Source organism: Saccoglossus kowalevskii, chromosome 12 (genome assembly GCF_978046115.1).
Source record: "Saccoglossus kowalevskii chromosome 12, keSacKowa6.1, whole genome shotgun sequence".
In the NCBI taxonomy this organism is placed as follows: Eukaryota; Metazoa; Hemichordata; class Enteropneusta; family Harrimaniidae; genus Saccoglossus; species Saccoglossus kowalevskii.
Window position 1 is genome coordinate 20,435,992 of NC_140652.1, and position 72,089 is coordinate 20,508,080.

The 72,089-nt window shown below is 36.1% G+C and overlaps 4 protein-coding genes across 4 annotated transcripts; all 4 read left to right on the forward strand.

Moving 5' to 3' along the window:
• The first annotated feature begins 1,780 nt into the window (after positions 1-1,780).
• Positions 1,781-6,953, forward strand: LOC102804560 (NXPE family member 1-like). Its single transcript, XM_085505952.1, has 4 exons — positions 1,781-1,804; positions 4,452-5,143; positions 5,911-5,957; positions 6,121-6,953. The coding sequence occupies exons 1-4, from the start codon at positions 1,781-1,783 to the stop codon at positions 6,951-6,953; spliced, it is 1,596 nt and encodes a 531-aa protein (XP_085362078.1).
• Positions 6,954-19,677: 12,724 nt separating this feature from the next.
• On the forward strand, positions 19,678-30,903 carry LOC146735613 (sphingomyelin synthase-related protein 1-like). The gene is made up of 4 exons (XM_085505953.1): positions 19,678-20,081; positions 24,623-24,740; positions 25,383-25,533; positions 30,540-30,903. The coding sequence occupies exons 1-4, from the start codon at positions 19,687-19,689 to the stop codon at positions 30,770-30,772; spliced, it is 897 nt and encodes a 298-aa protein (XP_085362079.1). The 5' UTR covers positions 19,678-19,686; the 3' UTR covers positions 30,773-30,903.
• A 4,687-nt stretch (positions 30,904-35,590) lies between these two features.
• Positions 35,591-44,033, forward strand: LOC102808970 (phosphatidylcholine:ceramide cholinephosphotransferase 2-like). The gene is made up of 4 exons (XM_006819594.3): positions 35,591-35,950; positions 36,520-36,637; positions 43,012-43,162; positions 43,553-44,033. The coding sequence occupies exons 1-4, from the start codon at positions 35,604-35,606 to the stop codon at positions 43,786-43,788; spliced, it is 852 nt and encodes a 283-aa protein (XP_006819657.3). The 5' UTR covers positions 35,591-35,603; the 3' UTR covers positions 43,789-44,033.
• Positions 44,034-61,543: 17,510 nt separating this feature from the next.
• LOC144345339 (abnormal cell migration protein 21-like) lies at positions 61,544-62,244 on the forward strand. Its single transcript, XM_078006839.2, has 2 exons — positions 61,544-61,699; positions 62,041-62,244. The coding sequence occupies exons 1-2, from the start codon at positions 61,558-61,560 to the stop codon at positions 62,187-62,189; spliced, it is 291 nt and encodes a 96-aa protein (XP_077862965.2). The 5' UTR covers positions 61,544-61,557; the 3' UTR covers positions 62,190-62,244.
• The last annotated feature ends 9,845 nt before the right edge of the window (positions 62,245-72,089 follow it).

Genomic DNA, 72,089 nt, shown 5'->3' on the forward strand with positions numbered 1-72,089 from the left:
GTTCCTGGATTTGGTTTCCAATCCTGTACTCAATTCTCGTGGCAGTCATTTCCTTCCAGTCAAAAATATGTCTAGAGATTGCATATAGTTTCATACATTGCTTCAATGCGATCTGCCCAAAATACATACTGAGAATAAATATCACAGAATTAACAAGTCATTGAACTACACAGTACATTACATTTTACTGTATTCACATTGTAGATGCTGCTATATTTTGAGGACAGTAAGTTCACGTTTGAATTTTGTTTAGTTTGAGCATTGGTGCACAAGAACGGGGTGTTATTTCTTCTAAGATGAGGAACAATATTACCAAACAATACAGTATGGTACTCGTCTGTTACCTCAATTGAATCACAAAGCAAACATAGACGATTTGATTATTACACACCATAGTTTTTGTCACTTTACATAACCAATGAAAGAAAGAAACAGTGAAAAAAAAACATGCGCATATAGTTTGGAATGGCTGTGCCATTATAAACAGTTTTTTTAAATTTCATAACTAATATTTATATGTTTTATTTACACCAGGCACTCATACCTAATATGAGCATGTTTTACCTTACCTAGGCAGACTTTAATCCAACCCATTCTTGGTTAGTTTGATTTAGGCATATTTAAAAGTTTTGCCCAATATTTGGTACAACGCATTGCTATGTTTAAATAAAGTGGATACCCAATACTGAAAGATTTGGACACGTATGGCATGGCATATATTGAATTCTTTCTAAGTTATAAGTTACACGAAAACTCCAAACCTCATCAGATTAAAATCGGTCAACCTTGGTGTCAAATATTGTGTACATTCTACAGCAAAAATTATTGTGAGAACGTAACGGGCTAATGTATTGGTAGTCATTGACAATTATAACAGACATAACAATTACAACATCAAAATACTTGTGAAATAAAACTTAAAATTCAATTTTTCGTTTGTTTTAAAAGACAGCCACCTGCTTCAAATATTGGTGTTAGACATATTATTAGTTCCACGTGGCCAATATACATTCAGTGATTGAGTAGTTGCCGTAACCCAATTACTGTGTAATAGAAAATATAAACGTCACCAGCAAATCAAAGACACAATAATTCATATGTCATATTGCCCACAGTTATATTTGGTTTACCGACATCAATTATTGTAAAAGCAACATCAATCACGGATTTCCCTCTGGTGAGTTTTAATAAACATATTATGGATTCGTTATAGTTTTGAGAAAATATTGTACTTTTTCTACTTTTATTTGAGATAATATTTGGCGTCTCATCTATGGAAGACGGGTTTGTAAATATTATTACGTACAGTTCTACGTGGAAATCGGGCAATTATATTTGGGGGGATCTTCATTGTTTCCATTTCTTGGAGATAGAAGCCGGTGACTGACATTGATTGTCATTGCTGAAACGCATGCTGGAACACACGTAAAGATATGCGTGGTAGAGTGATGCGGTCTGTTAGTGAGTAATTTTGAGTTTAGCTAGCATCGGAAATCGGTGCCCTCACTGCCGCTTTATGCAAGAATCGCGCTTTGACCTGACCGGAAACATACAATTACACATCGAGTTCATTCGTTGCTAGGAAACACTTGGACTTTGCCTTACCTCGCAATAGATGAAGGTTGACGTGTTACGTGCTTTTACTAAATATGATGTCAGTTATTTGATTTTAAACAGACTGTAGGCAAACGGGACGCGCCAGCAAACAACTAGTTATGTAAGCATTGCTACAATATATATATATCAAAACAGCTGGTTGATATATTTCTTAGAAGAAACAATGGGACGTCGTGCCATACCAAAGGTAAGTTCACAATATGGCGTCGTTTATTCAGTTACAGGTGATGTTGTTGTTAAAACTGATAACTCCCACCGATTCAACGTTCATTTTCTAACATTTACGCTACCACGTATAACTAAGAGCGTGCGCATTTCTTTAGAAAATCAACTTAAAAAAACAACTATTGTTCAGACTGTCGGTGCCATATTTGTGATACATCAGGGACTTGGCATTTGCATCTGTCCAGGGACAGAAAAAATATGGCGGCGGAATATGTTTGATTGCATACAAGATTGGTTATGCCATTGCAATAGAGAAGGTCAGTTAACTTTTTGACACACACAAAACACTCTCTATCAACATGTTTGACAATCATCTCAAAGCTTGTCACCATTGTGGCGATCGACGTCACATTACTTTTATTGCGACTATTACTTGCATTTACTACTAAAACACTGATATCACCGCCGTCAGTGTGTGATAACACTATTAACATTATCACAAATGTGAATATCTTAAAATAGTCTACTCTACTATACACAGATAATAATCATCATTGCCAGTACACTGGTACTGGCAGCTGATTTATTTAATGTCGCCAGTGCACTATTTGCACGATAACGAATTCAGCATTGCTTGTCACGGATTCTCGTAAGATTATTGGTTTGTGCATCCAAATCTGTAATTGTGTGTTTGATCTGCATGCCTAACAATTACATACTGGAAACTTCAGATTAGCTGCAGTCGGTATAATCGACAACGGTACGTACAGTACTGTCATGTTTGAGAGAGCAAGCTGTTTAATAATGAATTGTATGGTCAGAACAACAGTGCATGTACACAAACTCTATGTACTGTGAATTGAATGTTATATTTTTGTTATATCAGATAATTTTTAATTTCTTTTAGATGATAGTGCCTTTCATGACCACTATTGGACTTGTTTGTATAGTTACGTGTGTAATGATACATGTAAGCCTATTTAATTTATTCCTTTTCTTTCTTTCATGCAAGTACTAGTAAGTTAAAGTTCACTGAGAATTTTACTGTGATGTGTGCGTTATCGTTCCCCGTAATCGACTATGTGCGTGATCTAATTGACATTAGATATAAGATATTATAATATATATAGGCTATCAATATAATTGTCCGCCATAGTTCGTCGTCTGTCAGTAGTTTTATAGTTCAACAGCGATTATCAAGGTTGTAGCCTTGTTTTGGCCATGCTGTCACTGACTTGTTAACAACACACGCCATGTCAAGAGATACGTGACTGTCAAGTTTATCTAAATATCCGCAATTTGACCAGGTGTGTAGCAAGACTTTAACCTGCTTATCTTATATCAACTCACGAAGGTCATAAATGTTATTCTATCCTAGTCAATCGAGTATTCCGTACAGATATACCATGTCGTCACAATATGCATCACAACGATTGGCAGTTGTAAGTTCCCAACCATTTCACCATACAAATCGAAGGTAAAGCAAAGTCACCCAGTTCACAATGTACCATGCAATTTCTATTTCAAATGGGAGACAATTAGATATACATTAAGGTTCAGACTGTTTTTACTCCGTTATAACAGCTATATCAACAGCCTGTATTCTTGTTTAATCGTTAGTTTTAAATGTGTTCTATATGTTTTTCCTATCTTCATCATGATTATTTATAATGTTCCTTCGAAAATGCATGTTCACATGCATAATATAGATTATCCTGACTTTAAGTCTCCATTCAAATGCAAACTTTGTACTACGCCTGTCTGTATTCAACATGTTACTGAATCTTAAATTGATGCATCCCTATTCATATATATGAACTGTATCGTTGAACTGCTGCATTCAACAACTTTACTTGCAAGGCTTAAATTTGAACTTCCCTTCGCATATGTGTTCTCTTTCTTTCAACTGCTGTATTTAATTTTTTCATTCGTGAAGCTCAAATTTATGCATTGTTTCATAGGCCCATAACATGTTTACCTTCTCAGTTTTCTGATTCATTGGTTTAGTTTTGACACCAACTGTTCAACAGCGTGTTTCTTGTCGAGCCCACACTCTAGTTCTTGTCACAAGTCATCAAACTCAGATGAACATATCCCTACTAATCGTGTGTATTTATTGGTCAATTAAAACAACGCTTTTTAGCATACATTCCGAATTTAGAGCACTTATTTGAAGGCCCATACTATTCTAGCACATCGATGTGTCTGCTATACTGTAATGTATATCATTGGCACGTTGCGTTGACAATCTCCCACCACGCCAAAACTTTTATTGTAAGTTACCGATACTTTCGCAGTGACACTGGTAACGAATGGACATTGACGGTAGACGCGGTAATTGTTGTGGCGAGTGTTGTTCTTTAAAATGGCACATTATAATGGCACATTGCGCCCCCAAACTTAAATTTCAGTGGATAAGTGTTTTTTTTAGAAGATTACCATTCAAGCGTTTGATAAAGCTAGTCAATAATGCAAGTTTACATATTTTTTTATATACTTCAAGCAGTAATTATACAAAACTATGTATAGTCCGTTTGTAATGTTACTGTGTAGCTGATGTTGTAATGTAAAACTTTTATATAATAATGTATATGTAATGTACTAATAATTTTTTTATAAAAATAATATATAACAGAAATGAACCCATTGTCTGTAATTCTCATTTGCAGCACATGTCGACCATGAAATTGAAAGCACTTTCAGCAAAAACAAATTTCCAAATATGGCGTTTCCCAGTAAACGATGCGAGCAACATAATGGCTTTAAAACGTCCTTCATGGAATATTACCTTGGGTGAGCTAGGAAGTATGGGAATGACTAGCGCTAAAAACTCTTTATTTCGCATCAGAGGAAAAATCTCAAATTTCCACTTTGCTGATCACATACACATTGTGATAGATGCCAAAGATGACAACGGAAGGCAACGCGTTCTTGGTGGTGATATATGGAAACCAAACATGTTCAATCCAAATCTCAAATCTAGTACAATTGGCAAGGTAGTTGACTATGACAACGGTACATACAGTATATACTTCTTCGCTGCATGGAGTGGGGAAGCGTTCATTGATATTCAGCTTGTTCATACTCGCGATGCTGCACTGTACATTGAGAACGTTTTCAGAAAAACAGAAAAAATGACGTGGCAAGGTGTATACAGCAGAGGTGGCTTACAGGAGACGAGTATGTGTCACCTGCGTCGTGAGGGGACGTGGACCAACCAATGTGAACACATGAGAAATCCACGTTTTGGTAGAACGCTTGTTTTGTGTGAGAAACCAGCGAGTCTAGCATGTGGGGATTTGCAATATTTTCAAAAACCAAATGTATTATTTGACAATAGGCAGCAAGACACGTTTAACAGGTATTTACATATAATATATCACGTTACGTAATGTGAAGATAAAATGCATGGTATACACCATACTACTTTTCAAATTGAGTGATTATGGAGGTCATATTTGAAGCAGTACAGTCCGTGACATCATGTGACCACCAATCAAGTTATGCTATCAATGTATGTGATAAATCAACTAAAAAATGTTAATTGTTAGCAAATATAACTTTATTATTTAACCTTTATTATTAAATCTATTTAAAAATCTTGCTTCCCACCATGGGATGTCACATTATTCACTCAACTAGTTACCATTTTCTTCTTCGGCATACTTAACAATGGTACCACTGTCACACAATACTCTAAGATGAATTCTTGCCTCTTGTCTTGTGTAAACCTAAGGCTCAAAGTATTCCGATAATTGCGATAACAATTTGGACTACGGATGTTATATTGCACGTTACATATGTGAAGCAGGATCTGCTCAATCATTTTAAGAACCCTAATGTTTTGTTAGTGTGATTTATATGTCAGTCATTTGTTTTGAGTTATTCGGCTGTCAATCATTGATAGTGAAAATGAAATCGGATTTTGTTGGCACATTCATCCGTATGGGTATTTAAAAGCCGAACCAAAACGATTTGACTAGAGGGGTGGATGAATTGTTCTATTATATTCTTAACTTATATTTATCATAAAAAAGGACAATTGGGTTTATCAATTGTAACCTCACAAATGTTGCTTCTTCCAACTTTCAGCTGATTTTTAATTTAAACTAACAATTTAATCAACAGCTCATATCAGAAGATTAACGGCAACCCAAGTAAATTGATCATACATGGTGAGTAGTTTTGATTATTATGCATCTCTTGCATGAGACAAATGTTGCGCATAGCTGACGTTCTGATGCTCAAATCATTTATGTAGCTTTTCGTGTGTTTGTCTTTTTGTTTTGTTTTCTGCAAAAATGTACATGCTCACAATAGTGTACACTTTATTAACAGACTCATCGTTCGGACTACAATCTTTATTAAATAGCATTCCAATTTGCAGTGATGGACTACATATGGATGAACTCAAACCTACTGGTTTCTGGAACAACAACACCTGGCATTCTTTGGTTTGTCAAACTACTCGTTTTAACAGACAGTCCAGTAGAATGTGTTTGAATGAATATAGTGAGTTATATTTTCTTGGTGACTCAACATCAAGGCAGTGGTTTATAGAGTTATATCAATTACTTGGTGTTCCAAGTGATAATGTCACGTGGGATGAACATTATAAAAATACTCCGAAAAAAATCCGAAAATTCCTTTACAAGAAGACGCGGGGAAAAGCTGTCATCGACGGTATGACTCTGTTCTTTTTATTCCACCCGTTGGCCTCAACTAAACAAAAGTTATCCCTAGAACATTTTCCATTAGAATACGAGATTTTGGAAAATATTAAAACGTGTGACACTGTAATAGTACTTGGCACATGGGCTCATTACATACGTTGGACTGTGACTGCATTTGATGAAAGACTGCGATATATTAAACAACACTTGTATGAATATAAAAAGAGATGTCCAGGTTCAAAGATTATTATTCGTGGTTCGCATGCGCGGGAACATGATGGATGGGAAAAGAACCTTGGCAATAGCGATTTGTTGTTGAGAGGCGTCAATGATATATTGAAGAATGTCTTTAAAGCCGAGTTGTGGTTGACATTTATTGATGTTTGGGAACTTAACTATTCCGCTTTTGCGAAGCAGACTGTACATATGCCTGAACACGTGGTAAAAGAAGAGATAAATCTTCTACTCTCAAATGTATGCCCCGAGAAGTATTATTAACATTGATTGAATGTAATATTTGTTTATGTCAATCGCTTTGAGATTGACAACAATTAAATTATAGTACATAGCAGGATGACAAGTTTAATATGAAAAATAAATATTCTGTAATTTCATATTGATCATTCTTCATAGCCTAAGACCTGTCACAGACTGCGGCTTTGTTAAGCAATTATCATTGACAACGCATATATTATGTGGCTCATTTAAGCCAAATCATATAATTCACAATATACTTCATGACTGTAAATGTGAATTAACAAAAATGCATGACGGTTTTAGAACACTATTTGGTAATTCTGGTCATACTCAAACGGTTTCTTTTCAAAATTAAACCGTCTACAAACGTGACTTTGATGCAATTTCTTTTAAAATGTACAAAATGCAACACTAGCTTTCAAGTAGCTCTCATACAAGTTTTAGTTCATTGTAATTGGAAATGCTAGCCTCAACCGACTTTATTCAAACTTGATAGATTCTTCACACCTACATGTGGGAAAAGTTATCAACAAATCCATTCTTACCATTAACATGGCAACGGACAACAAAATAATTGTTAGAATTCATAAACGGATTGCAAATCAGGCTACCAATTGTTCGTATTTTCATTTGATATGTAGGTTTGGCTTAGGGTACAAAAGACTGGCATGTTTATATGTGGTACTGAAAATATTTTCCAGTATGCAACGAATTGTAAAAGTTTGAAAATTGTTAAATTCTATAAATATATCAATTTCATGACTAAACCTTTTTAGTATGTAACAACACAATTGTTTTAGTTTTTTGTCTTTACTTATACTGTGTTAAATCACTTTATGAATTGTTTTCCTTGTTGGACCCAATAATTTCAACTAGTTGCAATCTTTTCATTTGTCCATGTATAGTTTTTTTGTCTTGAATTGTATCAAGAAGTGTTAAGTGTACTGTTAATTGACTTTACTTGATGGCGCACTTCCGCTTGCGTTCTCGAAACATATTGCTCTCCCAATAATATATTTAATTAGGTCAAATGCCAGGCATGTCGACTCACACCTTTAATTTGAATAACTAGTTGGGATTTCACCAGTTTCAAGTTGAATGCTTGATTTGCTATTTTTTCAACAGCTAGGGACTTTAGAGAAACTTTATAGTTTATTCAAATAACTGAATGTGATACATTAACGATTTGTTAATAATTGTTGTTAATTTTTATTAGTGTTGTTTATTTACTTTGAATAAACCGGTCACAAATAGGGTATCCAAATTGTTCATTGGTCATCTTTCAATGAACAAACATACATGTATATTTATATATTGGTGGAGGCCACTGATGCAGGTGCATGCGGTATGGTCTGTATGGAGAACTGATTGGTAGATTAGGACATCACCCGATGTTCATATATAAATCTTGTTGTGATGCACATGCCTGATTTCCGTGTGAAATTTAGGCACACACAGATTGCATCAGACGCAATGGAATTATTTCCAATCGAATTTTCGTCTGAATTAAGTACACCAGAAATTCTAAGTTTATAACAAAGTGGAAAATGGTCAGACTCACTTCTGACTGGTATTGTGAAGGATGTCACATAGCCATACAAATCCAGGGATACCAGGGCGTAGTCGACTACACTTCTACCATCATTTGCAATACACGTGAATTCACCATGTTCTTTTCTGCCGTTTAACGTACATACAGACAGGTGTTTACACATAGACAGAAGTGAAATGCCAAAATTATTACGGATAAGGTCCCTAGAATAGCGTGGAATATCAAAATCACACTGCATATAATTAGGATCGATTCCAATGCTATAACGAGCATCATCATGTAACATATAATCAGGGTCAGATGCGGTTCTAGCATTGAAATCCCCAGCCATTATTATGCTAATATCACCAGCACTACATTGTGACAAAGAATTTACCACGTCATTTTCAAGTTTAATTATACCATCCATTACGTCATCATTCTGTAAATACCACTTTGAGCCTTCTGGAAGGACATATGTAGAAACAAGCAAAATGTCATTTTCAAAACCAAAAAATAGACTAATAACAAAATCACCGCCCCCGTGGTTTCAGGAAGCATTCGTTTAACCCTCTTTAAATAACTTTTTTTGGCACAGATCTAGAAGCAGTACCTACACACGAATTGGTGACGTCATAAAATACATGACCTTCAATCGGGGTCGTTTCCTCGGTATATACGAATTGGTATATACAAATTACAATAAAGATACTTAAGACATTACACATAAGATAAAACAAATCACGTGACAATATAATGATAATAACGGTAATAAATCCTAGCTTAACAGTTGAACAGAACGCTCATATAGTCAGTCGGGTGACGCCGAGGGTCACGAACTGTGTTGCAAAATGGCCGTGTGGTTGAAACTGGGTCATGGCGTGACGGGTGAGGAAGACATCATTAAACACTCAAAATCACAATAAAACGGGGAAGTGGTTGCATATTACGGCGTAGCTAACATGGGAAATAAAAAAACGCCCAATACAAACGACATGGGTTCGAATCACACTAGATACACACTCACCAGAACCGAAGCAATCAGAAACCAGCAATCGTTTTGGCTTTTCCGTTCAACTCATCGGAACACTGGAGTAGTTAGAAAAATGAACACCACTTAAAGACCAACGTCGTGGCGTGGTACACAAGCGTGCCATCAAAATAAAACAAAATTAGCTTGAAAAGACAGTGGGTTCGAGTCCTGCTCAGATCTACCGTAAAAACGTAAATCAAATAAACTGAAATCTCTCAAACCGTAAACAAGTAAACAAAGAACGTCGCAAAAAAATAATAAACCTCACAAAACTCCACCATACAAAACTGAATGAATAAATAATAAAATAACTAACGTCTTAAACTGGACGACGCGCAATTTGTTCAACAGTTTCCAGATTGTGACAAGAGATAAACAAGACCCAAGTCAAGGTAAGTTTTGTTAAAGCGTCGATGGCGTTCCTTATATTACGGAAACAATTCGGGCAACAGACGAATATCTTCTGTGGTGTTGTGGAATTTATACTGTGTCTGCGGAATTGTTGATTGAGGGTTCGAAGCCAGCAGTTAACATTTTGTTAGAAAGTTTCACAATTAAATCAAATATCCAATGATACCAGTATATTTATTTCATTATTTTAACAACTTGCTATGGTGGAAGTTGGTTGGTCAAACACGAGTTCTTACACCTAAATAAGTATCAAATAAGTATATTTATCCACACATTTATTCTCTCAATTTAACAACCTTGTAGAGGTGGAAATTAATTAAACAACAGGTATTTACTCACAAATATAATGGTCAATATTTGTCCATACATTCATTCTGTCAATTGAAGAACTTGTAATTGTTGGAATTAATCAAATGAGAGTTGTCTACACCAAAATAAGTTTCAAATGCTTGTCCATACATTTATTTTCTCAATTTAACAACTTGTAATGGTGTAAAATTATTAAATGAGAGTTGTCTACACCAAAATAAGTCTAAAATATTTGTCCACACATTTATTCTCTCAATTTAACAATTTGTAATTGTGGGAATTAATCAAACAAGAGCTGTCTACACCAAAATAAGTCTAAAATATTAGTCCATACATTTATTCTCTCAATTTAACAACTTGTAATGGTGTAAAATAATTAAACGAGAGCTGTCTACACCAAAATAAGTCTAAAATATTTGTCCGCACATTTATTCTCTCAATTTAACAACTTGTAATGGTGTAAAATAACTAAATGAGAGCTGTCTACACCAAAATAAGTCTAAAATATTTGTCCGCACATTTATTCTCTCAATTTAACAACTTGTAATGGTGTAAAATAATTAAATAAGAGCTGTCTACACCAAAATAAGTCTAAAATATTTGTCTGCACATTTATTCTCTCAATTTAACAACTTGTAATGGTGTAAAATAATTAAGCGAGAGCTGTCTACACCAAAATAAGTCTAAAATATTTGTCCGCACACTTATTCTCTCAATTTAACAACTTGTAATTGTGGGAATTAATCAAACAAGAGCTGTCTACACCAAAATAAGTCTAAAATATTTGTCCGCACACTTATTCTCTCAATTTAACAACTTGTATTTGTGGGAATTAATCAAACGCGAGTTGTTTACACCAAAATAAGACTCAAATATTAGTCCATACATTTATTCTCTCAATTTAACAACTTGTAATGGTGTAAAATAATTAAACGAGAGCTGTCTACACCAAAATAAGTCTAAAATATTTGTCCGCACATTTATTCTCTCAATTTAACAAATTGTAAAGGTGTAAAATAATTAAACGAGAGCTGTCTACACCAAAATAAGTCTAAAATATTTGTCCGCACATTTATTCTTTTAATTTAACAGCCTGTAATTGTGGGAATTAATCAAACGTGAGTTGTTTACACCAAACTATTATAAAGTATTAAATATTTGTTGAGAAATTTATTCTCTCAATTTAACAACTTGTAATGGTGTAAAATAATTAAACGAGTTGTCTACACCAAAATTAATCTCAAATATTTGTCCACACATTTATTGTCACAATTTAACCACTTGTTAATAGTGGAAATTACTTAAACGCGACCTGTTTAATCAGTTGACATCAATGCAACTTACCCGCAGACAGTGCACAACAGAGTATCATTATTGAGCAAATATAAACAGGAACGTGTCTTGGCATCAGGTTTAGGGTCGGGTCAGGTATGGGCAACGGAATTATTAACAGGAACGTGTCTTGGCATTAGGGTTAGGGTCGGGTCAAGTATGGGCAACGCAAATGGCAAACACCGAATTGGCAAAATGTACTCTAACGGGTTATGCCATGTATATAGTTTACACAAGTAAAAGATCGCAAGTTCGAATCACGGATTGGACACTCCTACAAAAGACATGAAAGACGTTAAAAACATAAACAGCGAATTCAAAAACTCAAGTCAGAAAAACAGGACACAAGAATACTACCTCACATGGAAGCCAGTCGAAGTCGACGAAGAACGAACACAGTTGACAGCTGTAGGTCACGTTACTGATCCCCTTTCTAACTCTTCCCCCAAAAATAATATATCGCCCCTTTTAAAATGTATTGACCCACAAATTAATGAATATTCATGAATAAATTAGCATAATTTTAAAAAAATTGCATAAAGTGTAGGTACTCCTTCTGGAGCTCTGCCCTTTTTTTAACATAAGTGACGACACCGCCACTTGTTCTTCCCCGCTTCTTAAATTTCACAGCGGGGCAATTAAATGCTACATAACCAGAAAACAAATTTACATCATCTATATCAATACACCATGTTTCAAGTAAACTAAATACATCAAAATTATTACGAAAACAATGAAAATCTATGTCATCTTGTTTACATAATAGGCCATGCACTTTCCATGACATAAAAGATATTGCTGCATGTGCACCTCGTAAGTTTGAGCCTTGGCCACATTCTTAGCTATTGTGTTGGCGTAGTTGTTTAACAGCTTGGCTAGCTTCGTCATAGATGTAAACCAATCGAACACCGGATGGTTTATATACAATTAGCTTATCATAGCGTACGTAACTTTATTACTCCGGTCATCTTGTAACAACGAGTCGCGATATGCAAATAGTTTCTTTCTTTTCATACGAATTCGTTTCGAAACCAGATACCAGAGAATGGGATTAATATATCGAGACAGATATTGTTTCCAAGGGCCTGTTTTTTAAATCCTAATAACTCCCGAATACTGTCGGATATTGTCTTGTGAAATGCAGTTTCACCAATATCGAGACGGTTTTCCTTTTTTTTAAACTAAAGCGTGGTAAATCTTGGTATTAAACTACAGTATAAAATCGAAATTCTGATACATGTGATATCATTTTATTAAATTTTTAGTCCGTAAAAAAGACTAATCAAGAATCACGACATTATTACATCAACTTCAGAGTTTAAAATTTTCAAAATTGTTTACCCGACACCAGGGCAGTTAACTTAAGAGAGAATTTTGTATTAAACAAATGGCGTTTGTCGCTAAAAAAATGACATTACTTTTTCAAAAACAAGTTGAAACCTTCTACGTTCTTCAAGTAATTAGATGTTTTTATCTAAGGGTTTTCTACACAATTAAAGTCACACATTAACAATATGTAATACTTTACACTAAGACTTACTAATCCATATGATACTGTAAATTGGTGTTAAAACATATAAGCAGAGGAGCTCATAGATGGACGTCGTAGCCGGTGTAGTTGGTTGTTGACACTGGTACTGGTATGGTGGCTATTACCACTGTCACAGTGGTTGACATCAGGTAAAACGTTTAATACAGTACACTTGTTGGCTATTCTGGTAGCACTGATGGTTCGGTAGTTGAGTGGTTTAAGTCATAAGTGATTGCCACTGTAAGACGTCGGTATGTCAGTGTATGTAGTGGCTATCGTCTCCTCAGGCAATGTGGTGAACCGGAAAATTAGATTCCATGTAAGTCAAGCCATTGCTGAACCCAGAAGACTCAGAAGTATTATATTTGTCGATCAAATCAAGTTGACTGTGTGACTGTTGGTTTACTTCTAATTAGTTCAATAATTTTTTAGTTCGCCCTTTGCGATTTGCTTGAGGCTAGCCAAAATTGCTGTAATTGTGAACTCCTTGGCCATTTAAAAGATCATGATGACATCCTGGGTGATACGATCAACATTGATATCCTCCAGGATTTGCAAACAAACAGTAGTTGACACTTCCTGCTCTTACAACTGTATTATAAGTATACTATGACTTGTAACACTATTTATTCTATAAATCTTTGGATTGGTGTCTAACTGCATGAAAACAATGAGACGAATTACTGGAGGTGGTTTCACTTTATGCAGTTAATGGTAAAATTTTGATTGTTCTCTAACCGCAGATGAAACATGCATCTTAATTCCCTATACAATGTATCTATATCAGTATCATAAATCGATTAGATATGCACACACCCAACACATAGGAAGTATAAATACTGAAACTGCATATGTTCTCTGCTAGGTATTTTATAATTTCACGACATTCATCTAGGTACAATTTTGCAAAAATGTGTCTCATGAAAGTAGTTGTTTACGGAGACTTGTATGTGTATTCTTATTTTTTTTTTAATGGAATAAGTCCCAGAAAAATTTCCATGTTTCTGATCACTGGACATGTTGTGTCATAACTTTGTTTTGCTTCTAGTTGTTTTTGTTTTGTGGGAATTTTCTGAAATTAATGAAGAAAAAAATTGTGGTTTTACGAAAAATTACAAATTCAATGGTAAATTCTAAGTAAAAATAAAAAAGTCATGCAAATTAAATTGAATTTTTTGTTGTTTTGTCTAATTCTGTCCACTTTTACTTGATTGCCGTTTAATACGTATACATCTCTGAAAACTATCACATACTTCATGATATACACTAATTTGTTTTAATAATTCACATAAATTGTTCCAACTCCCAGTGACGCATCACACCCGAGACTCTCCCAAAACACTCTACCTCATGTCAATTCCTACATTTATATTAGCACTATGCACCAAATAACTAATAACGCGTCGCTAGAGGTGAAAAATTTCAGTAAGGCACCGTGAATGTCACGTAAGGAGGGGGTGACAGTGTGTCTAAAAATAATCATTCATCAGCCTATAGGGCTGGTAGTTATTGCTTCATTCAGTTTACATATAAATAATATTTTTAGTTTATACTGCAAGAATAGTATAATAATATCTCATCTATAATTACAACGGTTTGTTTTGTCTAGACCACATAAACGCCACCATTCGCATCCGTACCAAGAGAGAGCGAATAATGCTAAGCGCATGCGCGGATGTTCAATCACTTTCATAAGTCGTCCTTTCTGAGGCGAAAATGACTATGACCCATATTAACATTGATATTGGGGACAAGGACACAAGACGTAGCAGTGAACACCTCAGAAGTTTGGAAATTAACAGTATCCATCCTGACTCTAAATAGGACGCGAATGAAATGTTTACTAACTATAAATTGAGAGGAGGAAAAAAAACTTTGCTGTGTATCGTGTACTTTGCTATATCTATGTACATGTCCACATTTGCTTCTGTTGTCGCAAGCGACAAAGTGCCTGATAGGAAAATCCACCCTCCATTGCCGGACGTTGCGTTTAAAACACTACTGTCCGTAGGGATGGGTAACGCAGTCGTCAACATGGCCGTGGTGTCGTCTGTGATTATATTTATAGCAATGCTTGTCGTTCAGACAAAGCTAAGGTAAGGTTAATTTTTTGGGGTATATTAGTAGGGCATGATTTATCTTCAACGGTCAAATTCTTTGACACAACCGTGGTTCCAAAAGTGCACGGCAGTATCAGTTACTAACAATAATACGCGCACGGCTACAGATTTGGCGAATAACATGAGCGCCATGTTTTCATCAATGTATCTTATTTACCCAGTTTGTATCACCATCCTACTTCAGGATAACCAAAGTATTCTAGTATATTACTAGTTTGAAATAGTCACCATTTTGTATATTCTATTGTAAATTGGATTGATATATTATCATCTGGAAATGTTCATCTATGGAGATTACTGTTTCTGTACTCTTACATGTACATTATAATCATGCATATGTATTTTGTAAAAACTGTGATCTGATTTCCTTATATCTAACAAATCATGGGGTTGATGTATTGTGTGTCCAAGTCTGTTCATCAGTCATCTGATGATTTCAGCCCATGTGCTAGTACACAATATACAGCAAACGCTGCGTTTGTCTTAGCAGTGTCGTTCATTATTAATAATAATATACGATTCCATAATGGATCGCCTGTTGATCACGCCATTCTTGCAGGTGACCATTTACATCGTCAGATTGTTGCAGATTTGCTTGGAGTGCTGCGACCATATTTAATATTACGTAATGAATTGTCCCCGTACAGAATAGAAATCGAGCCATTGTTATACTGATATATTTTAGGGAATAAACAATATGGAAACTGGACAAGGAGTCTGCAGGAGGTCTGCGAATATTTAATTACATTTTAGTGACATTCAACTATGTCCGAGTTTCTCTATTCAGTACATATCAGGGCTATTTTCTCTTTGATTCACTTTCACGCAATGTTTTTGCTGTTGCTGTTGTACTACAGTTCAAAGTATACTTGAATATCTTTAGCAAATTAAATTCGACATCTGTTATCATGTTTGAGTACATCAGTCATTCATCATATCATCGGGTACATGCCCCACCTTCAGTGTTAGCATGGATAAAGTAGAAACAGTAAAATGTAATGGGAATTCTGACATGCTTCTAGCAACTTCTTCATGGACAAAATGTTGTCACTTCTGCAAATGTAACTACACGTGATTCAACAATCAGGTGTGTTGATTTCAATGCAGCAAATCAAAGCTTTGCGCATAATATCCACTCGGAATCAATGCAAACAACTCTTAAATTCATTCAGTCCCACGTCATATTTGTTAAACCTGTGACCGTTTACTTTTCTCAGAACAAATCCTCACACTAAAGCAATTCAGTGCAGACGCTTTTCCATTCAATGTGCGTCATATAGCTCAGAACTGTTTGTGCAACCTGCAAACGCTATCTAAGTAAGTGTCAAATCTAACAAATATATATGTTCCTCATTGAACAACTTACAGATGGCTAGTATACCAATTGTGCTACAGGCGCTAAACAGAGTTGGGAAACGTTTCATATCATTCATTTAGATTGACATTACTATTCTGGTTCTGTCTGATGGTTCATGTGTTGAGAAAGGACTGATTTTAAATTTACCCCTTGATGTGAATATTTTGGTTGATCAAATTCCTTTCGTTTTCAATAATGCTACTCTAAAACCAGTAGAATGCACTGAAAAACCAACTGTATTCAATATATTGAGCACAACATCAATCCTGCTAAAATAATTGCGGCATTAGCTTGGTTGAAAACCGACAATCAAAAATACAATGATCTAAAAATCCCATCACACAATTACACACAGGAATCTACATTAGATATCTCATCTCTGAATGAGGCTACATTAATTAATGTGCTGAATTCATCGGTTTCAAGGGCAAACAGTCACGATACATCCAGAGCCATTCAAATACCATACATCAATGACAAACCTGTTCGAATTATTATGGATAGGTGGGGAAGAAAAAACATTCCAATGACTTTTCCCTGATAGCATTAATGGGTATTATAATGCTGTAGCAGAGCTCTACATTAAAGTACCCGTGCATTTCCCTCCCACATATTTCCCTTTTTCGATTTGTGTTTCACTGAAACATTTATTGATTTTTTGATTAATGATTACTCGCGTCCGTGTAAATTTGAGATATTTCTTAATTTGTAGTCACTCGCACCTATCCTGAGACAGTCGACTGTTTCCGGTCAGCGTTTTTCTGAAACGTTGTATTTTTGGCGGAGCAATGCGTATAGTTATAGTGCGAGAATTTACGCGTATCAAAACGATCCGAATGTGTGAAATCAGTAGACAAAAGCCGTAAAATAAATGAGGAAATTTGGGAAAGATATTCACCTTATACCATCATACCGCAGATTCTTACGCCGAACATATGTTCTCATTTATAAAAGAACAGCTTGGATTTGAGGACAAATGCCAAAAAATTAATCCTGGCACAGTACTAATACTTTTTAAATAACTAGATTCCGGACCAGCCCTGTTCATCGCGTCGGCTTTCAAAGGGGGGGGGGGAGAGAAACATGGGTTAAGTGATTCAAAGTTTTGAGAGACCATATAGTTATATTATGTAAGAGGTAGCAATGACGTCACGCGAAAACCGCACTTTTCCTCAACAGGATGTCGATTTACTTGCGCGCGGCTATCATTTAGTAACTGTGATTTATGAATCATCGACTCATTATATCATTTTATATTATTTCTATATTTCATTAATCGCCAGAGTTCAATTAGAATGTTTTTATTTTAATTGTCAATCTTTTTTCACTTAGACGATTGATGGAATACATCAGTGTATGAACATACCCAGTAACCTAATAAAAAAAAACTAGAAGACAAGCCAGACGTCAAAGTTGATTTTGCAAAACTTGGAAAACATCGACATAGAGATCGTGGAGAGTTCCGTGGCAATAGATGTCGGCACTTCAACCGACTTCACTGAACACAATACAAGTGAATCAGATTGTGCAGTACACAGTCGATCGCGGTGACCAGATACGCCAAAATGAATATATTTCGTATATAACCCAATTCTTACGATAAACTTGATAATGTGCTCTTTATGGCCCAATCTTCCCGTGAAACATTTACATGTGTGTCAATTTACGATTATTTTTAGTGAATACAGTTGGTGGTTAAACTATTCTGAAAAATCACTTATTTAATTCATATATTTTATATCATTTTAGTAAATACAGTTTATTTATCGTTCAGATCATTTCAAAACTCTGTGTAAACAAAATTTAGTATTCGGTGAAATACTAGTACGACATCGTTACTTCCTTAGTAGTCTATCTAATTATACTACTGTTGGTCATGTGACCAACGGTTCTGACCGTTAGTTTATCTTAGTAAATCCAAATATATCATTGTTTTTATGCTAAGGCCAGACTTTTATTATCCCTTGTTTCGCGAACCCGCCGAATGAACAGGAGCCGAAAATGAAATACAAATAAAATTTTATTTCAGCGTAATTTCTCGCGCCCGCCGACTTGTGAGTGCAAAAAATTGTTAAAAAAAATATTTTTATCTTCATTTTTTTTTCCACCCTCCGCGTAACAAATCCAAGTTGCATTTTTATGATCAAAATACCGAAGTCTCGCGCAGATCTATACTTTATGCGCGTTGGTTGACAGTGAATCTCGGGTATTGACCTCTCTGTGTGCTACTTGAGACTACTAGGCGAACATGGCGGCAGCGTGGTTTGTGGTGACAGGCCGTGAAACTCTGTCGTCAAAATCCGAGAAATCCCTCATTAAAGCTGACAATTGTGCCACCATTGGCGACATTACCAACCAGGTTATACATAGAATAAAATGTTATTTCATTTCTTCTCTCCGATCAATGATCTCACTTACAATTGTTTGAGAATCAAACAAATCTATTGAAAAAACAGAATTAATTTTATTTTTTTTCCGCCCTCCTGAAAAAAATTGACTTATAAAAATTCGAGAAACAAGGAATAAAAGAAGTCTGGCCTAACGTACCAGCAAGGTACCATAAATATCGCTGAAGGTGACCAGTGCCAGCAAGGTACTGTAAATGTCGCTGGTGGTGGCTAGTGCAAGCAATGTGCCAGTAATGTCATGGGAGTGGGGGAGTACCAGCAAGGTGCTGTAAATGTCGCTGGAGGTGTTGAGTGCCAGCAAGGTATTGTACATGTCAATTGAGTGGTAGAGAGCAAGCGAAGTGCCATGGATTTCACTTGGGTGGTGGGTGCCTGTAAGATGCTGTACGCGTCGCTGGAGGCAGGCAATTGCAGTAAGGCACCGTGAATGTCACGTTAGGAGGGGGTGACGGTGTGACAAAAAATATCCATTCATCAGCCTATAGGGCTGGTAATTCTATACTTCATTCAACAAAATATTGGAAACAGTTTAAATATGAATAATATTTGTTGTTTATATTGCAAGAATAGGATAATAATATCTCATCTATAATTACAACGGTTTGTTTTGTCTAGACCACATAAACGCCACCATTCGCATCCGTACCAAGAGAAAGCGAATAATGCTAAGCGCATGCGCGGATGTGCAATCACTTTCATAAGTCGTCCTTTCTGGGGCGATAATGACTATGACCCATATTAAGATTGATATTGGGGACAAGGACACAAGACGTAGCAGTGAACACCTCAGGAGTTTGGAAATTAACGGTGATGCAATCAACATTATCAATCCCGACTCTAAACTAGACGCGAATGAAGTGTCTACTAACTATAAATTGGGAGGAAGAAAAAAGACTTTGCTGTGTATCGTGTACTTTGCTATATCTATGTACATTTCCTCCTTTGCTTCAGTTGTCGCAAACGACATGGTGCCTGATAGGAAAATCCACCCTCCATTGCCGGACGTTGCGTTTAAAACACTACCGTTCTTAGCGCAGGGTAACGCAGCCGCCAACATGGCCGTGGCGTCGTCTGTGATTATATTTATAGCAATGCTTGTCATTCAGACAAAGCTAAGGTAAGGGTAATTTTTTGGGGTGTATTAGTAGGGCATGATTTATCTTCAATGGTCAACTTCTTTGACACAACCGCGGTTCAAAAAGAGGACGTTCGTATCAGTTACTAGCAATAAAACGCGCACGACTAGAGATTTGGCGAATAACATGAGTGCCATTTTCCGGTCATTGTGTGACATCGGTAGGTCATTCAAAGTACATGAGGGGTATTCTTTGCCTCCAACACGTTATTTTATAACCTAACTATTTGCAAGACCCCCCCTCACAGTTTTGTTTTGTTTTGTTTTTCCAAGGGCGGTGATAGTCACACAGGCGCACGTGTTTGTATTTCACAAGCGTTATATACGTCGGTAAGGGGAACATATCGAGAACGTCACGCGCGCAACGATCTCCGACTTTTAAAACAAATAGAATAAATGGTGTAACGCAGTCGAATCTCATTTCACTGTTTATGCCAATGTCTGTTACCAGAGAATGTGAGTTTTCACCTCAAATGTTTTTTATTAAGGACGTGGGACGTACGAGTCCCGGATGTTGAAGATATGTGTTGATATTTTTGACTAAAATAATTACATATGTATAAAGTGTTGTGTGTATTTTGTATATCTTTTGAACTGTTGGTACGACCCTTGCCTGCAAGCGCAAGTTCGTGATAATAACTATGACGTCATTGTCTTCATTGTAAAATGTATACTGCTAATTCACTGTAATTCTAGTTTTTGATAACTTCTACGTTGCATGTTTTATGTTAAACCTGTCGGCTATGTGAGAAAGAATATGCGTGGGAGAGAGCGAGAAACTGGAGATTGTTGTTACGTAGCGTTGAACGGCACTTTTAAAGCTGCACTGAATAAGCTGAACATTCTGATTTGTTGACAGGACACTCTAGATACGTGTAGATGAACATACAGAGTAACTTCCTGTGCGATTTGGACCCTAGATGATGAAGCGCTGATTGTGATTGCGCCACGATTTGACAGTCACGATGAGCACTTCGAATTTGAGTAGCATGAGATGTCATGGAAACTATTACAGACGACATTTGAACTTGTCTGTCATCAAAGAATATATCCGCGCCCATTTTTTATTAAAAATACAAACGGGGTCACCGTGACTATCCAATGCACGGATTTTCGCTCTAACGGTCACGTAACCGCGATGATGTTGTGGGAGCGTAGACATTGTATTGGAACCATCGTGCACTGATATATACCACGCTACCCGACGCCATTTGTGTTATTGAATCACTGTGTGTGTGAACAGATTGCTGCACGTAAATAATAGACTAGAATCATCGCTGTGACGTTTGTTGTGTTACGAATGAATTGTCGTGATAACTGTGATCGACCACGGACACAAAACGAGTAATTCTGAAATGTTTGTTGACAATAATAATTATGTTATTAGCTCCGAATGTTATTAGTCGAATAAGTTGACAGCGAAGCTGGTCATATTATTGATTGTCGGCGTCCACTTTACATTTTCGACTTCTTCCTGTAAATGGCTAGTCCAGTTCCTACCATATTTCATAAGTAGACGTCTTGGATCTACCTCAATAGTCTGATTTCTCTGTTTTGTGACGATACCTTCAATTCTCAAATTTTAGTAAATATTTTTCTTATTTTTGGTAACATTTTTGAATTATTCTTGAAAATTGTTGGCCTGATTGTTTCGATATTTTAGACACTTTGGCTGGTAAATTTGTACATTTCGTGACGATATATTAACGTTTCTAATTTCAGAAATATTTTTGGTAAAAAAATGTCATTTTCAACTCTATAGCCGGTCTTTATTGTTACTTTACATGTACCATCTGAGGGTACTGTATGGTAAAACCAAACAAAAGGGTATGTGTAGCTATTGACACTGTGTTGTCATGGTGACAGTCTGTACATTTGGAAGTTAATTTGTATTATAATACCTTCGACATCGCGGAAAAGTAACCTATCGTAAAGTAACCCAATAACACAGTGACCTAGTTTAGGTCATGACTTCGGGAATTCGTGTAGGTTATCTACTAGCCACTCAAGCGTCGTATCGGTGGTTACCGTAGAGTCTACCAATGGCACTAGTACTTGCTGTACATGGGACCCACGTCAGAGCCCCAGAACCCACTCGTTTCACGCCGAAATCACGCCCTCATTCGTCGATCTGTTATTTGACCCACACTTGGCAGACGAAGGATTCGAATTTTCAACGTCGATGCAGTACTGCAAAAATAAACTGGCTGCAGCAGCACAAATATATGCGTCACCGACAACGCTCTGTATTCATTACATTTATTACTATAACTATTTCAAGCTACACTTCACTTCATCGCCATGTTATACTACTATTAGCCTTGAATAAGCCATTCAGATTGCCCTTCCCTTTGCACTCAAAATTGATCTGGTGAATCGCTACGTAAGTACATAGACGGCACAGAATTCTGTGTCGTCACTGATTAGAATTCTGCGTGGTTCATGAATATTGTGATGTTAATGCTCCAACTCCGCTCTCGTATCTAATTGGGTTAATGTATTCACTAGAAACATATGTGATGAAAGTTTTAGTTTGTTTCGGTCACGTGCTTTAAACAAATCGGAAGTTTATCAGCGTAGAATTTCATTACAGAAAAAGGACCTTGTTTCGTTTCCTTTAATCCCGGAACCGCAGCCGGTAACACTAGCCAGGCATCCTGCATGATAAGAAGAATAAATACTACAATAACTATTTTGCGCAATACTAGCGATGCACCGTGTGAAATGATGGGGAAGGGGAATGGACTTTTCAGAAATCATAAACAGCTAGTTCAAATGCCAGCAGAATTCTCGTCTTTAGTGAGATCTCGCGTAGATCATTGCAATATAGCCGTTTCGGAATCTCGTGGCCCTGTATTCTACCGACACTTTTTACTATTCCCCTGCGAATCGTGATGTGTTCGAGAAAAAAATACATGAAAACTAAACATTTTATAACAATAAATTAAATAATGATGTAACTACTCTATCTTAAAGATTGTGTTCAGCTAAGAGTCGACTTTATTTTCAATAAAAAGAATAATCTAAATATAAAAGTATATACACAATCACAAATATTCAGCAATTCAAATTTTCTAAAATAATATTTCGATTCAAGTTTAAATCAGTGTGTGAAACAACATTGATGATAATTATTTGAAAGCGCATTAATTCATTGTTGGTTAAACATAGTCCATCATGTCTAATTCAGTTCACTAAAATAGTTAGACAAAATAACTGTTACTTGCACTATCAACAGATGTTCGAAAAGTTGACTAGTGGAATATTGACTGTAACAGTGAGAAAAAAAACAATAATGTGAAAGTCCTTTACATGATGGAAATATGGAATATAACCAACATACATTAAAATATGACATGATTCGTCGTTTCCTGTGCTAGTAGACGCAATGAAATACTTCTCAGTGTTATACGAATCCGTCGTGTTGGTTCATGATACATGACAACCATGAAAGTAGTCGTTCTGAGTACATTTAAACGAGTCTGGAACCGAGCCTTTATCCGAGTCGTTCCGACTGTAAGCTGTACGTTTTGCTTTATAGTCAGTCATTTTATATAAGCACGACAATTATTTATTTACTCACTAATTAGTGCCAAGTAATTAGTGTAAACGTATTAGCCAGAGAAAAAAAAAACGTGACTGTTACGTACACAGGTGTAATCACCGCCGTATATAAATAGGCACAGATGACGTCTTTTTTTTATTGGGAATTTTAATGAGCAATTATTTGCAGTATAATATGTTTCGCCGAATGTATTGTTTCAAGTATTAAAAAGAGGCTAATCAAGTTTTACGAGTGACGTATTCTACATCTCTTTGGTACTGCAAATTTAACTTTAAACAAAAAAAGAAAAACAAAACAATAACTTTAATGTAAAGTTAAATTTGCGACTTTCTTCATTTTTGTAAACATTTCCATGTAATATTCTAGTTCTAGTTTCACCACTTAGCAGCATTTTTCTATATACCATATTAAATAGGTAGTTGTTATTACAATAAACAAATATGCCTGTATACTTTAGCTTATTTTTGCTGTCGTGCACATAAGTTTGCACGCATTTTTATTTCTGAACAGCCAGTCCCTTCCAACATGTTTACTTCAGGTCAATAGGGGTTTGCCATGTTGATATTTACTTTACAAATTGCACTTATACTGAACTGTTTCAACGTTCTAAGGTTACATCAGTTAATATTCGAGTAAATTGATATACTGTCCCGCTGCGTTCGCTCATAAGAATTACTTGTTATATATAAAATTGAAATGTTATTTTAATTAAATGTAAAGGCGATCACAATGCCTAATATATAGCGTTCTTGTTGACAATATCTACCGTAACGGCATGGAACAATTATAATAATCGAGTCATTGAGGGCGCTTGTAAAAATTAGTCCACGAACTTTTTGGGATCATCATTACTTTGCTCGTATCTCAGGGTCACAGAATCGTGTTTTTTTGTTCTTGTGTTATTTGTGAGCTACCAAACTATCATATGTATTAACAACATGATCCATATTGTTGACAGGTACCTTGCACTAAGACGCTTTCTATATACGGTACCGACCATGTACTTGATGAGAGTTGTTACACTATTTGTGACGTCTCTTCCGGTTCCGGTGTCGGAGATACAATGTATGCCCAAGGTATGTAGGGATTATTATGCATTTATTGCAAAAAAAAAAATAATTGAAATATTAGGTGAATTTATTGAATTTTCTTTATTGACAATTGTTATTACATTGTACATACATTTCTCAGTAGTATAAAGTACTTATATACCGGGAATTCGTCATGCGCCAGATAGGCATAGCGTGCCATTGTTTACAAACAAGCGTTTACACTGGGCCTTTGCGTTTTTATCGTGTGTTGTTATTGTCGATTGGGACTCAATTCTCGCGCGTGCGCAGCTGACGACCCTCCTGCTTTAATTTGGACCGACTGACAATAACAGAAAGTTAAATGTTGTTCCACAAATAGGGTTGCTTTTCGTTCCAATAACATTCTTTTTATTTTATTTATTTTTTGTGCGAATATGTAGTACCACTCCAAACACAAGTACATGTCCAACGTTTAACATATACAACATTTATCACTTCACTGGTACGCAGAAACAAATGAAAAGAAACAACAACAAAAAACAAGGAAAAAACAAACAAAAAACGTGTGACGTATTATGATTCAAAATTTCAAATGCGATAATATAATATTTTGTGACATCGCACTGCATGGTATTTAGTCATGACATGTGTTTTTATATCTCATGTATTAACGTATTATATTTACAGACTGATGGGACTATGAAAACTTGGTTTGACCGTTCATTTGAGCAGTTTATCACCATGTCTATCAGCACAAAAGAAGGGGTGGTTTGCGGCGATTTGATGTTCAGCGGTCACACTGGTATTCTCATATATTTCAGCTACTTTATTACAAAATGTACGTAAATACATATCAATTACTTCCCTGTTTTTTAGTTCCGCTGTCGAATTGGTCGAGCGGAACTTATCATATGAGTGCCTGTTCGTCATCGTCTGTGTCAACTTTGTACTTATTCGACTTCTTCTTATTATTGCTTTGACACTTGGTGTATATGTAACTTGAGCACTGAGACCTGTTATAGATTTGTTCATTTAGTGATGATGTCTTCAATTTTCTAATTTTGATAAATATTGTTATTTTTGGTGGAAAGTGATATTTTCGACCCCTTGTTGAAAACAGCAATTCCGATTGATTTGATACCATACATATAGGTACCCCAGACAGACAGATTGTTCATTTAGTGATGATATTTCAATTCCCTAATTTTGATGAATATTTTTGTAATTTTTGGTAAAAAGTGATATTTTTGGCTTCTTTTTGAAAACTACAAGTCCGATTGATTTGATGTTATACATATAGGTACTACAGATAGACCTTTCTCATATTTGTTCATTTTGTGATGATATCTTCTCTCAGATTTGTCCATTTCATGATAACATCTTAAATGTTCTAATTATGATGAATATTTTATTTTTGGTAAAAAATGATATTTTTTGACTTCTTGTTGAAAACAGCAAATTCAATTGATTTGATTGTATACATATATATGTATCCCAGGTAGACCTCTCGCAGATTTGTTCATTTTCTAATGATAATTTCAGTTCTTTATTTGAAATGTGCATTGCTAACAGCAGAGCTATCTCAGCCAAGAGGCTGCTTGTTCCAAATAGCTATGACATTGCAATAGTCTCCCGTTGGAGGCGCTAATTTGACCGTTCAGTGGCAAATATCAGTTAAAATGAGAAAATAAGTTCTCAATATTTATGCGTATTTAGTTCTCACTATTCGATACACTGATATGACAAAAGTTGGTTTGATATGCTGAATTCATTGCACAACTGTTTTTTGTTTGATGGCCTGTATTAAACGTAGTTTGTCCGGCATATTTTGGAATAATGCTCAATTATAAGTTGCGACTGAGGGATGTGTGACGAGTTTACTTTCTAGTGTCTCTATTATTTCTCCACGAAGATAAATCGTAAACCAATACGATGTTTACAGTTAATAACTGCTTTGTCATCTTGAATTACCGGAGTTATGGTATGCGTGGCTTTGCGAAAATCATGCGAGTGAAAGTGACCATTTCCAACTCTTTTATTCATGTCGTAAAGAATTTTGTGTTTAGAGATCTTCCTGAAAAAATCCACCGACCTCGCTTCCCAATCTCTGGTTGGCGTGTTTTCGTGGAGTGTGCGCTTCGTTTGACGCGATATGGTCAATTGCCATATGAATATCTGGTGTTGTTTTCTCGGCTTTTCCGCATTCGTATTGCCAACAATTATTTTGGGAGTCGTAATAATCGAGTTTTCTAAACTTGCCTGTACTGGTTCTATCAAAATAAAATTGTATTCCGTATTTAGCTTTTTTTTGGGGGGGGGGGGTGTGGCGGTGTCCAATAAATTTGATTTTTAAACTATATTACCTCTGCTTGAGGTACCGGACCGGGAAAGTCACTTAAAATTTACAGTAAAATAGACGCACACAGCGAAATACGTTTCAATAGCCAGTCATTAGCGGGCCCGGATGGCAACGGTTATATTGTAATTAGTTCCAAATCACAGAGTCAAGTTCCGTCCAGGACCTTGCATGAGCCTAAATGATGACAGATATAACACAGCCATTCACTAGTAATCAACTAAATAAGGCGGACAACAGATACGCGAAAACAAATTCATGACACATGCCTTCACCCAAACTGAGATTATGCCTCCAGGCATAACACGTTCATAAATCAAAGATACCGTCATCTACTCATCGTCATACGGGTTAAATACAATACTGATATAAAAAGGTATAAATCAAAAGAGTAAAACACACTGATTAAAAACAATGGTTAGAACGTCACAAAAACAACGGTTATAAAGCTAAGAACAAAGGAAAATCTATCAATATGCCCGCTTTTCTCAAAACGGTTCGCTGAGGCAACCCTTCGCTGCACTGTCTCCCGTTACTAAGGTTACAAACTCTATATCAAAAGGTCAAAGAAACTAAGGCGTGGCGGTGTAACCGTGCGATCAACGAATCGCTGCAGTTGACAGCATGATCACGTGATTACCATTGCAAAGCATTGCAAAGCGGTAACTAATAAACAATGAATAAACGATCTATTAATCAAACTCCTGTCATATACGCTTATAATCTTCACAAACTGAACACACAAGTCATTAATCTAAACAAAAGTCATACGGCGTGGAAACGGAATGCAAAGACAAAGTCGCTATCATAACACATTACTCCTCTGGCAATTAAGACGGGAAAAGGCTAAAACGATAGACACTACTAAGTTACATACATTACTGTCAATCATGAACAGAAGCTTGTGATCATCAAACAATATGTACAGAGGCGCACCACACTTTCATTTCAAAAAGATAAATCAACAACGCTATGAAGTGCTCTCAACTCAAATCAACTCACAAAGCGTCAGAAGTATTCCGATACAACACTGACAAATTGATTATTCTGAACATTGATACTCTTAAAACGTCGATAATTCTGTACATCAACAACTCTTAAAACTCTGAAAACTCTTTGGGGCATTACTCTCCCTATCATATTCCGTACTCATAACCTCATTAAAACTTCACAAAACTCAAAACACTGTGTTGCAAATACTTGTCAACTGAAACGCGCTTAAATCGTTATAAAGTACCTCGCACGTCACTAAATATCAGTTCAAAACAAAGATCTGGGCGCTCACATACATACAATTCAATATCACAAAAAAAAAACGTTCAAAAAAACGGTAGTAAAAAGCAAGCAATACATTACATTACTGAGCAAAAGAGCCAGGATTCTGAAAAAGAGGTGATACACAGTGTCAGTTACAGTGTCCAGTGTCCACAAATAGCTAAAGTTCTAATTCAAAGCCTAAGCGTCTCTTCTCTTTCATCGCGTTAGCCAGGGTCGTTCTTTCTCATCTTGTCTTTAATGTCGCTCAATTCATCTTGATTATTCAGTCCTATCCGATACTCGTCCTTCCTAAGGGGTTCTGAAATCTTCATCTCTTCAGCGTTGTTCATTGGTGTGATTCGGGTAAAGTCATTAGTCGCCAAGCACAGTTTCGTCTGTGCCATCAAGCTGCTAGTTCCATTCACTTTCGGGCATTCCTTCGTCATTTCACAGTTCTTCACAGGATATCGATGTGTGTTAAACACCTGCCCGGATTCTCCACCACGTATCGCGGGGGAAATTCTCATCTGTCTCTGGGGTTCTCCAACACGTGTCAGGGGGGAATATCGTCTGTCTCTATATCTCGTCTGCTTGAGGTACCGGACCGGGAAAGTCACTTAAACTTTATAGTCAATTAGACACACACAACGAAATACGTTTCAATAGCCAGTCATTAGCCACATCGAGAACGCCTGAAGGCAAACTGCCTCTCGGGGTCTCTGCCCAGGACTGACCAAGACTCTCTCGCCTTGTGGAGTTCTCTCTCTCTCTCTGACCTAGGACTTAGGCTGTTTATTACGTATCAAACACTTAACCAATTACAAAGCAGTTTAAAGACTCTAAGGCGTGGCCTTCACACATACAGCCAATCACACTAAGTACTGGACACGTCATATCTTTTGATTAATCGTTCACTATATTACTAACTGCGAATACCCAACTGTCAGAAATAGCGGTCCGGATGGCAACGGTTATTTCGTAATTAGTTCCAAATCACTGAGTCAAGTTCCGTCCAGGACCTCGCATGAGTCTAAATAATGACAGATATAACACATCCATTCACTAGTAATCAACTAAATTAGTCGGACAACAGATACGCGAAAACTAATTCATGACAATAAACATAATCACCCATTCAATGAATACATTGCATGTGCGACAGATCGTGTTCTCAGGTAAGAACCAACTCTGTTCCATTCGTCAAATTGTAGTGATCAGTAAAATACATAGTTGCCACGGTAAATATTCAGTTTTAATGATCCGATGAGGAAATTATTGACCGAGGGAGAGCCATGGTGAATAATTTCTCAAAAACTGGTCACATACTGAGGTGAATATATGTTTTGTTGTACCAAGTAAATGAACACTACATACATTAAATGCTGGTGTTTGTGGCAGACGGCATTTTTGTAATTAACTGTTCATGCGCAATAACGAAGTCGAGGTCATTAGATTTTCATAATAAGCTTGTTCCACACTACGTATACGTTACCGCGTACCGCGCCATCAACTTGAACTTGAAGTTTTTGTACTTCAGGTAAAATAATGCCAGACAAATCGTGGCCACCAATTAGCGCTCGTAGCACAAAAAACATGGTGAAAATTTTTTTGTTGCGATGTGTGAGGGCGTACTACAATTAGATTCGGGCGTGAGGCTTTGTTTAATGACAAAGTGCCGGTACAGATAGGTTGATCTTAGCAACTGTAGACACTACAAAAGTGGCTGTTTTTTCTGGAAATATTGAGAGTAGAAAGGTTATTAACAACTATCTGAGTTTAGTTGCAATCATTTTGTAGGTGTGCTGGAGGACAGGACAGTTTTAATTTCGTTGTTTCTCGTATAAGATAAGTATAATCGTTTAAATAAAATTCACATGAACAAAATAACAACTTATTTTTTCCCCTGACAAACATCAAAATAGTTGTCATTGAATGACATTTTCACAGCATCTTAAATTATAATGTTGTTTGTTTGTCGCTTATTAGGAGATATCAATTCTATACTTTTATTTCATATAAAATATAATAACCAGGTTGTACCAACGAACACTTGACCATTGGCCATTTAAGACAATCTCGGGACAAATATTAACTCAGTTGGATGAACGAGAATTGATTCGAAGTGAACGCACATTCTTTACTCCCCACCTCCCCATATTCGGTAACAGTTTTGTCCTCATAAAAAAATCAATGTATGCTAGATATATGTATTTTGTCTCTTTCACCAACAGATACTCCACCGTCATGCCGCTTCCTGCATGTCATCAGTTGGTGCACAACCGTGATTGGCGCAGTTTCTCTGATTTTGTCACGTGGACACTACACAATTGATGTTGTCATCAGTGTATACCTTGCATTTTTTACATTAGTATTACATGACGTCATGATAGAACAACGCCTTATTTTAAATTACAGAATCGCGTGCATGGCGTTTCCTTTGATGCAATACATCGAGTGTTGGTGACACTGTGGCACAGTGATACGAGTTTTGTCCGGTTTCTTTTGTCAGCGATTGTCTTTATTTTGTAGCCACATGTACACATTTACCGCATACATCACAATGCGATTTTATGAATAAATTTATATTTTAGGGCATTGTGTCTGGTATTCATAGAAATATGAAATCTTTATGGTGATTTTGGAAAGTATTGAATAAGACAGTGCAACCAGAGTATCGTCTGGTCGTGTAATGTTTAAGCGTATACCTTCCATTATTCCCGTAATACATCAAATATACATCACCCTTGATGGGTGAAGTCTACCCATGAGCCTTTTTTAGCGTGTGTTGTTATCATCGCTTGGGACCCAATTCTCGCGCGTGCGCAGCTGACGACCTTCCCGCTTTAACTCTGTAGTCAGTGTTAAGCAATATGTATACTCATTGTTCGGTGTGATGGTAAAGTGTCCGAACGAAAACACCAACAAGATTACGTTCTTGTTATTGTGATTCCTACCCATGATTCCATTGGCAGACACACAACAAATTGTTACCATGCGCCATGACGGCTGGATCAAAAGTAGCAATATGCACAGTAACTGAAGCTTTAATTTCATGACAGAAAAACATCGATTGTTAAAACTACCAATAATTTGGTTAACCACGATATTATTTTTAGTTCCTCTTTTGGAATTTTGAATCCGTGCGTTTGGAACCAAACTTGGAAACGTCTAGATTCAAATCTCATGCAAAGACATGTATGATAACTTTCCCACGCTGACATGTTTTATCATTTGATCAAAAATGGCTGACTGGCGGCCATTTTGGTGCGTAAAAATTGTCGATTGTTACCATATCACCTGATTCAGTTGAAAATGTGCATACAAGTACTATACAGCAGATAAGACCATAGGTTGTGTTAACTTATGATTTATCGAATTGAAAATCATTTTTTCTAAGATACTAAAATCGTAGTCTGTAAATGTGTTCTAAACAATTTCATTCAAACTTTGTATCTAGCTCAAGGATATGCATGTCGGATTATGTGTTCCTAAGTTGATAAAAATACAACATCACGAGGAATGCATATGCACTGACATTATTTTGCGATCTGATTTTATCACAGCTGTTTTTCTGTGATGGATTGAATTATTTCGTGTCAACTCAGGACAATGATTTTACATACTCGATTTTTGTTGCACGTTATTTTTTTTAGTTTAGTACTCACATATACTCAGCCCATTACAATACATTGTCAGCAATGACTGATCTCAACACAGCACTATTTAGCGAAATGTACACCCACACGATGCTATCGACGGACTTTTATATACACAACAGGGTATTGTGCATCGTCAATGATTGTAAATCCTCCATTCACTACTGCCGCTAAATTTTTTCATGGCTTTTGCTTAGAATACATGTATATACGTGTAATGTTCCTCCCCCAGAACCATATACGAACATAGATTGGTAAATGAAATTGTTAGCACTTTAATTGATGTTTTTGCCAAGTTATAAGTTCAATCCTACACAGATGAACGCATATACTTTAAAAGACACATAAACTAATTACCACAACAATGGGGTATTATTCACCGAATCCAATATTGTAAAAAAACATCTAATTGACTAATAATATTCTGACCAAGATTGGTTCAATTGCAGCAGAGATAACGAGAGGAAAATAGTTGTTAATCATCACCAAACGGGGGTCATTTTCAGTAAATAAATCCACGACAGACATTCATCAAATTAAATTACGGTATCAATATTTTTTAAAACAGATTTTAGCTTCCTGCCATGTGGCCATTATTCTGCCATTGATACTGTGTACAGTGGTACACCCGTTAATATATAACTAAACCCTCTAACTATTCCATACTTAGAAATCATATTTCCCAATATAATAATGGAAAATGCTTAAAGGGGAACCTTCCAAACCCAGGGATTGCACCAAAGAATCATAGGACACTATTGTTTATGTGGTTTACAATGGTAATCTATCTTTTGTTATCCATTGTAATTTTAATCCAGAAAGTAAATTTGTTGTGAGATCAGACCTAACAGAAAGTGCCCCTTTAACTGAGTTACTTGTTCTATACCACATCCTTCCAGTTCCAGTATGGCTTTATAATATGAGAGAACAATGTTAACCAATCTGATTAAAATGAAAACCTATTTATTATACATTTTCTTTTACTTTATTTTAATTTATTATTTATAATTTATTTGTTGGCAGTTTTTTAAAAGTTTTGGTAATCACGAAAGCCCACAAGGATCTGACCAATGGCCATATAAAATCCTTTCAAATCTCGTATACTCTACAGCCATGCCGTCACTGAAGTAAACAATTACAGTGTACAAGAAAAAGGATTGCGTTGCATGGCGTGGGTTTCATTTTCAAATCATCTCAATCAACAGTTGGCTAGGAGAAATGCCAGGAAAATGTGGTTAGATACTTGGGTAATTTTTTGTACCAAAGAGAAGCCATATCGGCTACAGCTGTCGTTCCGTTCATCAATACGACTGCGAAGGACAATTTATTTTATTATTCTGACATGTTCTTGATCATATTTCATTGTAAGTTAGACAAAACGCGGCCAGACTCGACGATTGTTGCTTTGGTGATCTACATATTCGGTTGATTGTCGAAGTCCTGTACAGCAGGGATTATTTATGGAAAACGAGGGGGGGGGGGGTGACATTGATACGATTGACGAAATGTTTGCCAACCGAAAACAAAAAAATAGTATAACTTCAAATTTTAGAATTCTTTGGTATAGAAAATTTAATCATGACTGCAACTATTGTGCAATTGATTTGCATTATTGCAACATTTAGATTGACTGTGAAATTAGTACTTTCACTCGCACCTCAAATTTGTAATGTGTGAGAGGCGGACACGTTTCGCATTTGGACAAGACATCATGTTCTAATCGGTAGTGGTGACAGTTTGTTTTGCTTTTAACCATTTAGATACATTTTCTCGCAAATATGTGTTGACATTTGATAATTCGCACAATTTAGAAGTGAGAATTTGGAATTTTGTCATTATACTATTTTATTTTGAAATGACACGCTTACCGAGAGCCGTATTATCTCGATCGCTTTTTCGCAACCATTATAGGTAGAATCAATCAGTCAGAGGGGATCGCGTTGAAATCTGTTTACGTATGCATTGGTTCAGATGTAATACAAAAGTAATACAAAAAGATGTACGTAGTAATAATAAAAGCTATTACAATTAAAATAAAATTAAATTAAATTGACGCTGTACAATACATCATATTTTAACCAGATTGAATTTTACCATGACACTGGATATTGATACCACTATGTATTGTGACTTAAATTCGTTTCGTGTTACTGGTATTTGAACATTTGGCAAAACAAAAATTCATCACGGCTGGGTAATGAAAATGCACGCAGGATACCAAAGAACGGGTTATATATGATCATACTAAATTTACACAAATTTTTAGAAAATAACACAATGGACGAGTTTTCTAATACGTGGGATTACATTTGAAATAATAATAATAATAATAATAATAATAATAATAATAATAATAATAATAATAATAACTTTATTTAATTAAGCGCAACAATTCCAACATATGAAGATCAAAGGCGCTGATACAATAAACAATCAGTCAAATATTAAAAGCACATTTAAATAAGTGCGTTTTCAGTCTGGATTTAAAAATGTCTACTGAAGGACTAGAACGAACAGACAGAGGTAATTCATTAAAAAGTTTAGGACCTAAATTTTCAAAAGCACGGTCTTTGTATAACACCTTGGACTTTTTACTACACACCTGACGAGTTTTAATAAGAAACTTCGATTCAGATCTTAAACTACGACTAGGTACATACAATTCGATTAATTCACATAGATAATTTGGGGCAAAACCATACAAAGATTTATACACTAGTAAAAGTAATTTGAAATTGATTCTTTGTACAACTGGTAACCAATGAAGTTTAATAAAAATGTCTGTAATGTGGTCATATTTTCAAGCACGAGTGACAAGGCGTGCTGCTGCATTTTGTACACGAATAAGAGGTTTTATCTTAGTTACAGGGAGACCAGACAATAATGAATTACAGCTGTCTAAGCGAGAAGATATGAATGCATGTACCAACTTTTCAGTATCAGATTGGGATAATGATTTACGAATACGATTAATATTTCTTAGATGGGAATATCCAGATCTACAAATAGTAGAAATGTGTGTTTCCATAGATAGCTGCGAATCAAACAAGACACTTAAGTTTCTAGCACTTGACGAAGCACTAACCAATTCTTCACCAATTGCGATACTAGACAAAGGACATGAGTCTTGTGAGAATCTCCGAGACGACATGCACACAAATTCAGGTTTCGACACATTCAAAAGTAGGAAATTACAAGAAATCGATATCAATTCCATCTGCGAATACACTATGTATGTTGAAAATCAGTGGATTGTTTTAGATTTCCCTAAAATATTGTTATAGATCTTTACCACATATGAAAACAGTGTTTGTGTTGTGGTTTTAAAATAAATGAATGTACATACACCATTCCGAACACGTGTTAACTTCGTACCAAGGTAGTAATAAGTCTGGAAATCTGAGACAGCAGTGATTTCATTGCCCGGAAATGTCGCCTAGCACACACATATTTGAATATAAAAATTTATATAAATGTATTCCAAGCAGTACTGAGCGTGTTGATTTATATAAATAACACGATGATATGCAGCTCGTACTAAATCTGCTTTAGGCCCTTGTAGGCGTGTACGAATAGGCATTGTTAATTAAACCCACTCATATTCCGCAGCGATAGTGGCTAGAAAACAACAATGGTATAATGAACATAGGTATGATGTCGACCGAGGTCGACATGAATCCTGTATTGAATGGCGTGACGACACAAGCAAACGGGCAGGATGCCAAGTATAAAACCGTGTTCGGTGGAAGAAAAATGACCCTGTTCTGTTGCCATGTCTATTTCGCGGCATGCATGTACCTTTCATCTCTCTGTGCGATCGTGGCGAACGACTGGATTCCAAACCCGGAAATCCATCCTCCATTAGACGACGTGTTATTCAGAGCTATACCTCCGCTGGAATCCGGCAGCACCATCGCCAACATTGCTTTAGTTGCATCTGCGGTCATAAACATAGCTATGATAGCAAAGCAGAAATACATTTTAAGGTAAAAAATTCAAGATAAATTACCGTTTTAATGGTAATAGTAATACTATTGTTATCAATAATATATATAACATATTTTTGTGTGTGTATGGAATCCAATATTGATATGCGAGATGTATTTCGACGTGATGTCTTGTATTGTCATACTGTGCACAATGTTGATAATAATTCCCAAACATAACCATGCGAAGTTCAAGGATATTTTTGATTATGCTAACTCTGATTCTGAATATATTTAGCGGGTCAACTATTCAAATGAATGCTTGAATGCAATATTTTAGCATATGCTTGTACATTTATTTATTATCAATGATTTAATTGTTTTCATTATCGTGATACACAACGAGAAAATACGTATACTAAAAATGTATGCAGATGTATTCATGTTCCCGTCCAAACAGAAATACACCGGGTATTTATGCGGGTCGAAAACGCGAACCCCATCTATCAAATAACGTGGATTCGCTACCTAATACTACATCCTATACCTATTGAGAAACTATTCGTGAAACATATTTCGTTTTTCTAGCATTTTTTGTCAGCAATAATGCGTCTATTTTTTATTGCCAGGTTCGTCATTTTACAGAGATTTCTGTACACATTGCCAACAATGTTTCTAATGAGAGCGTTCACGATGACTGTGACGTCACTTCCGATGCCGGAAACTGCTATCCCGTGTATGCCAAAGGTAACGAATGTATTACACGTAGTTACCAAAAACATTATGCGTATATGACATACCGCGCCAACAGGTTACATCTTGCACATTCAAATTAACACTCTGATCTCGCAAAAGATGACTGAGCGAAGCAGAAGTTGTTGTTGGTGGTGGTGTGATATAGGAGATCATTTAAATGTGTGCTTATTTTGTTACAAATTTAAAACGCATTGTAGAGCCAACTCACGCCTCTATAATAATTGGTAGGTACTGGACAAATAATTTGTTGTAAAGCCTATATAGTACAGTGGATTTAGGGTTTGACCCGGAATAAAATAGTATATTAGCGAATTTTGTTTCAAAAGTTGGCTAAGGTCTTTGAGAATGACCAAAATAACCCCATAACCTTAACCGTTGGGCAATTTTTTTAGAGCATGTTGAAGATTTATTGTTTTTTAGCACTGATTTTACCTACCGCAGATGCAATAACCTCTAATTACCTCTAATTACCATTGAAATGTATTACTGTATAGCTACAATATTTTAAAAACAATGAATGAAATATAAATCTGCATCTGTAACAGATCACTTCAACATGCATGATGACGTCATTGCTGACGTCAGAAGTCCGTCGACATTGTGAAGTCGATGTCTTTTAAAAGCTAGTAGTCCAGTCAATCTAATTTGATTTTTAGGTCAACCCGGACAAAATTGCAACAGAAAGTTTCTTTGCAGATTTAGCAACAATGGACATCTATAAACAACATATCAAAAGTCTACCAAAATCGGGCAAAGGGAAAGTTAATTTTTTCAGGTATTGATATTGCCCATATACTGGAAATATTAAGCCATTTTATTGATGCAGTAAGTGGTACATATACAAATGCATATGGGATAATAATGGTCAATATATCCACATATTTATCACACTTACCACACTTATCATATTTAGTCAGCCAAACATTTTTTTGCGCATGGTGAAGCAAATAGCGCCCTCTATATGGATGCACAGCGCCACCAAGTGGTGATATTTTCAGAAATATACAGGGTCTGGTATTAGTCTTGTTTCATTGGCATTTGGTCAGTATAAATTCTACACAATATGGAAAACTCTGCGATTATTGTTCATATATCATTTTCATTATTAAAAAACAAAATTTCAGGAATATTTGGGGCATATTTAGATCCATCATTTGCCAAATCAACATGATACTTTGCTGCAGTCGGTCTCCATAACTCGCACCTCCCACAAATTATACATCTGCATAAAAACACACAAATGAATCATGTTTATCAAAGTATATGTGATTGTATCATGTAAAGATTGGTGATACAATGGTAATAAATATGAAAGACATTTCACAGTTATAGGTATGTGGAATGTGGCAATGATCACATAATGAAGGGGGCTCATATCAAGGTTTGATGTGGTAATATCAAAAGAGTGATTGGCAAGACTTGTGAGGTATCGATTATATCAAGTTTGTGGTAGAATGAGACAGTTACAAACTAACATGATCAGACTTGTGTTTTGTCATACCTTCATTCTGTTTGGGATTGGTATGAAAATAGGTTGGTTGGTTGGCTGGCCAATCATCAAATCAAGTCAGTATAATTCTAAGTTTATAATATTATAGTTGATCATCATCATCATCAAGATCCAGATTGGGTGAATTTCTACAGCTTACACCTCTACATTCATCACACATGGGAGAGCATTTTAGTCCATGTTTTCTACATGTGCAACGTGTCGTTCGACAGTCTGCTTTACATTTACATTTACATCTGATAACTGTTAGTAATTTGTCAGGTGTCAGGTGTCAGGCTTGTCAGTTTGGATAGCAAGCAATTTTCCCTTCTTCACTTTCCAGCCCCATTCTTCTGGATTAACATGAGTTTGCCCTTTCCACATCAGAACCTGGTGGTATACCCGTGGACTATGGTAACCTACAGCTGCAGATGTTGGTGGAATATTCTCAGGCCCTACACATGTAACGCTTGTAGCAACTTTCTGAAAGAATTTTCCCATTGTGAGTGAATCCAATGTTTCATCGGACTTGTCATCATATAAAAGGACCAGAGCTTTTTCTCCTGACTCCATAATCACAATGTCGTCTTTTGAAGCAACATCTTGGTCAAACACTGAAGCATGACATTGAAACTGCTTGTTGGTTTGGAATTTTTTCAAGGACAGACCCTTTCCTAAGCCATATATCCTGGATGTGGTGTCACAGCCCAAGACAGCATGTATAAATAATATGTTTTTGCAAACAAGTGGTCCTAGTTTGTCTTTGGTATGTTTTATGTCTCACACTTTGACTTTGTTTTTTGTATTTCGCAGTGCCTCTGGTTTTAACTACAGTTTGTGACTATTTAGGTTGACATGGTAGATCAACAACACTAACAAGTCTGTGTCCTCACTTACAACTACCATTGGTGCATTGACAGCAGAGTCTACAGCTGTCATCACTATAAGGACATCTGCATCTTCTTCAGCATTTCGAACCTTGATTCCCTTCACTTCCAGTTCAGTTCCCAGGATATTAATGAACCGCTGCTTATTTGCTGCATTTGCAAGAAACTGTTGTTTCTTCATTATTCATAACCATGTCAGAATCAAAGTAAACACCAGTAGACATTTTCCCTATTGAACGCCTAGGATGAGTTGTGTCTTTTGTTGATGGTCTATCTGGATATCCATCAAAAACAACTGTTGATTCTTTACCGTAATTGCGGTCAATGTAATCAAGGTAAAGTTTGCAGATGTCCTTATATGTTAGTCCTCGTGGCCATGGAATTCTCTGTAAAGTGAACCTCCATCAATAACATACTTAACCTCAATGGACATGTCACTAGTAATGGGACCAACACATTTCCAGACTGCGTCGGCTAAAACTGGCTTGTTTGCTTCCCGCATCAGTGCATCAGAGGCAAACAATGCTGGTGGATGAATACACAGCTCATATGTGAAAAGACTGGACAACTCGTCTGTTGATACAATTCCCCTTGCAATGGAAACAAGTCTTTGAAATAACAACTGGGGATCAACTTCATCTGCATCAAGCTTTAATGATGTTTTCACACAGCCTGTTTTTTTTAGTGAATGAAAAATCACTCGCACGTTTTCCAATCATAGACTTTATTATTTCAGCACCAATAGACCTAGCATTATCGACATTTACTGTGTCACCAGCAACAACTCCAGTAGCTATACTACATAGAGAAGAGTTGTTTCTTGCACGAAGAAACTGTACTAACTCCATTAGGTCATTATGATCTCTAATTTGCCTGGTCTTTGCACCCTCTTTGTGTTGCTCACTTGTGATGTAAGAAACACCAGTGAACTCTTGCATTGCGCGATTGACTTCTGCAAATACAGGTGTTGATAGTAGCCAAACGGTACATTGTATTTCTGACATACCTCTACCCCTTGTCAGCCGACCACTTGTTTTGACACTCCACATCAACACTTGTTCAATTGCCTGACCACATGGTATCCATTCAGGAATGATCGAAATACATCAGCATTACTTTCTGGTAGTTTTGGCATAATCTGAAAATATATGTACACTGACTTTGCATAAAGATTATGGCCAGATGCAGTATGGAAGCATGTCTGGAAAAGCTTTTGGATGGAGAGACCAGTTACCAGTTCTTTCAGCTTTAATGAACTTCTGGAGTATTTCAATCGTCTCTATGTACTGTAGCCATAACTTGGATGTTCTAAGGAAAGCGAGTGTTTCCTTGAATTGGTTGATTTTTTCCTGTATTAGAGTCAGTACTTCCTCCGAACAAACCGATTCTATCTCTGTCTCGTGTGCAAGCAGCCTCTCTAGGATGGTTCCTGCTTCTTTCAACTCATTCGTTGTATCTTCTGTTTGTGACTGATTTGCATTACTGGAATCGCCATGTTCGGGTATATCTGATAATTCACTAGCACTGGTATTTTCTTGGTAATGGAAGGTCATACATCATTGACAAAAGCAATGCATATAATGCTGCTTCCACTAGAATGTGACCCCTAATAGCCCTTGGAATGGCATTGCCACTCAACATATGTCCAACAGCATTCTCGGCATAAATTGTCTCCAATAGTTTCTTAAGTCCAGATCCACTCATCGAATGTCAAGTGCAACCCAGAAAACTCATCTGCACATGCAGACCACCCAGTCTGAGAACAATATTCCTCACACTGCTACTTGTGGGCTCATTATGTTGGATTCCCAGTGATTTCCATCACAAAGGCTGGTCGAAGGTGAGCACTGGTGATACATCATACTTCTTGGCTTGTTCACTGATGAAGCACATAGTTGAGAAGATACATGATTCATTAGTTGATTTCATATCGATTGTCATGAACATTATAGATGAGACCCCAGGACGAGGACCTTGATGTACCATTTGCATAAAACCATTCCAAGATGGTCTAGATGGATGTAACAACCAAGAGATTTTCCACAGAAGATCCACATTCAATGTATCATCACCTGCTATCAAAGTGGGTAACTGGGCATACTTTAATTTGGCCATGCCCTTTGATAACTGCTTATAATATTTAATATTGACTTTTGCAACAGAAACTATATCCTCGGATGTGACATGAACTTTAGGTATGGTGTTGTTCCACAATATCCCTGGTGTTATGGTCGTTATTATGCCCATGCCATGAAACGTGTTCAGCCCGTCAATGGTCTGGACATTATGGTCAACATTATCAGCTACATGTTGTATAAAATGTCCGGGTGTGAAACCAGGAATGTCAGTTCCTTGGTGCAAGGTGGCACTACGTTTAAACTTCTGTACCTCTGCATATGATGAACAAAACCCATGATTATGGAGAGAATCAATGAGAAATCGTGTGCCAAACTGGCGATGCATTTGAACAGCAAGTTCTATTTGCAGTAACTCGTGGGCGAACTGACTGCATGATGGCCTGCCCTATGGATGCCACCTTAACATCAGTGTTTTTTCCAACAAACATATCTTGAAGTAAAACTTTCAGGGTGGATGGAAGGTACTCAATTTCTTTCTCAGTGCGTTGCATTTCTTCAGTGTTTGGGTATAAATGACTAGTTGTGCTGGACGATTTTATATCATTTTAATAAGTTGTGCAGCCGTTTTAATCAGCCGATTTTTTTCGGATTTAGGGTCTTCATTCTTTGCACGATAGTGTAAATCATGTAAAATTGCTGATGCTGAGAAGTCTGGCTTGTACCTGTTGCATCCACTCATCTTCTTGGATCTTGAGTTTTGTTGTTGCAATGTTGTACGAATCTAAATTTATCACAAGCATAAACAAGACGCGTTTAGTACACACAAAAGCCTTCAAATCTTGGTAAAAGTGTTTGCATTCAGAAAGTCTGAAAGTGTTCAAGCAAAGAAATTGCGACATAATCTTGTGCTTAAGGTTCGTCTGGTTGCCATATAAGAGAATCACGTGATGATAATCACAAGTCACATTGACTTTACAAACTGAGCAATTTATTATGATTGACAGTCATGCAAGGACTTGCAAATGACTTGTTTTAACTATATTAAAATATGATTACTCTAAACAGAGCAACTAATACAGAAAGGAAAAAGAGAAGTAATCATAGAAAAGTGTTTATAAAAGTCTTGCCATAACAATCTTCCTTGTGTAACAGGATTCAGCTATATTTTGGGAATAACAGGGTGTTTAAAAAACCCTGGAAATTACAAACGAGTCATTAAATGTTCAAACAGTGCTTAGTTTCCTAGATGCTGATGCTTAGAAATAAAGGAAAGATATTTTGTTATACCGATAGGTATCTGGTAAAACAAAAGATTGGTTGACTACTTGACAGGATTAAAATAATTGTAAAAAAAAATGCTGACATCAGCAAATTACTGTTCTATAACTGGCGGATAGTTTCTTCAGTTTATCTAAATAAAAAGTGTATAGAAAACACTAGCAATATCTATATGAAATAATGTGTAGGCTGTAAGTAATATTAATTCCAAAATATAAATGTAAGAAAAATCTAAAATGTACGATAAACACTAACCCATACATCTACCCGTGTAAAAAAATTGCCCATGTTATCAGTTCTTGGTTTTTTTGGTAAATCAACAAAAAATTCCTTATCTTTTGATACCAAACTTGTTAATACTTGTTACTATTTACTTCCCGGTTCGGCCTGTTTCAGGGCTAAATCCACTGGACTATTAATAGGAACGATATGTACATGTTAAAGAGACGTGACCAATTTCATTTTCGTCTGTTAGTAATGATATTGAAATCGACGACCTTACAATACAAATGATAATAGACCAGATGTTTTCAAATTATTTGAAGACAATAATAATTTTCTATTTGCTATATGAATTTAGTTGTTAGAGTTGTTCACAGATGCGTGCTAAGTCTATGACTTTTGTCTTCTCAGACTGATGGAACAATAATGTCACGACTGTCTCTCGCTGTTATGCAAAGTGTGAGCATGGGAATTACTACAGATAAAGGGATTGTCTGCGGGGACCTTATTTTCAGTGGACACACGAGTACATTCATATATCTAAGCTATTTTGCTACAAAATGTGAGTAGTTACAAAAATGACAGTCCGTGTTCCGAATTTATTCATGAATTTATTGTTATTCAAATGAATACATTTTTTTTCAAAACAAGTACACGTATTCAAATAAGATACATTTTTATTCCAAACAAGTGCATATATATTCAAATTATATAAATACAGGTCAATCTGTTCGCATGAACCAATCAAATTCTCGAGATTGTTACTACATAGTGTGGTGATATAAACAGTTATAACACTGTTTTGTTACATTGCACTGCCATGATATCAGTTTATATTACAAAAACATGCATCTATTCAGTTAAGGTTCACTTATGTACCGAATAAGTGCATATATTCAAATAAGATTTATATTTATATACAAGAAAAGAAAATTGTTATATTTACTTACAGATAGTCCGTCAACGTGGCGGAGTATTCCTGTAGTGTGTTGGTGCCTCACAGTAATTGGTTCGGTTTGTTTGATTCTGACACGTGGACACTACACGGTGGATGTCGTCCTCAGTGTTTATCTTGCATTTTTCACTTTAACGGTCCATGACGTAATGGTTGAACACCCTCACCTTCTTGACAAGTACTCTATTATGTGCCTTGCCTTTCCTTTGATGTACTTTGTCGAGGCACATTGACTGGAATGGCTGTTTTGTTCATAACGACTTGGCACCACGTGTTTGAACCTACCCACAATCAAATCACCATTTTATTTTGTTATTGAATTGAACTGAGGCATGACATTTAAAAATGAATAACATAATATATAGTTTATAACTAAATTTCAGCTTGACACTATCTTACACTTATCTTATATCGGAAGGAATTACATCAATATTGCATTGTACTGTGATAGGGTTTATAAAATACTCGTGAACTGAAATGATGTGACAACGTTTTCCTTTACATATTGGGTTTATTGTTGCGACAGTGAGCAGTAGACCAACAATATATATATATATATTTATATATATATATATAGTCATACTAATGAGGTTTAATATACATATTTTAATGTATTATAAATGTATGATTATACTTAAAATATACCATATGTTGAATTGAACAATAAAGTCGCAGATAGGTATGTTTTTTAGGTTCGGATTGCAATGTTCATTTCTGCATATGCACTTGATATCGTACATGTGCATACACACATATGAAAATACATACACGTTGGAAGAATAAAACATGTGCATATATGTTCGTAAATTCATGACACCGTTCTAAACGGTTCATATACATTGGCGACGACATACTACATCTATAGATTGTCTTTTCTATTTACAGAAACAATACTTGCGGTGAGGCACATATACCACAATTCAACGCCATATAAGAGTATGTCTTTCTGCTTGCAAACCATACTGAACAAATATTTTATTTACAGACTTGATTACTGAATAGGGGTTGGATAAAGTAAATACCAAGAGTATGACATACTATATGGTATAGATGTTACATACATTGGCGCATGGCGTTAATTTCATTTAATATTTTCCGCTGTTGCATGGTCATTTTCTTATGGTATGATTATGGTACGGTGAACATTATTTTATTTCAAGTACCACATTCAATGGTGTTATGCACTAATTAATCCATAGTACACGTTTGTATTGCTTAAAATAGTGTATGGAATACGTCCTCCTCTCATACCATTATATATGTACGCTATGTATCACACAGCTGTAACCAGAATCAATCGCGTTCTAGCCACAATGCAACACACCATTAGAAAACTCTAAACACATATATTCAATAGACATGTTAGCCTGTTTGCCTCTGTGTCAAAGTGTAAGGCTTATTCACACTGCACGAGGGGTTCTTTCACTGGTAGAATGCGGTAGAAATAGTACTGGAAATGAAACACACATACACCAAAATATAAAGTTAATGCTCCTGGCTTTAAGGTAGCGAGAAGGGTTTGGTGACGTTTTTGATTAAATCATTCTCTGGCTATTGTCTCATTGTCTCATTGTCACAAAATAATTACGAGAAACAAAGCATAGAAAAATACAATGAAACAATTCAATAAAATAGGGAATTGCCTAGGAAAGTGTGTGCATTGATGATAACTCACGGTTCCAGGATGTGGAAATTCGTGACAGTCAATAGCTAGTGCAACACAACGACGAAGAAATACAGGAGTCTTGCTTGAAGAGGAATGCTGTTATTCTGTATTTGTCAGTGATTTCCCACGTTAGTGGAAGCAGTTTAACTTCATACTGGAGAAGTTCTGTGTATTGCATGCATTACAATGTATACTTATATTAATATTGAAAGAGCAGTGATCTAATCCCTAATCACACCTCCCTCTAATGATATATGTTAGTACTTCCTAACCTCACTCGGTGATGTGGTGAAACTCTGCGATGTGGTACTATAACAGGCTTGTCACCAGTGGTATTTTATTCAATGCTGTACTAAATAACAAAGCCGAATATCATTCCCATCCTCAGTAAATGTATTATGATATTTATCACCAATATCCGTTTGTGAGCTGAGACATCACTGTGTGGTGCTTCAGCCACTTGCACTTCATTTACCTTCACGGCATGGAATCAAATAGTTAGAAGAAACAGACTAAACCACTTCTATTGAGGTGTGAATATGTTAAATAAACGTCACAGCCACACTGTTGCTCTGCATTACGTATTTTCTCAACTGAAACTGCAAACACTTCTTCATTATTCACAAACAGTGGCTAGTAAGCATCTAGTATAGACAATGTTAATTTTCTCTCACACTAAGCCAAATTCGTATATTATTATTATTATTATTACTGTATATTGTTATTAACATACTACCATACCTTACCAACTCGTTTCTAATATCTCTAAAAACATTAGATCCAATTACACCAGGTACTTTATTTTCTTTTGTGACAAGAGTATTTGTTGGACAACTAAAAACCCAAATTATGAAATGTATGGTTACATATAGTATCAGACAACTCTATATAAGCCAGGTGGGTTATATCAAGTTCCTGAGACCAAGCTATTTTCAAGGTTAATAAATGATGCAACAGCTACTCACACTGCTTTAACAAGATATTCTCTAAAGAACTGCTCTGACAATATTGAGACCCAGGCATCAATGTCGAGTACACACACGCCATCTGTACCGCGCGCCTAATATTATAACAGCTTCTGTACTAACTTCCGCCACATTATGAACAAATAAGTCTCCACACAGATCTTTGCAGGGTGGCTTGTTTAGTTTAAATCTTGGGGTTTAGGCTGAAGTTTTTGGCAGTCTCGGTTGAGATGATCTGCTAATTTACATGTTCAACAGCGGGGGTTAATTGTCAGTTGACACAGGTGAACGATTCCCTGGTTTTAAAAATTTCTGTACTGTGGAATTGGGGTATCAACCTGCCAGAGCTGCAACTTCCCCATCACTTTTCGATTAGTCACTCAATACCTCACGAACAGCAGTTTCACAATTTGTCATCATTCCATGTTGAATAGTGATAGTGTCTGAGTAGCACAGTAATGGTAAAACGTAGCTCATCCTCCAAGAAACACACTTAGAACTTGGCCTAAATTCGTTTTTCAAGTCAGGGCTTAAACCACGCAGAAATCACACTTAGATACTGCCCACTACGTCAAAATGTAACGCGCGTGTTATTTTATTCCACACATAATACTATAGTAAGGTCTCAAAAAAAAACCTGTGTAAATCATATATGTAAACGCATCAATAAGTACATACCATATGACCTTATGATGTGTCAATAAATATACAATTATAACAATTAGGTATTGAAATATACAATAAACTGTCTAGCCCCCACTGGAGGGAATTACATTATACATTGTAACATATTAGGTAGAAATTTATTATTGTCAGATAAACAGAAAGTTTGGATCGCTGGCAACCATGATACATAATGCACTATATCCATACAATGTACATTATTCCACCAAATAACAATTTATCCGTCTAAGAAATATAACAATAGAAGATAGTTTTATGTCAAGCAGCAGGTTTTGAAGATGAATTAATTGTATGTACGTGTTTATGGTCTTACCTATCTATACAACCGGAACTCGAGACACGTGGTGAATTAGGTATCTCGTGGCCTAATGGATTTTGACTAGAAGAACTCTAAATTAATCAAAAATAATATAATGCTCTTCAGCTCCAGGTTGCCATTCACGCAACTCAAGGTAAATGTGGCAAATGCAATTGCATTGCACACATAATGGTAGTTTCCAAAAAAATGGGTTCGATTGACAATAAACTCAAAAACAATTGGCATGGAATATACCAAGAAATCAAGCAATGGGGATATGGCACTTAATATAAAGTAGAAATACAATTCAAAAGTGTCAAATTGTGCATTGTCATAGACAATGTGCAAAGGGTTCAAATATAAAAACTTTAACAATATTTCAAGAACTACAACAACCTTGATTACAATTATGAAGCTCACCAGAACAACTGGTTCCCAGGCTTGGATGGCCAACAGAAATGGACACACTTCAATGCGATAGGATGAGGCTTCTTCTCATGACGTTATCTCATCTGATCACTTCCCTTTGACTGTTCGTCTGAACATTGACAAACATCCAACAATAGAAACTCGTCGACTGTGTGGTGTAGCTTGCAATAATGACAATGTATCTGTGAATTGGGATAATATATCCTCCAGTCAACCTAATGACTATCGTGAAATGTCGGACAGATTACTAAAAGAAGTGACCATACCCATTGAATCTATTAGCTGTAAAAATGCTAATTGCCATGTTGCTAGTCATCGTGACGACTTGCATACATTTTATTGTGATATAATAACTGCACTTAATTCTTCCACTCGTAACATTCAACATACTCCACAAAATAAATCTGTTAATCTAGTTCCTGGCTGGAACGAAGCTGTAAAGGAAGTTTATGATGCATCCAGGGACGCTTTCAAACGGTGGGTGTCATTTGGTAAGCGCGTATTTCGTGCATGTCGTAGGGATGAGGACCGAATTAAAGCTGATAAAATTGTGACACATCATTGTAATAAAGATTTTTCTAAGTTTTGGAAAGAAGTAAACTCTGTTAAAGTAAACCAATTAATTTCGTGTTGTGTAGATGGTCAATCTACTGAAGTGGATATTGCTGATATGTGGAAAGACCATTTCTCTAGTATTCTAAATTCTGTAAAAAATTGCGAATCACGTGATTCAGTTGAGGCCAGTTTAGGTAATATTATGTTTCACCCATCTATGATTATTCAAGTAGCTGAGGTAAAAGAATACATTATGCGATTATCGGGGCGGAAGGCGGTTGGGACTGACAGTATTTCTCCTGAACACCTAAAATATGCCAGTGATAGTTTATATGTACTTTTGTCGTTGTGCTTGACAGGTATGCTTGTTCATGGTTATTTGCCAAATGAACTGTTAGATACTACCATTGTCCCAATTATAAAAGATCGCTCGGGCGATATCACTTCCCGTGACAATTATCGTCCGATTGCTGTTGCTACCTCTATGTAAAAGTTGTTAGAATTAATACTTCTGAAACGGTTGGAGGATTTTATAACTACTACTGATTTTCAACTTGGTTTGAAGTCGAACCATTCCACGGACATGTGCGTCTATGTTGTTAAGGAAATTATTGATTTTTATAAATCTCACAATAGTCCTGTGATTTTATGTTTCATGGATGCGTCGAAGGCCTTTGATCGTGTCAATCATTGGTCCCTTTTTAAAAAGCTTATTGAACGTCATGTTCCATTATTTATTGTAAGACTTTTGATGTATTGGTATAATTCTCAGCAATTCTATGTTAAATGGGGTTCTGTTATGTCAGACTCGTTTGGAGTTTCTAATGGGGTTAGAGAGGGGGTATTTTATCTCCCTTTCTTTTTAACTTGTATGTTGATGATCTGAGTATTGAGCTTGGGAATATTTCTGTTGGACTTAAAATTAACAGTATGTTCGTCAACCATATGTTTTATGCTGACGACCTTATTTTGGTTTCTCCTTCTATTAAGGGTTTGAATTTTCTTGTAAAGAAGTGTGAGAATTATGCCATTGAATTTGATATTTTATTCAATTTTAGGAAATCTGTGTGTATGTATAATTTACCATTCTAGTGTGGCATTAAACGAGTTCCCAATGTTTATCTTAATGGCAAGCCACAAAAATTTGTTAGTCAGTATTGCTATTTAGGATATCATTTTACCCAGGACGGAAAAGACATTATTTGTATGACAAAGCAAATACGTGGATTGTTTGCTCGAGCCAACTTGTTATTACGTAGATTTAGTAAATGTTCTCTTGCTGTTAAGTGTACGCTAATTCGTAGTTATTGTTCAAATTTGTATTGTAGTTACCTATGGTCGGATTTTACTGTGGCAGATTTTAGTCGTATTCGTGTTGCGTATAACAATGCTCTTAGAATTATATGTAATGTTTCTCGTTCTTTTAATAGTATTATAACAGAGACTTTCGCCAGACTACATGTTGATGATTTTCAGGTTAAACTTAGTTTTTTGCAACGTATTTTGTTGAGTAAGAACTCAATGAAATAATACACGACACATTCTATCTTAAAATTAATAATAAAACTGAAGAATTTACAATACATTGCAAAGGTATAAATAGGTATATTTAAATATCAGACTATAGATGATTGGACAGCGCCTCACACAATCAAGAACGGTAAACAGCGCTCTCACAGACTTCAGAAGGGGAATCAACTCTCTCACGTTACTTTAACCTCGCATGCGAATCACTGCTCATTGTCAACTAGTCATTGCATTCTCGCACTCATGCGCTTTCGGTTACAGCGCGGTTACAGATTAACAAATATCCCAGAGAACGTTGTAAAATGCGCGTACCCGTGCCCGTCAGGTGAATGACAGCATTTCCGCTGTGTGATCATTGCGTCCTGGGTAAATACAGATACATTCATAAAGACGCTAGTTCACATCGACCTGATATAACGTATTGTCATAGGCATGTCAATTTGTACCTTGTGTACGCTTGACGTAAACATTTTTTTTTCTAATAATAACGCACTGAACAAACAGTATATTAGTATTTGTCGTAAATTTATTTTTGTTAATTTGTTTGTCTTGTTTTTGAAAACCTTTCCAAAGATGTTCTGTTTGTTTTTGGAAGATTAACACTTTGACCGCTCGGATATATTCTGTTAATTTAGTTGAAGTAATTTATTGAATTAATAAATAGTATTGAGTATTGTGTCTATAATAAAGGTTCACGTGTTATAAATGATGTGGTGCATGGTAAGTTTTGGGAATAATGCGTATTGCAATGAGATGCGATTAGTACGACCAAGTATTATTTTCTCTCGTACGTGGTCGCTTGGGGTCGTATGGAATTATACTATCACACACGCATTATTCCTAAAATAGAATCAATTGAGGAATAGTTCAGCTGACTATTTCCAAAGTGACAACATATTGGTAATAGTCAAGGTACTGTTCTTCGTGACGAATGCGTATCCAGGTTCATGGATGCTATTGAGTAATGTGAAACTTGTTATAATATATAAATTAAAATATTGCATACTTCAAATATAAGTGTTGTTATATTGTGGGTGAGCGGGTGTGAGTGATGTATGGTATATGTAATTGTGCACGGTGGATGTCCGCTCGTTGTGATAAAATAAATAACACATGGTCATTCGGGGAATATCACGATCTGTTGTCTGCCCTCGGGCTGTTATGATCATGACCACCATCCCTTGGGCAGACAACAAATCGTGCTATTACCCTCACCAACATGTGTTATTATTCAAATGCATCTCCTGTATTATCTCATGTATAATTGTATTATGTGGTGGAAACAAGCTTTATTTTGGGTGAAACATGTTGACGTGTAACGGGATTTGGTGCAGCGCTAGTTAATCGCGTTGATTTTGTCTACTATCTTCAAGTTCTTTAAATTGTGCCACAATGGTATTCACATTGATCTTTCTAATCATGTCAATATTCAGCATTGGATGATGATGATTCGTGAATTTTAAAAGTGAATTTCCGAGTTGAATTAGGAAACAGACAACACGACTGACATGTGTTGTGTTGTTTTTACTGTACCATAAATATGTGTTTCAATACACATTTTCAGTGTGGATGTAGCTGTCAAAATATGTTATCCTATGCAAAGTTGTCTGGCCAACGGTTCTTTTTTAGGCACCGTTTTGGTCATCCTTCACTGGGAGCCCAAAACGTATAACGAGCTACATGCCTAGTCTGTAAGAGGAGGGGGGTGTTATAGGCTGATATCTAGTGTATAAAAAGAGACATAGGATTAAGGTTTTATAATATTAACTCTAGAATTCTTGTATTCGTTGAGGTTTGATGATTAGTACGTCATTCACAAAATAGCATCTGATCGCCTTACCAACTATATATTGGCAGAATATATACTATCAACCTGTATTCACTGTGGACGATGTCAAACACAACGGCGCGTTCATGGTAAATGCAATAAGAAGTCATAAGTAGGGACGCGTTTTCATGGGAAATCGTAATCGCGTGTTTTTGCCATGAGGTAATCATTTATGACGCGCAAACTGTTGGTTTAAATTTGAAATCAATGGGGCCAGCACAATTTAACTGACGTCAAATACAGCTTTTCATAACACGATTACCCACGAGTTCACAAGGACGGTTATGGAAGCTGTGCGAATCAGACGATGGCACACTAATGGCACACTACAATTTCCTTTACGAGGAGCCCAGAAAGTATAATAAACTGTATGCATGGCCTGGGATGTTGCTATCGGCTGGTATCTAGCGTATCAAATTAGACATGTGATGAAGACTCCAGCGATCGCACATTTGTTTAGAAAATACTAATTGCCTTTTTTCGAATTTCGCCAATGTCTATCATTTACTTTACCGATATTAGTGGTATAAACCAAGAAAACTGAAGTGATCGACTCCATTTCGAATTCTGAACGACGTGTACCGTTGGAGGCGTGGCCTATTTAGAATTTGTCATACAACAATCACACGAACCAGATCGGGGTCACAAATTTGTCATCTATTTTCATACACTAAATACGAGCTAGTACGCCCCCATACCGGCTAGGCGTACATATTACTATATTTTCTGAACTCCCTGTAGATGATGTTTACGTGGCGTGGCTATAATTATACGTTACCCATATCAGCCCTATATCAATCGTTACCTCCAGTCAATTTATTTGAAGATATGAATTAAGGTCCTGGTGGCTATCTACAGTGCATCAAATATTCAATAATTTGAGTGAACTAAATTTATAATAGATAATCCATTCAATATGTAAACAGAGCTCTAGACATATATAAGGACAATGACACCAGTTTTCACCGGTTTCTGAATAATGCTGTTCAATAAGCGCCGGAGATCACAATTAACATGCGAGCGTGGTGAATAAGTGTACCATTGAACATGACCTCCCACTTATATACATTTGAAATTTCCACATTTGACGTTTAAGTTAAAAAACTAAGAACTGGCGGAAAGTATTAATCAATGTTTCAAAAAACCTTGCCTATAAAGTTTTTCAATTAAGGTAGAATTGCAGGTTCGTGGGCACTTGGGAGTGAATTTTTTTTTTTGCTTTTTATTATCCAAACAGTCTTGGCTATAGACTGTTAAAATTGTGTAGAATTGTGAATAGTGGAACATACTCAAAAAACGATTTTAAAATATAGATAACAGGTGCAAACATTCTTTCCTTTGAATGCTTAGAAAGATTTAGCAAGGCTGTACATAAATAATAAAAAAGAAACATGGTGAAAAAAAAAATGACGGGAACTCCATATTATGCACTATATTTAACTTTTAACAAAACGATAATACATTTAAATTTGGAACTGTTACAGCCATTTTAATTATGAGCATTAGCAAACTTCTTACTGAGTGAATTGTTATGCAAATTAGCAATTATCTCAGCTTCTTTTCAGTGCACATCCCAGAACTTAAAAAAAAATAGCGTCTAGCTTTGACCTTTTGTTTTGAAATTTTCACAAATGATTGACAATGTGTTTATCTATAAAACGCCGTCGGGGCATTGTTTTTGGTTGAACAGTGTTACAACAATCGTACAGACAACTAGCCTGGGTGTTAATTTATGCATAAACTTGAAGTAGTGAAATTTGGGCTGCTGCCCTGCAAAATTGACAACTGGTAGACAGTTTTCAAGACGGCGCTTTCTTCATAGTAAACAGATGTACACATAAGCCAATTTTGACAGGAAACAGAAGCATAGTTTAGGAGCTAATTTTTTTTAAATCACTTTCGACCAAAAAAGCACATTTTTGTGCATATTTCAAACTACAGTGTCCATAAAAGAAAAATAATAAAAAAAAATTAAAATTCATACACTAAGCTTTCCGAAAATATATAGTTTTGTCGACAAGGGAGATCATCTTGGTTTCCTAATTAACTAATTAAAATACCTGTCAGGTAAACTGCATCTCTACCTTGAGTAGGCATTGATTCACGTTGTAAACAATGGTGCTAGTTTTCGAGAAAAAAAATACTACGTCTTCCCTAGCCAAGGTTGATTTATTCGCCAGACGCCTCTTCTCTATATTTTGTTCAGTTGACAGAATTCCTACTAATAACCTGTAACATCCGACAATATCAAACACAGCGGCGCATGCTCGTTTCCATGGTAATGTATGACGTGATGTAAGACGGCGAAATCAATTGGTTTAAATTTAAAATTACGCTGATTGATGGACCCAGCACCTTGGCGCGTCCAACCAAATCATTCAATTTAACTGAGGTCAAATACAGCTTTTCGTAATACTATCACGCACGGGTTCTTGAGGACGGTCATGAAAGCTGTTAGAATCGGGCGATGAGTCGGGCGATAACACAGAAATGCGCCGAAAAGTCAAATTCAATCTAATTTAAATTTTAAAATAAGTCGAGTGTGATGGTTACGTAGTGTCCTATATTTATATGTCATCCGATATCAAACGTCCAATCAATTACGTCATTTATTTGGGGGTAATGAGTAAAGGTCATTTGTACAAATCAAGAAAACTAATAAGATTGACTCCGTTTACGAATACTGTGCAGTGTGTACAGTTTTACCGGCTGATATCGTCCCTCCATATATAGGCGTACAGTTTGTTATAGTTACTTGGATGTCCCTGAATCCTATTGTGGACTACCTGGTTTACAAGTAAAACCGCACATTTGCAATTGTGATCAGATCAGATCGGAGCAGATGAATCGAATGTGAAGTTCACGTAGTGACCTACGTTTATATTCCACATCAACAGTTATGTCCAATCATTGACCTAAATTATTTGGGGATAATTAGTAAAGGTACTAATGATTATCCATTAAAGTTCATCTATTTATATATATTTATATATATATAACTTTTTCACGCGTTATTGTTTCAACTGACGCATCGATGTATCGTTCACTTCACTAATTTGAAAAGTTAACGTTCAATAGAGCTCCCTGGTGTATTACGAGCGGGAGAACCAATAAAGCGAACTACTAACCCGAACAACACTACTGAATTTATATACAGCCTTTTCAATGTGGACACTTTTATTTGTTCAGAGATAACGCGTGTTACACTTTAGAGTGACCATAATACGTATGATGGATATAAATATAGAGATCTACGCATTATCTAAGTTAATGTGTATATTTATGATTCTGAATCACCAGGCAAGATAAACGCAATAGTCGTTTACTAAGTTTCACTGTTACCGATTTCCACATGGCGTTCAATTGATCATCACTGAATGTTGTCGGCGTTAGTAGTCGTCGTCGTTTACTCATGTAAACAAAACAACTATCGTCTTTGACATAAGGTCAATGACGTCGACATCGGATCTCACCAGTTTCTGAACAATATTTCTGTCTAATAAGCGGTAGAGGGCACAAGTCACGGTAATATGCGAGTGTGATGAATAACTAGACCACAAAACAATGGCTTGTATACATCTGAGATTTTCACATGTAATGTTGAAGATAACAAACTAAGAACTGATGTACTGTGTTTAACTAATTTTCGTATGTACGTTTGGGAAACACGTTTCCGCGTGAAAGAGTGTACACATCGTATCTGAAAACAAATAAAAATACAAAACTAATTTAATATAAGTGTTTTATGACGTGTTGGCAAATGTCTGGTTTACCTAAACGGGTCGTGAACGGATTGTCGTGAAAGTTGCCCGAGTTACGTACAGTTTTCCAAGCATGTCTAATAACCGCGCCATACACGACTTATTTATATTTATTTACTTATAACATGGCCGTCGAGTATTGTGCAAAACAACTGCCATTGTGTGCACATGACACAGTGAGTGTACATCCAATACTAACATACATACATACATACATAAATAAGCTTGGTAAGTGGGACGTGACGGATTACACCTACTAATTGGAAGCGGAAATCATGTTATTATTTTGCAGTAATTAAAATAATTGATGCTTGAAATACGTGTTAGAGTAGATAATCCACGCATACAATACATTCAGTAAGAACAGTCTCCATTGACGAACTGTGCGCAATGAGGTTATTTGCATTTTTTCACTCTAACACTTTGTTTAATAAGGGTAATCTAATTTGCAAAGTTAGTCTTATCCTTGGTGTATTATGAGTCAGAATTAGCACTGTGACTAAACCGATCGAGCGTTTACCACTATATTATCCCGAAAAGAACTAAAATTTTACAATATTATAGTAAATTGAATTCATCTACATTACATTCAATAGGGACGTTTCAAATAATCAGACTGAGGCAACGTGTATTACATTCGCAGTGACCATAATATGTATGATGAATTTAAATATAGAGGTACACGCACTAGCTACGTTAATATGTCTATTTATGGTTCACCAGGGAAATCAACTACAATAGTCATAAAAAAAACCGAATCCAACGGGTCTTAGAGACTTACTTTCAATAGAGCACAGCGAAGCAGCTTCTCTGCTACAATAGTTACTAAATTTCAGATGGCGTTCAAATGATCATTACTAAATGTTGTTCTAAGGTTGTCGGCTTTATCAGTCGTTGCCGTTGACGCTGAGTAAACATAACAACTATCGTCTTTGATATAAGGTCGATGACATAAATTCTCAGCAGTTTCAGAATAATGTTACGATCCAATGAGCGCCAGATTGTACAAGAACATATAAATGTGATGGATAACTAGACCACAGAATATGCACACATACAATTATATACATCTGAAATAAAACAAATTACCATTTATTTAGTCATTTCATTTATAATACCGTCGCCTCGTTATTATATCTAGGCAAAATTCCTACTGTCAAACTGTATTCACTGACAACGATATCAAACGGCGCGTGCGTGCTATGGTAAATTGAACACAAATCTGCATGTATTGACGCGTTTCCACAAGAATTCGAAATGCCATGCTTTTGTCAGTTAAAGAAAATGTCAAGTTTAACAACATAATATTCCCAGATTAAATAGCTCGGCAAATATAAGAACATGCAATTTACATCTTTTTCATATCACTTTTTATTCTCCAGATATTCACATTTAATCAATGTATGTAGTCCACCATCTTAATTAGACAGAAAAGGATTGTGGGTAAAGTATGACATTATATCCACTGTTGTCAGAAATTAGGAAAATTAGGAACATTTCAGGGATGTTTATGCCCATAATACATTAGAAACGCGTATTTACACTGATTACATGGTAAACAATCATTAACATTATCATTTTTGAAAACAATATATATCAAAGGATGCGTTTCATGATGAGACACTTTGCACTATTGTACAGTAATCATAACAAACGGTAAACAAACCACATAATCAAGTAGGAATGTATTCATAAATATAAACATTAATAAAGTAAGTTTGAGTGTAACATTTAAGAAAAACAAACGTGTATAGTTGTTGTAAAAGATACTATCAATCGCGTGAGTAAGTGTGTTTACTTGTACTGAAATTCCAACTTTTCGTGAATATAATACCCGATATTTGCGAAAATTTACACTTCAAAACAGATGAGTAATTAACTGAAACGAACAATAACATCTTTGAACCCGTTCAACAGGACAAAATTAATTCCCAACATTAGCAGTTTCATCTTGTTCGCTCCGATTGCTTCTCTTAAAATCTGAAAAGTATAATATTATCAAAACGCAGTAAGTAATGTTCAAATAATTATCATTATTGTTTCAAACAATTCAATATAAGATGAAAATATTAATGTTGTTATAGACTAACGCGCATGTAATGATAAGACGGGAATATGACCACAAACAAATTGAACTAGAAATTCCTGTTAAATATTGCAACATTTCTATGATTTTATTTGGTAACTCAGATCTTGATCTGTGGAATGTCGCTATGGACGTAATGTGGTATGGAATTCTCTGGTCCTGCAAATTCATGAACTTGATTTAATCAGTTATTCGGCACACAAAGAAATTAATGGAGGCCGCTGCAAATGTCAATGTAGTACACATCTGCCAACGCTGGCTTTATAAATTACACTTTCCACACGATGCGTAACGGAGTAACAATATCATCATACCTTCAGGTTTGTTTAGAACAACTTCCGGTTCCATTCTTTCCTCAGAAAATCAAAAAAAGACTTCATTCGGTTCAAGTTGTTATTGCTTCTTCAACGAATATGCCACCTGTCCACGCACTCCCGATAGTATAATTCAATCTAAATGAGCGTGCGCACGACACAAGTTACCAGTTACATGCAACATACATTAATGTCAATCGTCGTTTACGAAAGATATCTCAACATATTTGCGAAGAAGTAGCAAACTTATTTATTGTTCAATATTTATTTTCATATTGTATTTATTGTATTAATTAAGTTTCTGAGTATCAATTTAATGCTTATGTATTATTAGAGGCTTAAAGGAGCTCGTTTAAAAATAGGCGAAAATTTGCACAGGTGCGTGGTAATCACCATATTAGAATTCAATACCGAGGCTCCGCCAATAGAATAATCGCTATTAAGAAATTGAATCTAATGATTAGATCACATTGAATAATTTCCTGTCTACAGCGCACCTTCGTCCAGCTTACTAACTCGAACATTGATAACAACACGGTGCATGTTTAATTCCATCGGTTATTAAACTTGTGGCAGGTATATGGTATGCACACTCGCAAAATACTAAAATCGGTAAATTTATCGCTACATGCACAGTATGACTTCCTGCCAAATGTGACGTGTGTGAGCATTTTCCCCCAATAAATATGCTGCATACAGTCGATAATAAGTATTGTGTCTATTGTAGGTGAATACCATAGACGGCATACAAAAGTGTCCTGTATATAATTGGGTACTTTAGGTTGAAACATTGCATGTTTGTTTTCTGAAGTGCTTCAAAATAAAACAGTTTCAAAGAAAAGTGCTTTAGTTACTCTTATGATATTTTGTACATGTCATATATGTAAACACTTATGAAACATGTATAGTCCGGTGTTTTACCTTGAAACATTACATGTGTGTTTGTTTGTTTTACAAAGTGTTTCAAATAAAACAATTTGTAAGAAAAGTGTTTTAGTTACACTGATGAAATTGTGTACATGTCGTATACATAAACACTTATAAAACATGCATAGTCGAGTTTTTTACCTTGAAACATTACATGTGTGTTTGTTTTAGGAAGTGCTCCATGATAAAACAGTTTAACAATTTGGAAGAAAAGTGTTTTAGTTTCACTCTCATAAACACAAATGTGTCTTATACATTAACACTTTGAAAACAGTTATTCACTAAATGCGGATTAGTAAAATCCGTTAGGCCACGAGGTACTTAATTCACCACGTGCCCCGATTTCTAGTTGTACTTAGGTTGGTAAGACCATATAGGTTGGTGCGTGACATAACATTATTTTCTGGATTAATGTCATGGCCCATCGCATCATTACGTCACTTTCGGTGATTGTCTAGTTGGCATATATACCATAATGTTTACTCACGAGTCCCGAGACTTTTCACTCAATTTCACATAAACGAGGATGCATTAGTCCTTAAATGTTCTATCAACAAACACTTTAATTACACATTTATATCACCGTAAAACACCTAGTGTTTTATTTCGGAAAAGTGTATTTTTGTGTGTTTATAATGTGCTTAATTTTCATCAAAAAGTGCTTTAATAACTCCCTAAAACACTTTTCTAAAAATACTAAAACACTACTGTTTCGATAGAAAATACAAGTGTTTTATTATATAGTACGCTTATTTTTAATTACAACAGTGTGTTTTCAACTGAAACGGTGTGTTTTAATGGAAAACATAAAAGTGCTTCCGAGATTTACTGTGTATAAATACGACGTATTTACAACGTACAACTTGTTGGTAAATATTACTAATTGAGCCATACTTGCAATGTGCGAAATATCAGTAAATTTATTATATTTATGCCGTACTCATAACATACGAGTTATAAATATAACGTGCAACGGCCAGAAATCAATCGACAATCTATGGCCGTAATTTCCATGGCCGAAAAACCAATGAAAGCTCCTGTCGAAGATGGCGCTGTATAACTGATTTAATCGTATGTAACTGAACCATAATCTCCAACATAGATTATTAGTTATTGTTTACACATACATGTCAAGAAACGTATAATTGCGCCTTGTATTATTATTGATAATAAACATTTTATTATTCCGGGGTCTGTGGAATTTGTGTCAACGCAACAACACTACGTGTATCTTCTTTATCAGTTTGTAACATTAATCCATCGTACATTTCTTTTCATGACAACTCGACTTGTTGTTTGTTATGCACCCGTTGCCAAGTGTAAATTGCAAATAATGGTTCCTCATAACACTTACTACGACATGCATAACGAATTTGACGAGCTTGCTGTACGTCGCACATCGTACGTACGTCGTTTATTTGAAAGCGACGTGGTATTTAGTTCACCGAGTACATACCGTGACATTTCAATACTGACAATGCCATGACACCAGTGATCAACCTTTTCCGAAAATCATTACTGTCAGAGAGGCGATGTTGAGTATATATTTCTATATTCAAATGTAATGATACCGATGAACAGAACTGAAGAACTATTATAGACCTCCGAGAATATTATGATTTAATTTAGAATGTTTTGTTAAACGTGGTTCAATAACAAGTTCAGCGAAATATTTTATAGACTTACTTCGCCTGTTTGTTGTTCTTCAACTATTGTGGAAAACACCTGTCATTGTTTCCACGTGACACAGTGAGTGCACATCTAATACGAACATGAATAAGCTTGGTAAGTGGGACGTGACGGATTGCACCTACTAATTTTTAGCGGTAATCATGTTATTATTTTGCAGTAATTAAAATAATTGATGCTTGAGATCCGTGATAGTGTAGATAATCCACGCATACAATACATTCAGTAAGAACAGTCTCCATTGACGAAATGTGCGCAATGAGGTTATTTGCATTTTTACTTTACCAAATAGTTGTCATACGTACGTATTCATTCCGATTAACGATCAAAGAGCCGAGTGGATTGATTCCAGACACTTTTAAAGAGGATAAAAAATTCGACTCGCGACGTGGGCATAGGGAAAATGTCCTGTGCGCACACAAGTGTATGCTTGGTGCCGATACCTGTGCCGGTGTTAGCTACTCGCGTTTCTTGGAAACATGTGTTCTCCATCGAGCTTTCGATTCAGAACGCGTTATATCTGTGCCTGGATGGGGGTTTATTGATGGCGACCTTTTGAAATCATCGACTCATGGATTGATAAGTCAATTTGTTGACGAAATGGGGGGAAGGGGGAGCTAAATTGCTAAAACGCCATGATAGATTACATGCATGGAAGTACCTTTTCTGTGACTTACTCTATTTCAACGCGATTATTTACAATTCATTGTAAAACACTTTTATATGCATCTTTATTCAATTATTATTTTCCATGCTAAATTATATCAAAAAGATTTCTCATTTGATACATATTTTGATCGAAATACTCCCATACACATTATTAGAAAAAAACAACTATATACAGGTTCGTAGCACATTAATACTCACGCGAGATCCATTAATTATCCCATGTATATTTGTCTCACACAGGATTTAGGAGCGACTTCGGCTTGTACAAGTTTGCCGTGTAAACACAATTCGTGGTGCACGGCACCAGACGAGCAGCAGTATGTATGCACATGCCGAGTAGAAGAAATGTTTGAAGGCGATACGTGTGAAACATATGTTGCAGGTTTGTTAAGTTGTGAAGTTACATCGTTGTTATTAGGAGGGTAGCATATTTAACGCAATTGTGGAATCGTCTCTCTTCATTGAGCTGATGAAGAAAATTTAATCCTGTTTTCTTTGGTAATTACACGTTCTACGAACAATGGGATGCAAATATATAGGAGTATAATATAAATATAATTGATTATTCTTTTTATGGTTGTTAGAACCTACCCCGACTATCACGATGCAAAACTGGCAACCATGGTCATCGGATTGCACGGCACAGTGCGACGGCGGCAGACACGTTCGTGTAAGGTCATGTGTTCCCGAGTCGCTACATTGCAACGACATAGAGTACAAGGAATGCAACACACAGCCGTGTCCAGGTGTGTTCCTGTTCTTTCGTTAGACTAAGTTCTTGCGATAAATATTTTTATCATTTTAATTTTTTAGCGTCGGTGTAACGAGTTTTGGGTATACACCATAAATGTCGTATGAAATAGATGGTGCAGTATTTGTAGAATTTGTTATTACAGCATTTCATCAAAACAAACGTACGATTTCGTAAACGCGTAACTACTTTTCTAATATTCCAATCAACAATTAAACCTGCTTTATTCCAGTTCGTTAATGATGAAGCTTAATTGACTAGACGCTGCTTTAAATGTTTAATCGTAGGAAATGCCGTCAAATAATATAGGGTTATATTTATTTACATGTTTAACAGTTTGGAGTCGCTGGTCTGAAACAACATATTCACTATCCACAATGACTGGTACCAGACAACGAGTATGTTTATATGACGGTCTGGCAGGTATCAGCCCTGGATGCGAAGGCCAGAATACTGAAACTGTAGACTATCAGCAAAGTAAGTAGCTGTTTTTGTATTAGGAGATTAATGTGGCTTCGCGAAAAGCGTGTCTGGGTTCTTTGGAATTGTGTATTGAATGTTTACAGGTATTGTAATGTGCAGGCAATCGTTACCTTATTTTCAAAACAAACGACCTGACGCAATAGCTTCTCTCTTTAGCCACGTCGAGCAATGCACACCCATAATAATTTTTATTGAATATTTTGATCAAAGTATCGAAGCAATTGAGCTGATAGTTTTCAAGAAGTCGGAAACAGCATCTTTTAACAAAAATATTCGCCAAAAACAGATAATTGAAGATATCGTCACAAAATGAACAAATCTGACAGGAGCCCACCCAAGATACCTCTATACCAAGTATCGAAGCAATTGAGCTGGTAGTGTTCAAGAAGAAGTCGAAAATACAATTGTTGACGGAGGGACGGACGGACGACGACGGACACTCACCTAAAATGAACAGTTCCGCTCTGTCATCTACGGCGACAGCGGAGTTAAAAACCACTCAAGCGACAATGCTTGTCATGATTGTCACAGTGTGTGATTTCCTTAATGGTGTGAAAACAAGCAATTTGAAACAATCTATGTTTTGCGAGCACACCATTCCGTCAATAATGGTATTACCACTGACATTCAATTCAAATTACGAACAGTATGTAGCTCTAAATAAAATTTTGAAAAATAAATAATCGTCTTTAAAGCGTCCTAATGAATGAATCGACAGAATACCAACTAGAACATTATTATCTGTCATATCCTCGTTCAATATCATAACACATTCCAAGTATTTTTTCGATAAATTATTCTAAGATTGAAATAACCTTCATAAATAGGTCATTGAAAAAATGTAAACCCCAACCTTCCGATGGAACTCTTTATATACTAAGAATGTAAGAGCGAAGTCAGGTGAGGTTGGTGTGCGCGAATAGCCATTGCGGATGTATTACGATACGATGAAATGAACCACTAGATACATTATGACCAATCAATCTATGAAACGATGTTGATGACAATAAATTATAGTGTAGTGTAGTTGTTCTGTTCGCTAATGTTACTAGCCTGGACGCAGTTCTAGTACAATCCCGTCTCCCGTTCCACCCTACTTGCTATCATGCTTGGTCATACACACTCTATAATCCATCACTGTGCTTATTTCTGGGCCACAATTAATTACACTTCAGGCAATTAGTTAATGTTCTCTACAGTACAATAGCTATAAATGTAGCTCAAATGACAAAATTAATAATGTTTTCGTCGGTACACCAATTTGAATATGATATGTATTTAATTTGCAATTGCGATGCGAGAGTTTCTATTTCTACTAACGCGAACTATCACGTAGGTTGACAAAGATGCGCAATAAGCGATTGTCAGTAATAGCCTACAGTACTGTTAAATGTTTAACATATATTGAGTTGTGGCCGCTGACAAAGTCTCATTATTTGCTTTTTCTTCACTAGACAATCAAGTGATCGTATTTCATCGTAAAACAAATGAGACACGGAACACGATTAAATACATATATGCATTTATAACACCATATTTTCTTATATTGAGAAATGTTTCACAGTGTTTGCTGAGTGTTGCTTTGTCATTTGATTGAAATAAACAGGATACAAAAAGTTGGAATATTTTGTTAATAATCAGATTTTTTCAGAATTATCGAAATCTATTGTATTCTCACTATCAAGTACTGTTTCTAAACTCTACAAGTTCCCATACGAGTCGGTGGATCTACTGATATCGGGAAAGGCCGCGTTGAAATCTTTAACTACGAAATCGGGAATTGGGGAACAATTAGTGACAGTGGTACGTGGAACCTGGCTGCAGCTGAGGTTGTGTGCAGACAGCTAGGATTTGCCTCTGCATTTTCGGGTAAGTCTTCATGTGACCATCAAAAATCGCATCGCATTTGTTGTCTTGTAGTAGTGTATAGTTTATAGATCTGATCGAGTGTGTAATCAAGTGAGGTTTCTGTGGTAAATAACCACTATGACGTGGATTACTCTAAAACGTGTCTAAATATACAACATATGAAGGAAAAAAATAAAATTATTATAATCGGGGTCTTAAACATTGCAACGGAATGCAGTTAGTATTTATCGTTACTCAATGGCTGTCTGCCAGTAACGAACTACTTGTCTATCCACGATGGAATTCGTTGGTGCATTCATTGATTTAGCACAATGCATAATCCAGAAGTATTAACAAATGAGTCCTGGATATTCAACACGTCGATATGTTAATGACAGCTAGGGGCACCCAAAGCGCTTAGGTTCAATCACGCGCGTCACCATTTTATAGTGCGTCACACTTTAATTGCCATGACGATTCGAACAAATTAACGTCAGTGAATAATTTGTCAAAATTCAAAATAAGCCAAACTTCGAATATGCTGAATAAATCTGCGTGTTCAATGATGTATTTATTATTTGGCGTATTGTTATATGCCTCACACTACGTGGCATCGTAAGGCTAGGAGAAATTCCATCTATGCATATATAGTGGTACACTCTTCAAACAGGTTTCAGTCAGTTGCCGGTACATTGTCTTGCCGCAACTGAAATTCGTAACGAATTTGTTTTGAACTTGGCAAGAGTTATACACGCGTTCGTAAAACACGAATTACAAAATTGCCATTTGACAGAGAGATGGTCACACAGCCCTGTCATGTAGTCCCAAACATGAATATGACTTCTGTGGTAAATTGCACTATGTGTCAGCACTAGCACTTGCAATTTGCATATACAAAAAAAAGTCAGGAGAGACAAAGGTGACATTCAATGTCCAGAAATGTCGCCTGGCACAAAAATATTTAAAAAAAACAAAAAAAAAACAAAAAAAAAAACACACGAATTACATTAGCCACAACTAACAGTTATATACAGTTTACATTTAGGATGGACATCTAACCACATTCAAGTAAATACAAAAGAATGATTGCTGTCGAAGCTGTGGTGTCAGTCACACAAATACACTATGTTTATTGTTAAACACATGTGGTGTGAGAAACAATCTCTATCGTCTTGCGATGGATTTTACGGTTCTCGGTCGGCTCACAAAGACCGTATTCAGGCCATTAGGATAAACATATTTTTGATTCGATTTGACTTTTTTTGCATATTTGATGATTAGCTTATTATTTTGTTAGGGTTAGAGAATGCTGACATGCCAGGTTTGTAGCTTCACCGCTAACTGATATTATTGTATCATTCCATGCCAGTTACCCATCTATTTCAATTATCCCACTCTGACACTTGTATGACTACTACATACACAGTCAGCTGGCGTATTCATCATAATAAATTAAATGCGATCAATTTAACGATATTTACTCTGTGGGGCCGCCATCTTTAATGCAGCATAAGTTGAGAAACTCGTTTTTCATCAGATTTCTACAAATCAGGATTCCTTATCCAACTTTCACACCCAAACGATGTGTTTGGGCAACATTATGCCACCCGCTAACAAAATTCGGCCGAATTTGTTGTTTTTATGTAGACAAAAAAAAAACTTGCATACGAACACTTAATTACACGAAGAACATAGAACACACCCAGGTTTTTCTAAAACCATAATTGTCATCCCACTCATGAGCCAATCAGTGATGGCCTTAGATGACGATTTTGTTTTCAAATACCCTTGGAAAGTGTTCTATATTTATTGTGTAATTAGGTATGCAAGGGATCTTTCCACACAAAAAAGACGAATTCGGCCGAATTGTGTTAGCGGTTAGCTTAATGTCACCCCAACGGATCGTTTAGCCCTCCTGGTATGTAAGACAGTGAAAAACGCGTTTCTCAACTTGTCTCTTTATCTAGTTTCAAGACGCATTCAATATTGCGGCCTCCATCTATTAAATATTTATTTATTAATTATTATGCGTACATCAGCTAACTATGACTACTATGTACAATTGTAAGCCTCTCTCCGTCGTGTTGCAGATGTGGCGTCTCACGATGCGACTCCAGATTTAACACCTGTTGTAAGTGGTGTAACATGTACTGGGAGTGAGCCAGCACTTGCTTTCTGTAGTTACGACTCGTGGGGAAGCATAGATTCCTCTTTTTATGGACAGGATGCTGGAGTAACATGCACTGTTGGTAAGCTGCTTAATAAAGCACGTTCAAATCAAATGAAACGAATGTTTGAATCAAATACTTATACATAATATTGAGCTCATAAATGACATTGCATGCAGTATTAATCTTCTATATTCCCTGTGATATTCGGTACCCAGGTACTTCTACATTCGTTGATTGTTTTAAAAAGTCCTATTGGAAACATGTAGTCTTTGTATTCTCAAACCGAACACCATTTAACTTTATTAGATGCAGAGTTGGGAAAGTGGGGCGGATGGAGTTCTTGCTCAGTTACAATTGGGTCGGGCAGTCGTACTAGGTCGCGTGATTGCCCTGTCGTCGTTGCCGCAAATGGTGGCACAGTTTGCAAAGCAGACATGCAGAATGATAAATGTTATGTTCTCAGTGGGGACACAGGTAACGCAGAAAAATATGTTGTTTTAATATTATGTATTGTTTCCCCCAATATATTGTGAATTGTACTGCCTATATTCCCTTCTACAATTCGCTTAAAGGGAAAGTCAACTAAGAATACCGGTAGTATATAAATTTAGAATGATTTTAACAAGCACAATAGTTGTAATTCGTCAGATATAAAACAAAAGACCCTATAATTAAAAGAAACCCACGATTTTCTGCTAAAATTTGTTTATTCTGAGAACTAATGCTGTTCTGTTTTTGATGAACGTGTTTTCTCGCGGGAGGGTGGCCATATTTTGTATGTTGTTTCTTCTAAACTTCTTTATTATTATATTGAAAAAAACTTCCGTCTCGTGAATCCCGAAGCATTCGTGCTTGTGTTTTGTATTATTAAGTACCATTCTATCGGATTATGGTACCACGACTTAAAAATAGCACCAAAGAGAAAATGAGGTTGGTAGGCACCAGTGAGAAAATGTGGTTGATATCATCCATAACACAACATGAATAAAGTAAATACACAAATATAATTGACAATCGTTAACTGATGTTGTCTCCGTATCCATAGTTATTACACTATGTGACGTGCCAATAGTAGACAATGGATACTTTGTCGGTTCACGTAGTGACCAGGCCACCGGCTCAATATCTTGCAATGAAGGTTACACTCCAACACAACCGAATAGTATGACATGCTTAAATGGAGATTGGGACACTGCGCCCACTTCGTGTAACCGTAAGTTAATTTCTAATTCGTTGATACATTTATTTGTATTCTTGCCAGTGCCATACTTACAAAATTAAATTAGCGACGGGTTGTAAAATATTTCAAAGTGTTTACAGTAAATATACACAAAATGCTGACAAACAGTAGCTAATGATAGATTCTTCCCCACAGCTATTCCAGAGTGTGACTTACCAATAGTAGATAACGGATACTTCATCGGGGAACGTAGCCACCTAGCAAGAGGGTGGATATCTTGTAATGAGGGTTATATTCCAACGGAGCCGAATAACATGACTTGCGTAAACAGTGAATGGGACACTGCACCTGCTTCTTGCAACGGTGAGATGGTTGATTCATTACTTGTTTCTGTCGGTAGAGTTAACGTGTTGAAAAAATAACGTGTGGTTTAGCTAATTCAATATATAGTTAATGTAGAGATTTATGCAATACGATTGTTGACACTCTTGCGTCAATGTTTGCATCATTTAAATGTACAATTTTCAATATGTGCTGCAGTAAGTAGATATATGTATAAATCATGGTAACTCTTGCTATCCGTTTGTCTATAGCTGTTCCACTGTGTGAAATTCCAGTGGTAGACAATGGGAATTTTATCGGAGAAAATAGTCACCTGGCAACCGGCTCAATATCTTGTAATGAGGGATACAGTCCAACTGAACCAAATATGATGACATGCGTTAACGGGGAATGGGACACGACACCCGCTTTGTGTAACAGCGGTATGTTGACTAGTTTTGTCGATAAATCTACCACAACCATATACGCTGAAAAAATGTTATTAAAAATGTTGTAAACGTGACTCTCTAATTTGGGAAACTTTTTTTTTCGATACTTTTATGTGTAGACTATTCGGCGAAAGATCCGACCTTATAATTAGATAATTGAATGATTGGATAATTCATGCATTGTGCTAAAATCGCTAAAATTACACATAGCTATTTCTGATATGTTGCAGCATAAAATGATAAATACAATAGCAAACAGTAGCTGATATTATTCTCTTGTCTACAGATATTACACTGTGTGAACTTCCAGTAGTAAACAACGGATACTTCATCGGAGAACGTAGTCACCTGTCCACAGGCTCGATATCTTGCAATGGCGGGTACATTGCAACAGAACCGAATAACATGACTTGCATAAACAATATTTGGGACACTGCACCGGCTTCGTGCAATGGTAAGTTGTTAAATTTGTTACCAACGACACACAAGTTGAAGAAAGGTGCTGCATATCGTGTTATTTTAGTTAATTTGTGAACTCTGAAGTATATGGAACAATTCAAGGCTTAGCTAATTTATAGCGAGGAGTTTGTGCGTGCAATGAGATTTTTTCTGTTCATGCATTGTGGCAAATTCAGTAATTTAAAAATGGCATGTGCAAATAGGTCTACACAAAATACTAACAATTAATGACAAACTGTAACTGGTACTAAGCTCATTCTCGCTCCTTTCCGTAACACGTGGCTCTGAAGAATACATTCCAACAGAACTGAATTTCGTGACATTCAAAAACGAAAAATAGAACAATGCGTCAGCGTCGTGTAACGCTAAGGCCGACTGATTACCAATAAACTCTTCTTTTAATTAATTAATTAATTAAAATTAATTAATTAATGAATTCTTGTTCGTGCATGTTAATTGGACACACATGACTTAACCTTGACAACGATATAAATTAATAATAATGCTTTTTAAAGTTGAAAACCGATAAAATCGCATAGCAAATAAATCGTTACACGACGAATAGCAAACATACTTATATGATAGAAATATAACTAAGTATAATGTGGGGGAAGGGTATAGCTACAAACTATACGCCTTCTTGAGTTTAAATTAGTTGTAATTAAAAAACGTAAGAACTGTTCATAATTTATACTGGTAGTAGATTGATGCACACTTTCCTCAGGTAGTTAACCGCATTCTACGAATAGCAAGACGACAGTATATGAAGACAACCTAAGGTCCGAAAATCATGGAATGTTTTGACGTAATTTTGATGCTAAATATCTCGGGACTTGGTTATTCAAAGCACAAAAACACCGAAATCTTAAACTTATTCGTAGTCAATGTAGCATATCAACAGCATATGAACAGCATACACACACACATACGTACGCCCATTCTGTTCAATGATACTTAAACGTGTTTGTCTATAAATTTAAGACAAAATTATTGAGTGCACCACATTTTGAATCATACAACCTTCAACAGCCTCGCACTGCCGCCTACCAGTCAGATGCGATCAAAACCAACCACTAGCAGTTCCTAAAATACGAAAATATTCAAAATTGGCTTCAGCAAAAAACAAACCGAATCTACAGCATCGAATACAACACTCAAATCTAAAACGACTGAGACAGTGTGAGTGAGTAACTATTTCAGATACAAATCAACGCAATCGGTTAGTTTGGCGAAAGTTAGTTCAAGATCAACTTTCCTTTACTACGGAGCCACAATTGTCTTTTTAAACATTGGAATAACACCACTTGATAACAAAGAAATCACAATCCAAAATTTTAAAAATATACTTTTTAAACAATTATAATCTAGTAATTGCATTGCACAAGTATCCCACAGTCAGTCGCCTCAAATCAAATGACATATACTATAATAAGACCATGCGTGGTGGCACTGTGCATAATAACATCCAAGTTTGATACACATTTGGTGATAAATTGCTACTGTCCCAAAGCCACGTGCAATCATTTTGTCACTGTCAATCGAATTTAATGTGTGCTGTTATGATCAAACTAGCAGCAGTCTTAAAATAATGTATTTCTCGTTTTACATCGCAGACATTGACGAATGCGCAGGACCTCATGACTGTGTTGTCACATGTGTCAACACAATGGGATCGTATGAATGTGAATGCCCAGTTGATTGGCATAAGTCAAGTGTTGTCGATTCATGTTACACGTTTCTCGAATTCGAATGGGATTACACGTGGGAGAATGCTCGAACTGCTTGCATAACAATCGGGAATGGTACAGATCTGGTGGTTCTTGGAACATTGGAGGAACGACAGGATGTATTAGCAAATGTCATTGTCGGCGACTGTTGGGTTGGTGCGACTGATACTGTAGTAAGTATACCACGGTACAAAGATTACCCTGTTAGCTAGAAGCAGGGAGTTGTATTTCTGATCGTCTCCTTCATTATAGAATTCGGTTATAGCTGTATACTTACAAAACGCTTACAATATTTCCGATATATGCGCCTTCTATGGTCATTCTGACATTCTGATGACTGCTTTGAGATGCCATGGTGTCAGGATATATTGCTATGATTAAAGTTCATTCTCAAGCAGTAGCAGGCAAAGGTCATATAATGTCAGAAAATACAGGTATGCATATATCATATAATGACAGCAAGTACTTGTATGCACGCAACATATAATGCCAGCAAATACTGGCATGTATGCATCAGGTCATAACAGAAACGAGAATAAAATGGAACAATTATGCATGCAGTATACAATGCTGACATACACAGGTATACATGGCGTGAACATTAGAGTTAATCACCAATTCATGAATTAATACAGTGATATGAACACTTTCTTGTATATTTCACAGAATGAAGGCGAATTTATCTGGGTTGACGGTACGGTACTTGATGAAACTATACTCAATTGGGCGCTATTGCAGCCTAATAATTTACTGTTTGCCGAAGACTGCCTGTCATATTCGGTTGTCCTGCCAGGATTTAACGATTACGGATGTGACTTGCCGTTGGGTTGTATATGTGAAATGCCGCTGAAAAATAATACATCTGGGTAATTTCAAGTGTACTATGTCAGTAGTACACAGTGATGCCAAGCAAAATAGTATGGGATTGTCATAATTATACATTTATGTGTTGAATATGAGTTATATATGTTTGAACCGCCTTCTCTTAATTTTTTTTAAATATTATGGCCTGAAAAGCGTGTTTTTATTATGAATCGTGAATCGTGAAGGGACCGCACTTTCCGCCACATGTATATAGCTTTCCAAATGAAAGTAACCCCCACCTCCCACCCAATGAGCAATGAACCATTTGAACGTAAGATATATAATTTTTAAACGACTACCCTGTAATGTAAACCCGATTTTTTATAGTTGTCAACCTTTACATAGGTAAGTATTTGCATTGCTTTGGATTGTACGTATGTCTTTAACGTGTACATTGCTCAATACATCGACAATCATCTACAGCATGTACACATTGTAAACTTAACTAGTGTGCGTTAAAAGTTGTTATTGCCATGGTAATTTAATAAAAGTTGATTCAACCTTGTATTTCAATTCGACGAAATTTTGACTAAAGTTATAAATATGTGGAGTATTCCAGAAAGATTCACTTTTTCGGAAAGTTGGGTGATCAGAGTTTCGTCATTGTTTTATTGACGAATAGCCGATACTAGCACGCGCGTCGAATGCAATAACAGACAAAGAAAAAACAAACGTTGAGTTACAACACAAAACACGGAACACAAAACGGGTCCTACAACGAAGATTTGGGTGATCGCCGTTTTTATCACGTGACAATCTACGAGTTGGGCGCATAGAAATAGCAATTTTACGTAACTACGAATCATATCATCTGATATATGTGAACTTTTCCTTGTCATCCCCTTAGAATAATATCTTACAACTAGCTCAAATTCGAATGTGC

Bases quoted from the DNA above. Each gene is read 5' to 3' on its own strand.
- LOC146735613 (XM_085505953.1), top strand. From the start codon at position 19,687: ATGACTATGACCCATATTAAGATTGATATTGGGGACAAGGACACAAGA. The intron at 24,741-25,382 runs GTATGTAGGGAT...TTATATTTACAG, and splicing joins AGATACAATGTATGCCCAAG to ACTGATGGGACTATGAAAAC. The intron at 25,534-30,539 runs GTACGTAAATAC...TTTCACCAACAG, and splicing joins CAGCTACTTTATTACAAAAT to ATACTCCACCGTCATGCCGC.
- LOC144345339 (XM_078006839.2), top strand. From the start codon at position 61,558: ATGCAAAACTGGCAACCATGGTCATCGGATTGCACGGCACAGTGCGAC. The intron at 61,700-62,040 runs GTGTGTTCCTGT...CATGTTTAACAG, and splicing joins CAACACACAGCCGTGTCCAG to TTTGGAGTCGCTGGTCTGAA.
- LOC102808970 (XM_006819594.3), top strand. From the start codon at position 35,604: ATGAACATAGGTATGATGTCGACCGAGGTCGACATGAATCCTGTATTG. The intron at 35,951-36,519 runs GTAAAAAATTCA...TTTTATTGCCAG, and splicing joins AAGCAGAAATACATTTTAAG to GTTCGTCATTTTACAGAGAT. The intron at 36,638-43,011 runs GTAACGAATGTA...TTGTCTTCTCAG, and splicing joins CTATCCCGTGTATGCCAAAG to ACTGATGGAACAATAATGTC.
- LOC102804560 (XM_085505952.1), top strand. From the start codon at position 1,781: ATGGGACGTCGTGCCATACCAAAG. The intron at 1,805-4,451 runs GTAAGTTCACAA...TCTCATTTGCAG, and splicing joins GACGTCGTGCCATACCAAAG to CACATGTCGACCATGAAATT. The intron at 5,958-6,120 runs GTGAGTAGTTTT...CTTTATTAACAG, and splicing joins AAGTAAATTGATCATACATG to ACTCATCGTTCGGACTACAA.